Raw genomic sequence first — 65,036 nt, 5'->3', positions numbered from 1 at the left:
CCCCATTCCGCTAGATGGGGGTGGCCTGGCCAAAGGGGGTGGCCGAGCGACCCCCAAATGGCCAAGGGGGTGGAGCGAACCCGAGCTTCAACTTAGGAGCGGAACCTAGGCAATCCAAGGAGATCCACGGAGAATCGGGGAAAGCAGTCTATGGTCCCCACCGGGACTACTTTTCAACCTACTGTACCCAGGGGAAGGGTAACCGGAGGTAGCAGCGGTCAGAAACAACTGGTGGCCATTCCACCTCACAACAATCCTTATGTGAGACCTAGACCAGAAAAGTGTTTTAGTTGCAACCAACTAGGGCATCAATCTAATCCATGTCCGAGAAGGGAAATGGTGAACCTTGTTGAAATCGGAACCGGAGAAGAAGTTGAGGATTACGAGGAGGAAGAAACTGGGAATGATGAGCTCGGATATGAAGCCACAAAAGCTTTTGCAGATGAAGGTGTCTTACTGTCGCAGTCCTTGGTAATCCAGCGGGTACTTTTACTTCCAGGACAAGAAGACCAAGCTCAAAGACACAAGATTTTTCCCACTCGTTGCATGGTCAACCAACGAGTATGTGATGTCATCATTGATGGAGGCAGTGGAGAAAATATAATGTCTAAAGTGATGGTTGCGAAGTAAGGCCTCACTACCAAGAGACACCCGGCACCATACAAGATCGGATGGATCAAGCGGGGCACAGAGACACTTGTTACCAAGCGATGCCATTTCATGTTCTCAATCGGTAAACACTATTCCGACTCAATTCTTTGTGATGTCGTTGAAATGGATGCTTGTCATATTATCTTGGGAAGGCCATGGTAATATGACGTGGATGCCCAACATAAAGGCGGGGACAACAGTTACATTGTTTTCCGAGATGACCGAAAAATCATCCTCCGACCATTGAAGGAAGACCCGGATGTAGTCCCAACTCGGGTCAAGAAGCAGCCTATTTTGGTGACAAAAGCAGCTGAGCTTTTAGAAGAAGTCAAGGATGGCCGGAAAATACTTTCTTTAGTACCCGAAGAACCAACCCTTTCGACTGAACCAGCTATTACCGAGCTAGTGCATAGATTTTTTGAAGACTTTCAGGACATCACTCTAGAGGAAACTCCAGAAGGACTTCTGCCCATGCAGGACATCCAGCACTGCATTGATTTAGTGCTAGGAGCTAGTCTTCCGAACCTTCCACACTATCGGATGAGTCCTAAGGAGAATGAGATCTTCCAGGGGCAAGTAGAGGAGCTCATGAGGAAAGGGCACTAGCGGGTAGGGCTGTAAATGAGCCGACACACTCGACAGCTCGCTCGCTACCCGCTAGACTAAGCTCGACCCGAACTCGAGCTCGACACTGTACAAGCTTGATCGTTACTGTTGAAACTCGCTCAATTAGCTAGTGACACATACCCGGCTCACTCGATTAAGCTCGCCGGGGACTCGTGAGTTCGACTCGTTTAACTCGAGATCGGCAGGCTCGCCCGAGCTCGTATAGGGATTGTGAGCTCGACTCGTTTAACTTGATAATCGCCCGAGCTCGTTAAGGGATCGTGAGCTTGACTCGTTTAACTCAATAATCACCCGGCTCGCCCGACTCGTTTAGGGCTCGTGAGCTCGACCCATTTTATCATCCGACCCGACCCACACGTCAATGTAACTAAAAAAAAAAAATTAACCATGTTATTAATCAATAATAATCATAGCTTCAATATGTATACAATTAACTAATTAAGATCTAAGGCTATAGCATAACTAACATTATATAGACTATGTTATTATTTATAGGTTAATGTCCAATGTCCAATTAATTAGTTAATAATAATAATAATAATCATAGGTTCAATGTGTGTACAATTAACTAACTAAGATCTAAAGGTACAATATAAGTGTATAACTAAGATTGTATAGAGTATAGACTATGTTATTATTTATAGGTTTAATGTCCAATTAATTAGTTAATAATAATAATAATAATCATATTCATAGGTTCAATGTGTGTACAATTAATTAATTAAGATTTAAGGGTATAGTATAAGTGTATAACTAACATTGTATAGAGTATAGACTATGTTATTATTTATAGGTTTGATGTCCAATGTCCAATTAATTAGTTACAAATAATAATAATAATAATAATAATAATAATAATAATCATATTCATAGGTTTAATGTGTGTACAATTAATTAATTAAGATTTAAGGGTATAGTATAAGTGTATAACTAAAATTGTATAGAGTATAGACTATGTTATTATTTATAGGTTTAATGTCCAATGTCCAATGTCCAATGTCCAATTAATTAGTTAATAATAATCATATTCATAGGTTCAATGTGTGTACAATTAATTAATTAAGATTTAAGGGTATAGTATAAGTGTATAACTAACGTTGTATAATTCTCAATGTGGCTGGAATTGGATCTATAAATAGTTACGAGAAGTACCTAGGCTTACCTGCTCTTATAGGGAGGTCTCGCACACGGTCTCTCGAAAGCATACAAAGGAGAATTTGGGACAAACTTCATGGTTGGAAGGAAAAGTTTCTGACTTCGGCAGGGAAGGAGATCCTCCTCAAAGCTGTAATTCAAGCCATGCCAACATACACGATGAGTATTTTTCAACTCCCCAAAACACTGTGTCAGAGTATAAATTTAATGATGGTGAGATTTTGGTGGGGGCACAAAAGAAAACCTCTCTCGTGTTGCCTGGTTGAGCTAGTCTAAAATGAGCAAGCAGAAAGACAAAGGTGAACTGGGTTTTCGTGAATTGGAGCTGTTCAATCGGGCGATGCTAGCAAAACAAGGCTGGCGATTTATTCAAGATCCAAACTCACTGGCAGCAAAAGTTTTTAAGGAAAAGTACTTCCCCCATAGCTCTTTTTTGGAATCCAACTTGGGTAATAAGCCCTTGTACGCGTGGCGTAGTATCTGGCAAGCAAAATATTTATTGGCAGAAGGCTTATTGTGGCGAATCGGGGATGGAAAGTCTGTGAGTGTCTGGAAGGATCGTTGGCTTTCATCACCTCTCTCAAGCATGGCCCACTCTTCCCCTAGGACTCTCCCAATGGAAGCGTTGGTCAGTGACCTGCTTGACCCGAATACCCACTAGTGGAACTGTGAACTGCTAAAAGAGAATTTCTCTGAGGAGGAGGTGGAAAGAATAACAAGTCTGGCTGTTTGCCCCGGCACTCAACCGGACAAGCTAGCTTGGGGGGAAACCAAAAATGGCGAGTTCTCTATTCGCAGCGCTTATCACGTAGCTAAGGCCATTTCTGAGAGAAGGCAGGGGTCTTGTTCCACTGAGGCAAGTCATGGTGATCTTTGGAGGGCAATATGGAAGATAAAGGGACCAAAGGTTACACAGCTTTTTTTGTGGAAAGCTTGCCACAACATACTACCTACGAAAGAGAAGCTTCTGAGCCGAAAAATAACCACAGATCCTTCATGCTCAATTTGTGGACTGTATCCGGAATCACTGACTCATATATTATGGAGTTGTCCCTCTGCTCGAGATGTCTGGTTGGAATGCCCTCGAGCTTTGCAAAAGTACACGAGTGACGATGGGGAGTTTCTGGACCTGTTCCAAACTCTGTTGGGACGACTAAATGAGGCAGATATACAGCTGTTTGCGGAGGTTGCGCGGCAGCTATGGTTTAGACGGAATGCAGTCGTGTTTGGGGGGTCTTTTATAGCGCCAGCTACTGTCTTACAGATAGCAAAGGAGAAAATACTGGCTTTTGAACTGGTAGAGGCTGGACAGCAACACACCAACCGAAACTCTGAGGTTTCACGGACTGAGGTCCCATGGAGACCGCCACCTGAAGGTACGATTAAGATCAATTGGGATGCATCCCTATCAAAAGAAGAAAATCGGATGGGCATTGGGGTGGTGGCCAGAGACCATGCTGGCTGCGTAAGGGCTTCTCTATGTGCGTCTAGGCCCTACATGGCGACGTCGGCAGATGCTGAGGCGATGGCGCTATGGTATGCCACGGAAGTCAGTCACCGGCTACATTTGCAGAAAGTAATACTGGAGGGGGATGCTCTGGAAGTGGTTAATAATATGAAGCGGGACGAGTTATGGAGTGGGAGCTATGGAATCATACTACAGGATGCCAAAAATAAGGTGAGCAATGGGGTGGATTGGCAGGTGACACATGTGAATCGTCTAGCCAATGGCGCGGCGCATTAGTTATCAAAAGCAGCAATAGCCTTAATGGACGAGCAATTTTGGATTGAGGGTTACCACCCTTGTATTCATGACAGTATAGTGGCTGAGCAACTTTAATTTATGAAATGAAATATCATTTATCAAAAAAAAAAAAAAAAAAAACTAACATTGCATAGAGTATAGACTATGTTATTATTTATAGGTTTAATGTCCAATTAATTAGTTAATAATAATAATAATAATAATAATCATAATAATCATAGGTTCAATGTGTCATGTGTGTACAATTAACTAATTAAGATCTAAGGGTATAATATAGGTGTATATATATAGGTTTAATGTCTATTGTCCAATTAATAAGCTATTTAAAAACATTAAATTATATGGTACTAATTTTTTTTTTTTTAAAAAAAATTGTATTAAGTAGTATTTAAGTTTTTAACTTTTAAGTATTGTTTAAATTTGTTAACTAATGTCTAATGGTATTGTAAAACAATTGCCAATAATGCTATTAATTCCTATAAACTAAAAGTCTAGAACCATTGTAAAATAATGGTATCCCGTATCTTCATAGTTTAGAGTTATGTATCTTCAAATGTATTAATTAATTCCTAACAAATTCCTAACAATGCTATTAATTCCTAACAAATGTATCTTCATAGTTCTAAAATAATGGTATTGGTCCAAACACACGTTTTTCAGGAAAAAAAAAAAAGAAAAACACACGTTTAGAGTTTTTTTTAGGGTACTATAACTAACAACTTGTTAACTTAAATAAACGGTTGTGGTTGAATTGATTGAAATTTTATTAAAGATCAACGGTTTAGATCATTTATGGGAAAACGGGGAGGCGAGCTCACATATAATTGTGCACACGGGATAATTCAATTTTTTTGAATTTTAAAAATATCTGAACGTTTACCTAGATTAATCTTATCCTTTCGATTAATTGACATTATTCCATAGCCGTTCGATCTGCAAAGTGGACAACAACTGTATACCACCCTCGAAGAGATATGTATCTGGTGTTCCGCATAACAAGATGAACTTATTAATCGAACAGCCACAAATTAAATGAAAAGTTTTAGATCATAATCAACGGTAAAAAAAAATTATTTTTCACAAATGAAACCGGATTCAATTAATTCACACAGCAGAGAATCACTTCCGGCCTTCTCTTTTTGCACGCAACGCACAGTGAACGAGACTGACGCGCCTCGATTGTGCAACATTTATTTCCAGCCGTCCATTTTTTGGAGATTAAACGTGAACCGCTGGATTGAGAAAATGGAAGCCAGTTGTAACGCATGCCTACGCGTGATAGTTATATGGTGCTCCGATTTGTCTGATGAGCTCACTAATCCAATGTTCTGAAATAAATCAAAAAATCAAAAACATGATTAAACGGTCAAGATGAAATATTGACTATAGATTGCACCGGATTGACCAACTCACGCACGCGGTGGATTAATTTCCAGTCTCGTTTCTTCACGCAAGCATGACAATCAAGACTGACACGTCTGACTTGTATTTCAGCCGTCCAATTTTTGGCTATTAAACTTCAGCCGTTAGATCAGCCTAATGGACGACAGTTGGATACCGCACCTAACCTGAGAGTAATCTAGTATTCTGCAGGGCACAGTAAGCTTGCTAGAATTAACTGATCGAACTACTCAAATAAAATCACTAATTTGATCTATATAATCGACGGACTATCTAAAAGGGTTACACAAGAATTTATTAGACACGGCCGTATTGGATTAAAAACTTATAAACGCATAAGTGGGACATACGGCATGCTAGGAAATATTGACAAAGATTGGATCAAATCCAACCATTCATTACTAAAATTGAAATCAGATCCAACGGCTGGGACTTGTTTGAGAAAAAACTAACCTAAAAATCATCTAGAACTCTTTAGTCTCCTCTCACGCTAGGTTCGTCAGTCGCTTGCTTTCTTCTCTCCATTCTCCATGTCTCCATTTCACTTAGAACCCTAACGAGCTAGTAACCAGGCTAACTAGAGAGGCAGATCAGAGAGACTTGAGAGTTTGAAACGAAGAGAGGGAGCATTCAATGCGTATCCCATCGTGGAATCGTGGTTGGTTAAATACTTGAATGCTCGCAATAAATCCTTCTCAACCCCCTACCTACACCCTGTTCGTTTCAGATCCTTAATCGTGTCGTTGATGGATCATCTAATATCCATCTAATGGCTTTCTAGCCACTCTTACAAGTTTTGTGAGCCAAACTCTCTTGATCAATCGCGTGAATCGCTGCTACTGCGAACAATAAAAGTTCTCCTAGCCCGTCCAATCTCGCCGCCTAATCCTCATTTTCTTATGTTATTTACATTGTTTTTATTTGATTATTTGTGTTTTTTCTAGTTTTTAACTGTTCTTCTGTTCTGTGACTTTTTTGGTTGTGGTGTGGAAGACACAAAGATGATTGCTCTTGATTTGACTGTGATGGAAATGGAAATCGAGTACTGGGCTATCAAGTACTCGATTACCATTTTTTTATTCATTCCCAAATCCCCACATGATCCATTCCCCTTATATACTCGAGTGTATGAACCTTAGGGGTGTCAACCCGGTCCGGTTTCCCGGTTTTTGGCCAAAACCGGAACCGGAACCGGGGTACCCCGGTTCTCAATTTTGAGAAACCGGAACCGGAACCGGGGTTAACCGGGGTCCCGGTTACCGGCCGGTTCCGGTATTACCCGGTCCGGTAACCGGTTTTTTTAAAAAATTGATTTTTGGGCTTATTTTAGGTATTGGGCCTAAAATAAGCCAATTTTTTTTTCATAAGTTGGCCCATTTTTTAAAAAATCTATTAGTTTCTTTGTCTAAATTAAAAGGGCTTTGTTGTGATTGTTCCAAATAATTAAAAAATAAACCTTAAAAAGTCCAAAAATCCTAAAAAATCATTGTTTTTGCCTATTTGGGCCTTAGAAATAAAAATTTAATTTTTTAAAATACCCTAAACCTAAACCTAAGTGTAAAAAATATTAATATATATAATATATATATTAATATATAAATATAATAATATATAAATATTATTAAATAAAATGGAAACCCGGTTCCGGTATTCCCGGTAAAAACCGGGTACCGGAACCGGGGTACCCGGTTTTTAGATTTTTCAAACCGGAACCGGAACCGAGACCCCGGTTTCCCGGTTTCCGGTTTTCCGGTTCCGGTTCCGGTTCCCCGGTAATTTTTGACACCCCTAATGAACCTGATGCATCATGTATGCAAGACTTGCTTGCACGTTACTCGAGTTGTTTGTATTTGTTTGCTCTTGCTTGCTGCTTGCTAACGAGATTCGAACTAGAAAACATTCTGACTTTTGAAGAGCCTCTTCTGCCTTTAACTTTATTGTTTTCGTTGTTCAAAAATTTACTAACTAGTAACTAATGTTGCTAATTTCATCATTTCAGGGAGTCTGGTAGCACCGATTCACTGAATTTGCAAGCTGCAACAGTTTCATTTGCTTGAAGTTTCAGGTTTTTTTTTAAAAGAAACTTGTTCCGTCTATTTTCGTTAATTGCTGTGTTATAAATTTCTATGTTATAAATACATGAATTGCTATGTTATAAGTTGCTATGTTAACATCAATTGCTACATTATAAATCTGTTAACATGAATTGCTATGTTAGGACTATGACTTTGTTATGTTAAAATGTTTGATATGTCTATCTATAATTCTGATTTTTTAAAATTAATAGATTAAAATTATTTGCTATGTTAGAGCTATGATTCTGTTAGCATGAACTGCTATGTTAGAGCTATGTTTCTGTTATGTTAAAATGATTGCTATGTCTATCTGTGATTCTGATTTTTTTAAATTAATTGATTAAAATTATTTGCCATGTCAGAACTTAGAACTCATGAATCTGTTTTAACATTTGCTCTCTCATTACTTATTTAGTTATTTTATTTATCAAGCTTTTAAATTTTCAAAATTATTAACAGTTATGGAGAATACATTTCAACTCAATGCATTCAATGATGTTGATTTGGGTGATGATTCACTTACTACCGACCCTACTCCTGGATTTGGTGTGTCTGCTAGTACTAAATGCACACCAGATGAACATGTTAATCTGGTTTCTCCTGTTGTTGTTGAATTTGGGGATGGGGATGGGGATGGGGCTGGGGCTGCGGGTGAAGGTGAAGGTGCGTCAGCTGCCTTCCAATGGAAGGAAAGGCAAAAGACTTTCAAAGTCTGGAATGACTTTTCTTCTATTGAAATAAATGGTGTAAAAAAATCCCAGTGTAATTGGTGTAAGAGGTTGTTTTCTGTAGGGAAATCTAGTACTACATCCACCCTTAGTAGGCATTTAACTGTTTGTGTGAAGTTTGTGGAGTTGAATAGCCTTAAGAAGCAAAAGACTTTGTCATTTGAACCTAGTGATGACAATTATGGTTTAGGGACCTTGACAAACTTTAGTTTCAATGAGAAGAAAGTTAGAGAATTTGCTGCCCATATGATACTTCTGCATGAATATCCCTTTAATATGATGGAGCATGAACTTTTTAACAAGTTCATGAGGGCTTGCACACCATATTGAAAAAAAAATTAGTCGTGCCACTGTAAAAAGTGATTGCATTGCCACTTATAACATTGAAAAGAAAAAGTTGAAAACACTTCTTAGTGGGATTGATAGGGTAAACATAACTACTAATATGTGGACCTCCTCCCAAAGGGTTTCATATATGGTGGTTACTTGCTATTTTATGGATTCTAATTGGCTACTCCAAAAGAGGATTTTAAATTTTTGCAATGTACCTCCTCCACATTTTGGTATTGTTATTACTAAAGCTTTAAGAAACAGTTTTATTGAATGGGGCATTTTGGATAAAGTATTTACAATAACTGTTGATAATGCAAGTGCTAATGCTGCTGCCATTGACATTTTGAGAGATGATATTGAGTTGAGGGGTAGTTTGCCTATTGGGGGGCTTATGTTTCATGTTAGGTGCTGTGCTCATATTACCAATTTGTTAGTACAAGCAAGGCTTTCAGAAATAGGGGATATAATAGATTCTGTTAGGCAGGGGATTAAGTATATAGTGGTTTCTGAGAGTCGGTTGAATGTATTTAGTGATATAGCAAAGCGGTTGGACTTGGGTTGTAATAAACTTATTTTAGATGTTCTTACCCGATGGAATAGCATCTACTTGATGTTGAAGACTGCAATTAGGTTCAAGGAAGTGTTTCCTAGATACCATAGAGTAGAGCAAGCTTTTCTGTGGGTGATAAGTCCTGAACAGTGGGATAAGGTTGAGAATGTGAACCAAGTTTTAGCTGTTTTCAATTATGTGACCAATGTTGTTTCTGGCAATGACTACCCTACATCCAATCTATTTCTACCTGAGGTGTGGAGAATGAAAGAAATGGTGGATATTAAGGCTGCGGATAAGAATGAATATATAAGATTAATGGCAGCTAAGATGAGTGATAAATTTGATAAGTATTGGGGTGAATCTAATATGGTGATGGCCTTAGCTGCTGTGTTGGATCCAAGATACAAAATGAAGTTGATTAGGTTCTGTTTTCTAATCATTTATCCACTTGATGTTGGTGGTGATAACATAAAGACTGTGCTGAATACTTTGAAAGAATTGTTTGAACTTTGTGTTGCTGCCCATAATGCATCTATCATTCAACAACAAGCATCTGCTGAAGTCATTGCTACTTCTACTACAGTTGCCTCTGTTACAGAGAAAGTTTCTGGTGGTAGATCACGGTTTAGGCAACATGTTAGAAGCAATGACATCATCCGGCCCATAAAAACTGATTTGGATGTTTATCTTGAAGAAGATGTATTCATTTATGATAGTGAGAATGGTGAAGATAGTGATGCAAACTTCGACGCTTTAGGATGGTGGAAGTCCAATGCCTTAAAGTATCGCATCTTATCTAAGATGGCACGAGATGTATTGCCTGTTCCAATCAGTACAGTTGCTTCAGAATCATCTTTCAGTACGGGTGGTAGAGTTATTGAACCCCATAGAGCATCATTATCAATTGATACTGCTCAGATGCTCCTATGTGGTTCAGATTGGGTTAGAGCACTTCATAGCATTAAGAAAAAATCTAGAATACCTATAAGTTTATGATTCTGTTATTTTATTTATTTCCATTTTTCAAGCTCTTTTTTACTTATAATTTCACCTTATTAACTTTGTGTTTGTGTTTGTAGAAAATGGTGGAAGTGGAATTGCCAAATTTGCCGTGAATGCTTTTTTTCTCATTTCTGTGAGGTTATGATTATGTTATTTTATTTATTTAAATTTTCCAAGCTCTTTTTTACTTATAATTTCACCTTATTAACTTTATGTTTGTGTTTGTAGAAAATGGTAGAAGTGGAATTGCCAAATTTGCCGTGAATGCTGTTTTCTCATTTTCTGTGACGGATTCTCTGAAAAAATTGAATATGTTTACTGTTTTCCTTTACTTATTAAATATGTAATTTGAATGTCACATTTTATTTTGATGTTATGTTCTGTATTAATTGTTATACTTTGCTAGCTTTGTTGGAACTTGGAATGTTGGACATTTGAATTACCTGTTGTAATCTTTATTATAGGTTCATTTTGAGTTTGCATGTAATCTATTAGCCTATATCATGCATCAACTTGTGTTCATTCTGCCCTCCCATTGTTTTTGCAGATCTGATTTTTAAACAATCATTAAAATGTCCATTTGCATAATCTTAAGTGATAATTCTCCCTTGACATGTTGCAAGGGAGTTAAAAACAGCTAACAATTTTTTTTTTGCATTGAATGCAGTGACTGTCTGTGTGGGCCTGTGGCAACTAGGGCTGTGTAATTTAGTTGCATTTTTCTCATTGGTCTAATTTTTTATCTCTTTTTGAATTTGATTATATTAAATTGTTCATGTAACTAGTTTTAAATCATTGAATGCAAGTTCTTTATGATTCTGTTATTTTATTTATTTCTATTTTCAAAACTCTTTTTTACCTATAATTTCACCTTATTAACTTTGTTTTGTGTTTGGGGAAAATGTTAGAAGTGGAATTGTAAAATTTGCCATGAATGCTGTTTTCTCATTTCTGTGAGGGAATCTGTTTACTGCTTTCCTTTGCTTATTGAATATGTAATTTGAATGTCAAAATTAGATTTTGATGTTATGTTCTGTAATAATTGCTATACCTTTGCTAGCTTTGTTGGAACTTGGAATATTGGACATTTGGACAACCTATTTTAATTGTGTAATCTTTATTATAGATTCATTTTGAGTTTGCTTGTAATATATTAGCCTATATCATGCATCAACTTGTGTTCATTCTGCCCTCCAATTGTTTTTGCAGATATGATTTTTGAACAATCATTAAAATGTTCATTTGCATAATCTTAAGTGATAATTCTCCATTGACATGTTGCAAGGGAGTTAAAAACTTCTAACTATTTTTTTTTTCATTAAATGCAGTGACTGTCTGTGTGGGCCTGGGCAACTAGGGCTGCGTAATTTAGGTGCATATTTCTCATTGGCCTAATATTTTCTCTCTGTTTGAATTTGATTATATTAACTTGTTCATGTAACTAGTTTTAAATCATTGAATGCAAGTTCTTTATGATTCTGTTGTTTTATTTATTTCCATTTTCCAATCTCTTTTTTACTTATAATTTCACCTTATTAACTTTGTTTTTGTGTTTGGGGAAAATGCTGGAAATGGAATTGTCAAATTTGCCATGAATGCTGTTTTCTCATTTCTGTGAGGGAATCTGTTTACTGCTTTCCTTTGCTTATTAAATATGTAATTTGAATGTCAACATTAGATTTTGATGTCATGTTCTGTAATAATTGTTATACCATTGCTAGCTTTGGTGGAACTTGGAATATTAGACATTTTGATAACCTGTTTTAATTTTTTTACATTTGCTAGCTTTGTTGGAACTTGGAATATTGGACATTTGGATAACCTGTTTTAATTTTTATACCTTTGCTAGCTTTGTTGGAACTTGGAATATTGGACATTTGGACAACCTGTTTTAATTGTGTGTAATCTTTATTATAGGTTCATTTTGAGTTTGCTTGTAACCTATTAGCCTATATCATGCATCAACTTGTGTTCATTCTGCCCTCCCATTGTTTTTGCAGATCTGGTTTTTGAACAATCATTAAAATGTCCATTTGCATAATCTTAAGTGATAATTCTCCCTTGACAACTTGCAAGGGAGTTAAAAACATGTAACAATTTTTTTTTTTCATTGAATGCAGTGACTGTCTGTGTGGGCATGTGGCAACTAGGGCTGTGTAATTTTGTTGTATTTTTGTTATTAGTCTATAATCTTTTATCTCTTTCTGAATTTGATTATATTAACTTGTTCATGTGAATCATTTAACTAATTTTAAATCATTGAATACAGAGATTCAGAGAGCCAAATTGTGGCAACTGCAAGTCTGCAACTGGGAACCAAAATTGATGTATCTTGTTTTAAGTAATCTTGCTGTTTATGTTCATTTTGAATTTGCTTGTAATCTCTATTATAGGTTCATTTTGAGTTTGCTTGTAATCTCTAATATAGGTTCATTTTGAGTTTGCTTGTAATCTCTATTATTGGTTCATTTTGAGTTTCCTTGTAATCTCTGTTATAGGTTCATTTTTCTTTTTTGCTTGTAATCTTTATTGTAGAATCATTTTGAGTTTGCTTGCATTCTCTATTTTATGTTCATTTTGAGTTTCCTTGTAATCTCTATTTTAGGTACATTTTGAGTTTGCTTGTAATCTCTATTATAGGTTCATTTAGAATTTGCTTTGTAATCTTTTTTATGTTCATTTCCAATTTGCTTGTAGTTTGTCATATGGCTGCTTGCTGATGTAGATACAACCATACAATTATATTGAATTTTGATGATGAATTTTGTGTTTTTGTTCAGTGATTTGAATTTTTAATTCTTTTTTAACCATTAAATGAGCCTTAAATGGGCTGGACCACACATTTTAAGGCTCGTTTGACCCTTAAACCAGGCTCGGGCTCGATAAACTGGATCATAAAACGAGCCTTAAACGAGCCAAGCCACACATTTAAGGCTCGTCTGACCCGTTAACCGGGCTCGGGCTTGGGCTCAGGCTCGATAAACTGGAAAGAAATTAACTCATCATTTCCGAGCTCGACCCGAGTCGAGCCACTCGAGTACCCGACTCGGCTCGAATTTCCCATTCTAGTGAGCCCAAGCTCAATCCTGAACCAATGTATTTTCCAATGAGCCGAGTTCGGGCAATGGGTTTCTAGCTCGGCTCGAGCTCGAGACCGGCTCGATTATTTTCCCCCTCTAATGAGCCGACCCAGTATTGGCAAAGCTCGACTCGACTCAGCTCATTTACAGCCCTACTTGCGGGAGAGCATGAGTCCATGCGCGGTACCGGCCTTATTAGTACCAAAGAAAGATGGGAGCAGGAGGATGTGCGTGGACAGCTTGGCAATCAACAAGATCAAAGTGAATGAACAAATTGTTTGCACGCAGGGTCTCCATGACTTCCCTTACGTGGCTTAAGTGCTCCTCCGGATTGCGACTATACACAAGAATATCATCGAAATAAATCACAACAAATTTTCCGATTAAAGGCTTAAGTACCTGGGGCATTAACCGCATGAATGTAATGGATGCATTGGTAAGTTCGAATGGCATCACCTTCCATTCATAGAGTCCTTCCTTGGTTTTGAATGCAGTCTTCCATTCATCTCCGGTTTTGATTCGGATCTGATGATACCCACTCCTCAGATCTATCTTTGTAATCCTTGCTTTGGACAACATATCAAACATATCACCTATCCAGGGGAAAGGAAACCGATACTTCACTTTGATCTTGTTGATTGCTCGGCTGTCCACGCACATCCTCCAGCTCCCATCTTTCTTTGGTACTAATAAGGCCGGTACCGCGCATGGACTCATGCTCTCCCGCAAGTGCCCCTTCCTCATGAGCTCCTCTACTTGCCCCTGCAAGATCTCATTCTCCTTAGGACTCATCCAGTAGTGTGGAAGGTTCGGAAGACTAGCTCCTAGCACTAAATCAATGCAGTGTTGGATGTCCCGCATGGGCGGAAGTCCTTCTGGCATCTCCTCTAGAGTGATGTCCTGAAAGGCTTAAAAAAATCTATGCACTAGCTCAGGAATAGCTGGTTCAGTCGAAAGGGTTGGTTCTTCGGGTACTAAGGCAAGTATTTTCCGGCCATCCTTGACTTCTTCTAAAAGCTCAGCTGCTTTTGTCACCAAAATAGGCTGCTTCTTGACCTGAGTTGGGACTACATCCGGGTCTTCCTTCAACGGTTGGAGGATGATTTTCTGGTCATCACGGAAAACAATGTAATTGTTGTCCCAGCCTTTATGTTGGGCATCCACGTCATATTGCCATGGCCTTCCCAAGATAATATGACAAGCATCCGTTTCAACGACATCACAAAGAATTGAGTCGGAATAGTGTTTACCGATTGAGAACATGAAATGGCATCGCTTGGTAACAAGTGTCTCTGTGCCCCGCTTGATCCATCCGATCTTGTATGGTGCCGGGTGTCTCTTGGTAGTGAAGCCTAACTTCGCAACCATCACTTTAGACACTATATTTTCTCCACTGCCTCCATCAATGATGACATCACATACTCGTTGGTTGACCGTGCAACGAGTGCGGAAAATCTTGTGTCTTTGAGCTTGCTCTTCTTGTTCTGGAACTAAGAGTACCCGCTGGATCACCAAGGACTGCGACAGTAAGACACCTTCATTTGTAAAAGCTTATGTGGCTTCATATCCGAGCTCATCATTCTCGGTTTCTTCCTCCTCGTAATCCTCAGCTTCTTCTCAGGTTCCGGTTTCAACAAGGTTCACCATTTCCCTTCTCGGACATTGATTAGATTGATGCCCTAGTTGGTTGCAACTAAAACACTTTTTTGGTTTGGGTCTCACATAAGGATTGTTGTGAGGTGGAACAGCCACCAGTTGTTTTTGACCGCTGCTGCCTCTGATTACCCTTCCTCCGGGTACAGTAGGTTGAAAAGTAGTCCCGGTGGGGACCATAGGTTGTTTTCCTCGATTCTCCGTGGATCTCCCTAGATTGCCTGGGTTCCGCTCCCAAGTTGAAGCTCGGGTCCGCTCCAACTGCTTCTCTGCACGGGTGGCCAAACTAACAGCTTCAGTGAGTGTGAAGACATGCTGCATGGACACCTTGTCTTGGATTGGCAAGCGTAATCCTCCAATAAATTGAGCCACTTGCTGGGCTTCAATTTCCATCAAATCGTTCTGGGTAAATAGTCAATAGAAATCATCGACATATGCCTGGACTGTGCGAGCTCCTTGCTGGCACTCCTGGTACTGTTGGAATAACCGTTGCTCGAAATCTGGTGGTAGGAACCAGCCATTGAGTAGCCGTTTCATCTTAAGCCAAGATGTCACGGGTCCTTTGCCTTCCCTAAAACGGGAGAGCTACAACCGTTCCCACCAAGCTGAGGCTCCACCCTTGAACTTGTAAGCCACTAACTTCACATTTCTTTCCTCTAGAATACTCATTTATTGAAAGAATATTTCTACCTCCATGATCCAATCAAGGAAATCTTCAATGTGAAGATGACCATCAAATGAGGGTAGATCAATCTTCATATGGTACTCCCTGGATTCCTCCCTGCCGTAGTGTTGATGCCTTGGTGGTTCACCATAAACATCTTCACGGTTGGTAGCATTCCTCATAAAGCCAGCATCTCTGGGCCGGTAAACTCCGTAGCCAACTCCACCTCTGCCACCTCTATGTCTGCCTCCTCCTAGCCCTGCACCGTGAGCCCTGCCGTCAAAGGGTTGGGGTTGATCAATTGGTGGAGGGCGATGGATGGCCCTTACTCGGATCCTATCATCTCCTTGGGCTTGATCCCGACGAGCTTGATTGAAGCTGGCCTCCAAACGCTCCGAGGCCTCCTGCATCTGTTGCACGGACTGTTGAAGAGTCTGAAATTTGGCTCTAGTAGGAGCCTCCTCATGACGAACTGCGTCGTTAAGGGGGTTGTCACCGATGCGCTGATTAGTCATGATCAGGATAATGCTTGCTCTGATACCAACTGACGTAGCAGAAGACTTGGTAACCAAATGGTTAGGAGCTTTTGCGTCTCCTAACCTGATAATAGCGCTCAATTCGCTTGACACAACACAATCCACAGATTGTAGGGTAAGTTCTCGGCAGAGAAAAGTTGAGAGAATTCTCAGATATATTTGATTGATAAAAGTTGGGATTGTATTGAAAATGTTACAGACTCATTCCTATTTATAGGAAAAGAAAAGCAATAAAAATATTCTATCTAACAAAAAAAAGCATAATAAAATAATCTAAATTATTTTATCCTAAAATTACGGCCTTAACATAATTGGCCCAAAATAGACTCCCATTCGGTTGACAGATCTAACATGTGCTTTGTGGCTCTGATTATTCCTCTACACTTGATATTGTCCGGTTTAGACATAAATTGCGGCCTTCAACTTTGCGGCTTCCTGGCTCTGAAAATATTCTCATTCTTTGTGGCCTTCCTTATCGTGACATTATTCTTTCGGCGCTTGGCAAGTTCTGTTAGGTGTCATGTGATTCGGAGGTGTTATGCCCGGGAAACAAGTTGTCTCGGATCAAACTCGTTGAGCCTGGTTTATGAGGTGCCTGGGTGAAAGAGAAAATCTCACCCGGCAATGTAGATTCCCGGTGAAATTTCCCTTCTCACTCGGTAGTGTATATGTCCGGGTCAGAGAGGAAATCTCACCCAGTAATGTAGATTCCCAGGTGAAATTTCCTTTTTCACCCGGTAGTGTAGATGTTCGGGTGAGAAAGGAAATCTCATCCGGCTGTCCTACATCTGTCTCCCCTTCTTAGAAACAACTTGTCCTCGAGTTAGAACCAGAATCCTTCAGTGGAAAATATTCAAATATGTCCGCTACATTAAATGTTGAGGAAATGACCAAATTCTCTAGAAGATCAACAACATAGGCATTATCAATCATTTTCTTAATGCATGTAGTAATATGGAGTTCGAACTGCAATGGGTTGCAATTTGAATGTGTTGGGTTGAAATCTGAACGTGGGTTGTTTGGAGAAGAAAATGGGGCGTTTGGCTGTGCTTAATTTTCATGCAGGTTTGAATTTTATGCTTATTCCGGTTCAAGAATAGACCTATTTCAGTTTAGGAATTATATTATACTTGTTTGGGTGTTAGAGTTGCATTGTTTGGTTACACAATTATTGTGGTCTCATCTTTGTGAATGCAAAAAAAAAAAAATTCATTTTACCCCATCTGAAGTTTTAGGTGTTTTTCAATTCAAACTCCAATGTTTAAAAATTGGCAATGTACCCCCCTAATGTTTCAAAAATTTTCAATTCAAACCCTCCGTTACTAATTTTCATCTAATTGGACGGAAATCATCTCACGTGCGTCTCACGTGAGATTTTGATACCCTCTATTCCAATTTTGCCCTCATTAAAACTTATGAAATTGAGAATAATTATGTAATTTCATAGGTTTTAATGAGGCAAAATTAGAATAGAGGATATCAAATTCCCACGTGAGACACATATGGGATGATTTCAGTCCAATTAAACGAAAATTAGTAATGGATTGTCTGAATTGAAAATTTTTGAAACATTAGGGGGGTACATTGTCAATTTTTAAACAATGAGGTTCGAATTTAAAAACTCCTAAAACTTCAGGGGGGATAAAGTGAATTTAACCAAAAGAAAAAATTAATATTTAAAAATTCAAAAATAAAAAAATAAAAATAAAAAGGAAGGAAATTACTTCACTTGAGTCACCATTTGGGTTAAAATTTGTCAAGCAACTAAAAGAATTGAATCGTCCATCAAACAAGTCAAGCGAGAGATTAATTATGAATCAATTGAAAGTCTAAATTATTTGAAAAAACGATCATGACGAGAGCAATAATATATTGAAACTCTTCGATTTGGCTATTCCAAGTTTGAAAACATTGATGTTGAGTTGACAAAAATTTGGCAAACATCAACAGTTGAAAAATACTTGAGTCGTTTTGAGCAATTATCGGATTTCACTCATAATTGGACCAAAAGATGGCTGTTAGATAGATTTATCAAGGGTCTTCGCTTGGACATTCGACGTGAAATTAAAACCTATCAACCCCAAACCATGAGAGTTGTTATTTTGTTTGCAAGGAAATAAGAGGAGAGACATGGTGCCGCAACTAGCCAAATAATCAGCGTATGCGATAAACCAATGGGCAAAGGCATTTCATCTTTTACATCAAGCCCTCAATGTAGTCCTTACTATTCAACAACCTCAGCTGTTTGCGGGTTGGAATTTTTCTAATGTTGTTTCTGACATTTCCCTGGTATTTGCTTTCTTTCTATAGTTGGAAGGCTAAAAAAGTTTTTACGAATGCTAACTATAGAGCATATTGTTTGGCTTAATGGGCTGCTTCTCACCTAGTGTTTGGAAGCATTCTCATAGGATCAATCATTCTCTCTTCCTTACGAATCAAGAGTGAAAAAGATTCCCTTTTGTAACCTTTTCCCCATTTCAAAAAAAAAAAGACCTTGCACAACTACTGGCATGCAAGTGAAAATTGTTTATAGATGTCCCCAACTGTGATAATTGTTTTAATATTGAGGAAACCATGAATCCACTTATGGACAAGGAAGATAAATTGCTAATGGGTGAAGAGTACAAAATGGATAAAGAAGCTGAGATACCATCTCTACAATCTGATGAAGCGGTTAGTTATGATTTGATTTGGCAAGACCTTATGGGAAATGAATTGATACAAAAAAGTCCAATGACTACAACGAAGTGCTTGCTCCAAATTATGAATGGCCACGATACGCCTAGGTTAACGTTGATTCCAAATTTTTCTGAGGTTTTCCTAGTTAAATGAGAAATATTGAAAAATACCATTTTATTCATCTTCTATCACGCTTCATTCCTAAGGTACTACATTTAATGAAGACACAATGCCCGCTATGGGATTGTGGATGCGATTGGAGACATGTTTCATGAATAATCAACCTTCAGGACAAACTTGTGTTTTAAGGGCGGGGAAATGTTAGAAAATAGAAACCCTATATCTTTCTTCATCTCATTTTTCACCCATCTCCGTATAATAAAAGGTGAATTCTTAAATTTGTAGGATCCTCACGTAGGTTTCGCAAATCCAACCATAAATTTGCAAGAAAGATGATTAAAAGAATAATGTGATAAATGATTGGTTATTGCAATGTTTGGAGTGGTTTGAAGTTGTAATAAATTATTGATGGGCTGAAATCATAAGATGTAATAATAAATGATAATGTCATACAACTCCCTTCAAGAGCTTATTCTCATCTCCTTCCATAATAAAGGAGAAATGATTCTCTTTTTTGTGAGTAGTCACAATGTATGCTCTATTGTCCAAGGATGCACAAAATGTAATTTTCATCGGCAATCATCGTCAGTGTATACTAATTTTCAGCGGTCCTTCCATCCAATTGCATCACATACCACCATCTAAGCATCTTCCTCATTCTTTTGGTCATGATTGACTGAATCCATTTGAATCCACTTTCATATTTATTTTAGCTTTAATTTCTTGCAATATAATGACTTGTGGGTGTTTGTTAGGTCCCCCACCCCATCCTATAGTTTTATTTTCTTTTTAAGGTTATGGTTATCTTACTGGGGAAAGAAAAAGAAAAAAAGTTGACATGAATGAATGTCAATGGATCAGTAATGAAAGTCTTCTAAACTCCTTAAGAAAATTCTATTATCACAAAAGTCTTACACTATTTCCAAGCTAGTGAAGAAAAGCTCACAAGATTACATCAGAACTTAGTTTGATTATCAATCTCTCCACCGATAGCCACAGTTTGGGTTGCAGCAGACGAAAAACAGCGTCATACCCTCTTCCCCTCTAGCAGTTGCCTGCACATAATTTCAAAAGGTTTACACAATTGGAAGCAGTTCAAAAATTCACTCATCATAAACTTAACCAAGGGATTGCCCAACATATATAAACTGCTAAAAACGAAGCTGGAGTGAGGGTCAATACATGGACATTTCATAAAAGGCTACTATCAATATTGAGCAATTAACTAAATCTAGGGATGTTTACCTCAGCTCAAGCTTGGGCTCAGGCTTCCCTGATTCAACTATTAGGGGTGGTCAATGACCTAAAAGAGATGGTTTGAGCAGGTATTTACATATAACACATTCATCGATAAGCAGCTAAACTTTGAACAAATATGTGATGAACACAAACTAACCACAGATTGTGTAGAATTTTATTCTCAATTCCCTAACCAGGCCTCTTGACAAACCGGTGGAGCTCATCCCACGCGGTTCATGAACAACTTGGTTCATTTACAGCTCTAATAAACTATGCCATTCATTGCCCCAAAACAACATTTAACTGCAAAGCAGTACTACAAGATTGGCTCATCTAGAGGAATATCAGCTGATTATAATTATAATGACTTCTCACATGCCAGACTTTTGTAAAGCTGCTATACCAAAAGTTGAATATGACACGTGAAAAAAATCTCATGCTACTTGTAACTTCTATGTTCCAGTATTACAAAATTGATTTTTAATTAAGAAACATGCAGACTTAAAGAGAAAGAACAAAAAAGTGATTTAGTGCACATCATTTAAAGTATCTCATTAACAGAAAAAACTGTAAGTAAATAGTAAGAAACGGAAAGGATGTGAAACTAAATGGAGGTGAAAATGATGATGACATTCATGATAGAGGCTTAGTTCTTCCAATTTTGTTAGCCTACCATTACACAATGACAGAGAATGACAGAGAAAGCTAGTCTTCAATAACTAAACAGAAATCAGTAAGTAGATTTTTTTTTTTTTCTGAGTCAGTAAGTTGACATTGTTTGCACAAAGTAGACACTTGAAAATGTTGTAATAAACCACTTCAATTTATCTCGGCAGCATATCTTATATTTCAAGAGAACCCCTTGCATTACTAGTTGGAAAATGCTCAGGTTGTACATCTTATGGATTGCCACGTCAATTTGTAGGAAACTTGTAGTACCCCTAGCAACCCGCTTACTAGTCACTCATGTTTTGAGCACAAAAAACATAAAAACAGACTTGTGTGGTTTATCATCTACCATAAGCCAAAGAGCAGCAGCTACATTATGGTTTCTATGTAATTTAAATGTAACTTCAACTACTATTACTTTTTAAAATCATACTCAGTACATGCATTATGCTTAAGAATACAATCACCGATTTAGAACTTTGCATATCAAGGAGATAAAATTATTAACAAATTACACAGCTCCAAGAATTCGAGCCATGATTTCCTACGACATCATCATAATCATTGCACTGATGCTCCATCAAGTGCTTATAACTGTGGGTTCGTGTTTCCCTTTTTTAAGAATATACCGTACGGTTCTCTTTGGTTTTGCAATTCTAAGTTTGTAGGAAAAATTAAAAGATTACAACCATACATTGAGGAGTCAATATATGCATTTTATCTTTGGAATGTGACCCCATATGACAAGTCTACAATTGCTTTATAATTTTAACTTTTTTTCCAAAGTAATTTGAAGAATGAGAGGAGTGGATGAGGCCCATTAAGCTTAATCCTAAGCTGATATAATTGCTTTTAATACCTTTCAGTTCCAACTTCTTCACATATCAATTAAAAAAATAAATATTTAAATTTAAATTAACTCATTCCATTAATTATTACAGACAATTTGATTCTAGCCATGATAGCAACCCAAAGCAGCAGTGTCAACAATTGTTTTGTAACTAGCAGCAATATCCACAGCAATTTAAATAGGATAGGAACCTAACCTGGAAGAAGACAGCTTCTCCATGGTTGCATTGAGCACATCGAACGGATTTCGTGCGAGGAAGAGTTGGATCAGCAGCCACATCCTGTAATACTTGAGTGCGCTCTCCAACAGCGTGATGTATCTCATTTCTATAGACACAGTTGTTATCAGCAACCTCCTGCATCGTGTTAGATATATAATGAACACATAAAAGGAGGAAAATCAAATCTTCTATTAGAAATCATAGAGCCAATAGTAAAATCAGTCTGTGCAAACTGACTCCCTTAACATTATGACCCAAATCTGTGCTCTTGCCTATTTCATTACTAATGAACCAAAACATACGAACTTTCAAAAGGAAATGTAGCCATACAATGTTTTCTATCCCAAATAATTACATTTCCATTGCAGAGAACAGAATAACAGCAAAACTAAGAACTAGAGAGTAAAATTAAGCTCACTAGAGTTTGGAATACGGCCAAAATGTCTATGTATAATAAAAAAATTAATTTGGGTTCATTTAGATTCATAACTAAGTAAACTGAGAACTAACACAGCATTTTAACCTTTAGAAAAATTTCTAAATTTAAGCAACGAGGACCCCAGAATCAATGCAACACGATAGTGCAAATTTTCCCAAAATTCTAAGAATAACATTAGCGTCTGTAGCCCTAGTCATTAAAAAAAACTAAACTCAAACAAAACCAAAAAAAAAAAAGCAATCAGAGAAGTAAAATTAGGGTTTTGTAATGGGTCTAGCAGTGAATCGAGAAATTTTATCGAATAAACCATGTATAAGAACAATTTATGAAACCTAAAATCAGGTTTAGGGTTAGGGTTTGATTTATAAAAATTAATAACAAAGCAAAAAAAAAAAAAAAAGTGAGAGCAAGAGAGGACCTGGTGATCGCAGTTGCGGCACGCGTAGAGGAGGATCTTCTGGTCCTTATCTTCCTTAGGGTACAGAATGTTGTTGCTAAAACATTTAAGAAATAAAGGGAAAAAAATTAAAAATTAAAATTTTGTTTCAAAAAAATTAAACCTTTTTTGGTAAAATAGAAGCATGAAAGACAAATGCTCAGTGAACGAATGAGAATGTAAGCATGTCTGTACGACGATGATGATAGTGATCGTAATGGGTACTGACCATTCGCGGCAAAATTTCATGGTACTCATCTTGGAAGGTGAGAGAGAGAGACAGACAGAGAGAGACTCTGAGAAATGGGATTGCTTTGGCGGGCACTCTCTCCGCTGCTTTACTCTTCTAAAATAGAGTAATGGCCATCTTTCTAGTGACTAAAACAAAGGGAAAATAAAAAAAATCATGGGGTTTGCAGTGGGTTAAAAAGTAGGAAGAAAAAAAAAAAATCATTTTCAGTCCATCAAATTTTGGTGTTAGACAAATAACTCTTTGAGGTTTAAAAAGTGATTAATTAATATTTAAAGTAAGCTTTATTATATATATATATATATATATATATATATATATATAACAAAAAAAAAGAAAAGGAATGGTTAAGCCACTAGCTTTAGCCAAACAGGAGTAGTTCGACTACCCTCTCTGGCTGGCCTGAGGTAGCTCTACTATTCCTATGCTAACCATTTGAAGATAGTCGAACTATTGTCATGGCCTTAGGGTGGTTCAATCACTCCCACTTGAGTTACTCCATTGATCAATTGAAGAATGACTAAACCATTTTCTCAATGGCCCATCGAGGTAGTCGAATCACCTCCAATTCAAATATGCTCTTAGAGGAATTAGCTGATCATCCCCTTCGTTTTTCTTTTTCTTTATATATATATATATATTAATTTTTTTTATTATTATTGTATGTGACATGGGTATGGTGTTGACATGTCAAATTAACGATTCCATCAGCTTCTCTAGCGATTACTTACTCAAATGAGCGATTAATCACTTTTCAAACTCAATGAACCATTTGTCAAAATTTCAAACCACCTAAAAAATAAAAATGCATGTTTTCATAAAAAGTAATTTAAAGATTCATGATTAAGTTCTCTCTCAAAATAGTTTTTTGACACAAAAAGTTGCATGCACATGTTAACCACGTCATAACTACTAAGTGATTGATAATGGCATAAGTGATTGATAACTCAGCTCATTATAAACTTATAGTTTTTTTCCCAAAAAAACAAAAAAAGGAGAGATTGTCCTTCAAATTTCAATTGTTGAGGGGCAGGCAATTGTCCTTCATATAGTGAGAGGAGGTCGAGCGCCCTCCACCAGTGGTATAACAACTCATCATAAATGTATAGATCGGGAATTATTGAAATTTTTAGGAAATTTTAGTTTCTAGAATTTTAAATGCTTGTCGCTTATTTTTTATTTAAAGGTCATTATTTTACCACGTGTCTCACTATTAATAAAATAATAAATATTTATTATTTTATTAGTAATGAGACACATGACAAAATAATGACCTTTAGATAAAAAATGGACGATTTAAATCTGTAATTTCAAAAACTGAAATTCCTCTAAAAATTTCAATGGATACAGATCCTCACTCATTTATTCATGTGGCGCTATCACTATTACTTCATGACAACATTGTAAAGATAATGTATACACTTTTCTTTTCTTTTTTAACTTAATTGAACTAAAAATTGTAAAGATAATATGAGAGCACTAACTGAAACATAGCTTCATTTATTCGCAACTTGCGCACATGTTCTATTTTACATATACATATTTTTAAGAATATTATTCAACATTCTATTGATGGAAGGATTTACTCCGGTTAGGGTAGAAATCCGATAAAAGACCAAAGAGAAAGAAGAATAAAAAATATAAGAAATGCAGTAATCATGTTAGACTAATCTAATCTCCACTCTATTTATAGAGTGCAATGCAACTCCTCATGAAAAGATGCATTGTTTCTCTTTTAACTATAACCTCCACGAAAGTTATCACATTTCATAGAGATGTTTAGGTGTGGGGATGACCATCCCTATTATGGCGTGATCACCCCTACATCTTCGCATATCATATTTTTCATTAACATCAAGATGTCAATACATACTCAAGGCGTCACAATTGACTAGCCCAAGTCAGTAATGATCATTTGGGGGCGGCCGAACCACCCCTATGGCTTTGGAGCAGTTCAACCACCCTCTATCTATTTAAAGGGGATAGTTCGACCATCCCTAATAGACATGAGGGTAGTTTTGGCTACATATGCCTGAAGGGGTGGCCAAACCACTTCCATGGCTATTGGGGGTGGTTCGGCCACTTCCCAATTACCCAAAGAGAGTGGTTTGACTACCCCCTCCGGTTTTCTTCTCTTTTTGTTTGTTTTTACTTTATCTTAGGAAGTAATTAACCACTTGTCAAACCTGAGAAAGCTATTTGTCAAAATTTCAAATCACAGGGATCATAAGTACATTTTCCTTAAAAAGTAATTTAAATATTTATGGTTAAATTATTTGTCCAAATAGTTGTTTGATATGAATAATTAGATGCACACATAAATTCACGTCATAACTATTAAGTGATTGATACATGGAATAATTGATAACTTAGCATATTATAAAAATATAGCTTTTTTTATTTTTTTTATTTTTTTATTTTATAAAGGAATATGCAATGTTTGGTTACATCCAAGGACTGTATGATAAAATTATTCAGGTCACTGTGTTCACAAGTTATAGAAGTGTTCTAGAATTTTTTTAAGTGAAGATAGCCATGGCCTTTGGACCAACCGTTTCTTGTCACTGATCCGCCAGGCAGTACCAGATTAATTTATGGTTTTAGTGCGACAGATTTATTGATTCTAGTCTCGTCCAAGAACATCTAAAACATTTATGTTGTGCATGCACAAAGCGCTAGCTTAAAACTTGTATTCAATAAGATAGATAAAAGAGCTCAGACACGATGATGCAAGCACCGGAAGAAGGTTGAAAGCAGAGAAATTACGCCAGCTAAGATCAAATGCAATGCTTTACTCGACCTTTTGAAGAAACTGAAGATTTACTTGCATCATTAATGGCACCCCTGCTTTCTTGTTTGATCAGCTTAAAGGAGAATGGAAAATGTAACAAGAAAAATTGCAATATGACAAACAGCAACTAAAGAGAATTCTGATATATTTCCTCAAACGAAACAGTAGAAAGAAAACAATTGCTAAGCTTATTTCAGAAGGCCCAACTTGCAACATGCATTAAACCATCACTAAGCTCCACAGTAACACATAAAGAGTATATTTGGAGCTGGTAGAGATCCAAGGCTATTGACAAATGAGTACAATTGAAAAGGCAAATATAACTGCAATACAATGCTCCATACTGTTAAGAGGAAATCCTTCAGCGCCTTCGCCCATGCCTCCTGCTCTTCCTGCGACTGCTCCTATCATCAGAATCAGACTCTGAAGCCGAGTCCGAATCAGAAGACTCGGAAGATGTGCTGTACCTCTTACGCCTTCCCCTCTTCTGCTTCTTTTTCTTCCTCCGCCGCCGCCTCTCCTCTCCTGAATCAGATGATGAACTGTAGCCCGAACTACTTTCCTCTGATGAAGAATCTGATCCCGTAACTGATGATGCCCCACTATCAGTCTCAAAAACTGAAGCCTCACTATCACTACCAGAATCAGAATCTGACCGATGCTTCCTTTTGCTTTTCTTAGAGCTCTTTTCGGCCTTCTCCTCCTTAACATCTGGATTATTATCTAAATCATAAGAGATTGACACCTTCATCCTCAATTTGGGATTCTTGAGCTGCTGGGTCCGAGAGGGTCGGGAGATGTAAACTCGTTCATTTTTGCATTCATAGGTCCAATGCCCACTCTCAAAACACTTCTGGCACTGTGAAGCCACACCACTCACGGTAGACATAGAAGCCTTAAGGTCTTTTCTTTCACCCAATCTCACAGCCTTCTCAGTACTATTCAGATACATCTGCCTCTTTGCTTCCCTTTTCTCTTGCCATCTGCTAGGTCCTTCCTCCTTCTGCCCATAAGCATTAACATTTCGGGCTGCAGCAGTCGCTGCCCTTTCGGCCTGAGCACGACTAAGACCCTTTGCTGCACTCAAGGTTGCTGCCTTGATTCTTTCAGCCGCAGCCTGGCCTTTCTCTTCCTTCTTACTAGACATGTTCTATGTTTCAATATCTCAAAAAGAATACAGAATTTTCCAATCTCACAAACAAACGCAATACCCCAAGCTCTAATTTGATACCAATACCACCCAGATCCTGCTACAATCTGCATGCAAGACTTTCACAAGTCATTCCTATTTTTCAAATATTCACATTTCTAGGTAAACAATGTTGGAAACCTCCCAACTCAAAATTAGACAGGAACACAAAGCACATGTTGCTAAACACACTCAACATGACACACTCAGAACAAAATTCTTTTGATTATATATGTAATAAAAAGCAAAAAAAAAAAAATCCCATTCAAGAATTCAACTAGTAAAACCAGACACGACTGCATGTTGAACAAATAATTACAGATGCCAAATTGACAACCAGAAAAACATACCAAGCTTTTCAGCAATTCAAAACCCATCGAAAACACGAGCGTATATATACTTCATAGCGCCAGTGGCGGAGTTAGCCAATTCATGTTACAGGTGCTGCAGAATAGACTATTTTTTTTTAAAAAAAAAATTTAATTAGAGATTCAAAATGATATTCTTCATGAACCTAAAATGTTCAAGTTAACTCACGACCTAGTAAGAGACAATTTTTGGGTGCTCTTATTTCATCGAGGGAAAAAAATCAGGTTAAATGCATAAACCCTAAATCAATTTTAAGGGAACAAAGGATGCAAAACCCACCCGATATCAGATCTCCAGACCTTGGCTTAGAGTTGGGGCGTCTGAGAGAGAGAGAGAGAGAGAGAGAGAGAGAGGGAGAAGAGAAAGGGGGAGAAAAGCGTGAGAAAGGGAGGAAAAAAGGAAAATGAAAAAAAAACTGACAATCGTCTGTCGTCTGAGAACATGCTTTATTATTATTATTATTATTATTATTTTGTTTTGGGGGTGCCGTGGGTTACGGTGGGTAGAAAAAAAAGAATTCTTTTTTTTTAAAAAAAAAAAAAAACACGGCACCCCCGAATGCTAACGGGGCTCCGCCACTGATAGCGCCTAATTCAATTACAAGGATTAGCATTCATAAAGGTTCCCCAACTTATATTGATTATTGAAACAAAATCAACAGAAAAAGAACAGATCATTGTAAATCTCCTCTGATTTCTCAATTCCTTGACAAATCGAATGGACCAGAAGCATATCCAAAACCCTATAATCAAATCAACCGAACAATAATCCAATCTGATAAAACCCTACGAATTAAAGAAACCAAGTCACAAAGCCCAGAAAAGATCAAGCCCTAGATTTCGAGTCTCTTACTCTAACAAACCTTCCAGAAACGAAGCTACTACTAAATCCGATAAAAGAATAAACAAAAAATCGAATAAAAAGACTCAAAAGCAACGAAAATTATTCGAATGTAAATGAGAAAAAAATAAAAAAAATAAAAACCCTAGAAATTGAACACGAAATCAAACGAAAACTCAAAGGGGTGGTGAGGTGCGAAGCTTACCCCTTGTGTTGTCTTGCAGAGAGATTTGAAAGGAGACCGAGAACAGGAAGTCTTTCAGTCTAGTAATATAAAGCGAGTCAAGCGACACGCATTTTTAACCGACTCACTCGCAAAACGATATGTAGCACAGGCGTTTTCTAACTTCACTAAACGACATGTAGCCTTTCTTTCATCAGAAAGGAGTAGAAGTGGCAACGTGTTGTATAATATCACTCTCATTAAATCTTTTATATCCATTATCCCCCCCTCCCCCCCCCCCCACGCACACACCCACACCCACACAATTCCATAAAATCTTCTATTCCGAAAAAGGCAAGAGAGACTAATTGTAACTATTTCATTTAAGTGTGACCATATTAGTATTTGACTATTTGTCTAATAAGAGTCGTACAAGAGAAGCATAGATGATTAGAACCGTAAGTGCTCGTTCAAATCCAACTAAGCCATAAACTAAACCAGCCACATCAGAACATCAGCTAATAATAATAGGATTGAGAATTCTCATTTCAAGAGTCGAACTCTTACCCTGTCTCCTAGTGTGTACACAACCACTTTGAAAAAAATTTTGAGGCCACAAAATTATCACCACTTATGATTCTTAACACTATATCATTACTAGAACAAGGGTCATGCTTGAGGAAACAAATAGGATCCTTTGTACCACTAAAGTGGTAGTTGAGTTGGTAAAGCAGCAGGGGATAAGGTTCAATTCCCCCCTCCTTTTTTCCTGTGGTCACGGGTTCGAATCCGCTTGCGATAGTAGTTCTCAAACCAGATGCTATAAGAAGGGGCTTTACCAACTTGCACTTTGATGAGACTGTCGTGACGAACTCGACTTCCCAAGCAGTAGTTATGGCTCAAACCGAACATTCCACAACGAGTGGGAACCCCGATGGTCACGCCCAAGGAGAAACATTACACTGGTCACCCCTCTCCGCCTTTTAAAAAAAAAAAAAAAAAGGAGGATCGTTTGTGAGTACACGAACCTATCTTAAAGCCCCTCTATTTGAGGTTCTTAAAGCCCCTCTATTTGGCCCCGTAGTGTGATTTTAAATCAAATAGCAAAAAATGCATGGTTTTAATTCAATCCCTTTTCTTATCTTTTGGTGATGCCCAAAATTGGATGCATGAACAGATCATCTTGTACACAAGTTGTCTACATCTTCATCTCAAAGGCCTCAGTTGCAGAGGCCAATCCCTTAGACTCCACTCGGCTTCATGGCCCAATTTCAGAGCCTAGAAGAGTCGGTTTGCGCCAAATCCCGATAAAAGTTATTCTCATAATCTTTAGTAATTCTGTTTTGTAATTCTCTATTTTAAAATTTTTTGGTGTTCTTTGGATTCAAAGAAGTTTTGTTTACACTCCATTAAATCGTTAGCCAACAAAGGTGGCCTTAAATCTGTTCAAGATATTGGATCAACGTAATAGAATGAATTTTGCAGCTTTTGAACGTTCCATGAATCCCAACTCCTTCAATTGACCATTTGTCAGCATGGGGACCAGCTCCATGCCTGGCACAATAGAAAGAACAAAGCGACCTTCTGATAATAGGTTTTTTAAACCCAAATTGCCAAACAGGAATAACCGAAACTATGCACATTCAAGATTCACAGATTTTCCCCCAAATGCTCATTAAGACATGAAACATTTATGAAATAAAGATGCATTCTTGTTCAGCGTTGAACAGCCAAAAAAAGAGTCTACAAAAGGGGCCAAGAGCTTATATTTCTGGACCATAATGATCAAGGGAAAATACGAAGCCAGAACATTTGAAGACAACTACAAACAATATCATATCAAACTAAACAGAAGGCAACCTATGTAAACTTGTAAACTTGTCTGGTGCCATATCACCTCCTTAAAATATCCCGGTAAGGAGATTTGCAGCAGTCGAAATTGCAGCTCCAGTAATTGCGCACTGCACAATCTGCTCATGGGAAGAGTCCTCAGATGTAAGCGCCAGTGCCACACCTGTAACTGCTCCTGCAACTACACTGTTTTTCTGCACCAAAAATTAACAATCAAATGAAAATGAAAAGTAAATGGCAGAGGCAAGATTTGAACTTTTGGCTCTGATACATAGGAAGAGGTCAATTTTGTTGAGAGAATGAGACTTGCTGCAATGAGCAAAGTGCAAAATTCCATCCAGTTGTGGGAAATTCCTTTGTTCTGTTTTTGGGTTCCAATGTGAGAATGTGTAGTGTGCTGAAAGTTTTAATGTGTTTCTCTATTTTTGTAGGAGGATACATATTATAATGAGGAATATATGGAGATTTACCCAATCATGAGCTCCACGAGCCTCCTTTAGCCCATACGTGAGACCTGAATACACTCCTGCAGCCAGTCCTGCAGTACAAAGCTAAGCATTACAGCCAGTCCTTCCAATGCAGCAAACTCATCCCAAAGAAATAAAAAAAAGTTAATCTGGTCAGGCATGTACACTAGCTTACCCCACTGTAAGGATTCTTTTCCAGTGTTCTTCACCTGAGAAACATGGTAACAAGATCATAATTAAAATCAAAGCAATGATTAAAAAAAAAAAGAAAAGAAACCATTGAATTGTTCAAAACTCACCATGGCCTCAAGAGATTTCCTGTTGGTTTCTCCTGCAAACCCATACAAACAACCATAAGACATACTGCAAATGCATATATATATATATATTTGTGGGTGGTGGTGGTGGTGTACGTACCCTTGAGGCCCGGGATGCGATGCTTCTTGGCACCCAACATCTCCGGTGGCATACCACCGCTCGAATCAAGCCCTGCACCTGATTAATATTCCACAAATATTAATACACGCGTGCATATATCAATTTACATATAATTATATAAGCAATAAGCAATTGAAACATACGAGGGAACTCCATTTCTTTAGTGCATGCTTTATAGTGTCCAAGTTTATTGGACTAGCATCTTTATTTTACCTAAGAAAGTTATTCATGATATTGAACAAAAGTTTAATAGATTTTTATGGAATGGTAAGGTAGAGGGGGTAGCTAGAGCTAAAGTGGGGCTTGGAGAGATTAGAGGTTTGGTACCATGTTTCTATGTTGAGGCATATTTGGAGTATTCTTGCTAGATCAGGATCTATTTGGGTGGCTTGGGTGAAGGTGTATTTGGAATGTAAATATCCGATCCCTCGAAATAGTACATGGAGTTGGCCGGAGGAAACTCTTAAAGTTACGAGATGTAGCTAATTAATTAAGAAGTTTCTGCATTCTGATGTTGGAGATAGAAGTAAACTGGACGCTAAACTTTCTTCTTCTGTCAAAGCAAGAGTCTTTAATTTAAAAAGGGAAATTTGGGTGTACAGAGGGCAACATATATAGTGTTACTTATGTTGCAGTTGGGGTATAGATTCTGCTATTCTAAGTATAATTGGTTAGTAGTAGTAGTAGTTAAGTTTGGCTTATAAAATTAAATCATTCATCGATCCCAAACAAAAACAAAAAACATACGAGGGAACTAATTACCTAATACACATGTACAAAATGTTATAATTAAGGAAGAGGATAACACGTACAATTAATACGTACGGCCATTATGCATTATGCATTATCCATATAAAATAATTAAGAACCAAAGAACGTACTTTCAATGGCTGTAAAATAAGCCTCGCGCGACACAGCCTGAATAGCTCCGATCTGTATGTATATATATACATATATATATATATATATATATATATATCATATATGAAGCAGCAGCACAGCCTTTTAGAACTTCATGGTTCTCTTTTATATATATATATATATATATAGAGAGAGAGAGAGAGAGAGAGAGAGTAAAAGGAAGGTTACGTACCCCAGCGGCTTTGACGAAGCACTCAGCGATGCGGTTAAGGAGGGGGTGGCCAAGGTCGAAGAAGGCACCATTCTCGAAGCTACGCAGCTCATCAAGTAAAGACCTCGTCTCCATGTCCCTCTTGCTCATCTTTCTTCAATGCCCAGACCAAATATCAAACCCTCTGTAATTATATTACGCACACTTTGACACTACAGTTCTCGAAGAAGACGAAGAAGAAGAAGAAGAAGATCATCGTCATAATTAATTGTAGCAAATGTTGGTTAAAGAGGACACGTGTTCGCGTGTCCACACGTGTGTTGCTTCGGTAACTAGAATGCCCACATCATGGCGACCTTTTGGGATCAAACTTTGCCACTTGTCCTTTGTATTTCTACCTCAATTTTGTTGCCTCGCGGAATTTAGTTTACTATCGCTTTCTTCTTTGGCTTCGCCTTTTATCTACACTAAACGAAAACTTATTTACTTATTTATAATCAAAATTTTGCTTAATTGATCAAAACCCAAAACGATATTTATATGCATTATACGATCATAGGGCCAAAAAGTCGAGAGTTTTTTCTTTCCCCCTTCATCAGGCATTTCTTTTTCTTCTGTTTTTTTTTTTTTAGTATAATATCCTATTTGACAAAACAAAAGTAATGCTAAACATTCTCATTCCCACACACTTTCAAAATTATCATTGAATCAAGATTCGCGTCAAGAGATGTGTATAGCATTACTCATATGACAAAACTGAACCTGTTTTTATCCAAAGCCACCAAGGGCTGGTAGTATAATCATATTTCTCATTAACACACGGGATAAATAGATCATTTTCACCATCTCCTAATTTCGAGATCACCCAGTGGATAGGATCATAACAAGGAGCACAAGTTTGGTACATTAACTTTAAAGCTCTATTCTCAAGTCAATTAAACTAAATTTCAATTGCTGTTGGAAGGGCAAACAATTCATTGTACATAAAAGAAATAGCAGAATGGTAAATTCATAATGTTAATTAGAATTTCAGTTTCCCAACAGGAAAGGAAATAAAAAAAGAGGGGGGAAGGGGGCTATACCTCTACAAAATTAGAAGCCATGGCACGAGCTTTGGGAGACCCTTCAGAAGTTAGAAGTGTTCAAAATCTAATTTACACTGGTCTATAATGAGTTCCACTACTGCAACTACGTTTGGAAAAACTTTGCCCTCTAACCACCTCACCAGACCTCTATTACAACCACAACCACCACAAAACTGCAGAACTATGCAGGGCAAACATTTGTGCCCTCTATATCATATGATTCACATAGCCAAAAATGGAAAAAACAAATAAAGGGTGATTGGAAAAAAGACAAGGCAAAAGAAAACATGTAAGAAAATTGGGAAAAAAAAAATAATGCTGGTAAATGTTGTACAGAAGACAATTGCTAAGCTCAAAGCATCAGAAGGACCAAGTGACGGGGGAGAATGGGCCCACGTTGCTGTATGGATTACTTTTTGCTTCTCAGTAGCTCTATACAGTAACCCCTCCTATCATCAATGTAAAGCCATCAACCAAATGCATCCCCTCGGTTCATTTCTTTGTCTTTTGAAATGCATCATTCCTTCGGTTCCACCACCAAGCACATCCACGAGTTGAAGAAAAGAGAACAAACAATGTCAAGCCCTCTGAATATGATGCTGGATGAATTAGGATCCATTTACAGCCATTTCTGGTGAGGATTTTGGTGGTATTAATGGAGACTCCTCTCCACCCAACTGTCTATCATCTGAAGTGCTATGCAAGTGATCAGAACATATTCTAGAAGCAGGAGGTTCCTTCTCTCTGTGGTTCTCATCTGTAGTACTGCTGTTATCAGAACAGCTTCTGTCGGTGTCAGATTTAGGTTTATTCTCCTGATGATTTTCTTCACTTGAGCTTTGGTTCCCATCAGCTGTGTGCGGAGTAGCGTGTGTGGTGCTAGGGGTTTTCTTACTAGGTAGCACTGCGTGGCTTAAGGTTGAGCACAAAGCAGTAAAAACACTATCTTTTGACTTTGAGTTTTTTCCAATCCGCTGCTTCTTTGACACATCAGGTTTGTTATCCTTGGGTGCAAGTTTCCGCTTCAACCTAAGAGACTCCATTGTTCCTTCATCTTCATCAGAAGTTTCTGGCTGCTTCCTCAATGGTGGTCTGTAGTCTTCATCATCCTCATCATCATCATAGTCAACCAGTCCACCAGATCTAGGACTACAAAAGTCAAGACATAAATCAAGATAACAGCAACGGGTTGATACAAAATATACTCTTAAATGACCGTCCAATTTTCTAGGGTGAAACAGTTCCTTTACCTTAATGGCTGGAAGCTTGGAGTAACTCCATTAGATAAAACAGGTTGAGGTTGTACTTTTTGGGTATTTGACATTGATGCAGATGCTGTATCTTCTTCATCACTGATTTAAGTATCCAAATTGAGAGGCTATCGCTAGAAAATCTTGGCAAATAATTCTTCTAACATATTTTCCCTATACGTACCTGTCCTCATTGAAATAGTCTTCCTCCTCTTTCTCCAGAGCACGCTCATCACTTCGTTTTCTGGGGTCTGACACATTACCAGTGCCTTTTGCTCCACAAATCTCCAGGGACTGCAAACATAGTTTTGAGATCAGGAAACTCTGAATCCAAAATGAGGTGGTAAAAATCAAGCAAGATGGGGAGAATACCTGCTCATATTTCACTTTTAGTGAGTGAATGGAAACCAAAAACTCAAATTTGACCAACTCATTCCAGAACGAATCAACTATATATTTGAGCAAAAATTTAAGGTTCTCCTGCATCAGACAAGATAATTAGTAGAGATTTACCTCCAGACATATCTAAAATCCAAACATAAAGAGGTATTTAAAATGAGCACCTTTCGAATGTACTCGAAAAGTTCTAAAACTGCCGAGTTGAGCAGATTGTAACGATTACCATTACCAACAAAGGCATCCACAATTGGTTTGAGAAGGTTGTGCTTAACCATATGATTTATCAGATGCTCATCCTGCATATAAGCACATAATTTGAGTTATTACACAGAACCCACAAGAGATGATGATCCACTGGAAATCACAGACAAACCAAGCAGACAATAATTAGCATTATACAATTAATAGATTCCCAGAATACACCAGTAATCTTTATGGGCCTAGTAACATAGGCGATTAAGTTTTGAGATTGAGATACAAGAGATGTCCAGTTGACATGATGGCATTGTATATGAGAGATGCCCATCCAGCCCAAATCTAGCACATTTTACTTGAGTAATTAGTTGGCTACTAATGCAAATGCATGATAAGTCATCTCAAATAACACTATCAGAACCAACCCAGCAGAGCCCACGTAATAAGCAGAAATGCAGAAGCAAATGATCCACTGTCTCCAATCATTCATACACACGTAGCACCAGCAACAACAAATTGCCACTTAATCACATTTTTCGCTGTTAATATTCTACCACAAATAAAAAATAAATTCTGCCACATGATGTTATTCAGTGATCAAGACGTAATTACTTACATGGCGGGAAAGAATAGTGCGAATAAAACGAACAGCAGCAACAACTAGGTATTTTTCCCTTCTTTGTGTCAACAACAAAACTTTATCTACCATGTTATTAAGGAGAAAGTTACACCTGCAAAAAGCAAAGAAACCCACATATTAACAGGTTAAATGTCTTCTGCATGAATTCAATTGTCAATATTGAATGAAAGGCATCCAAAAGATTACTTTATTCTATATGGATGGTGCAGAACACAAAAGCATAGCAATTCACATATGTTTGACAGTATTTCAGGCTTTGTGCCATTTTGATTTCCAATTCTTCCACCAGATCCCATAGATTTACCACTTGATTGAGCTATGCCTTCCGAAGGACAAGATGCTGTTATAACATCAATTAGTTGACCCAAATGCTTCTCATAGAAAATCTCAATAATAGTATCTCTCTGCAACAAAACAGCAAGATCAAAAACTCGATGACATAAACAATAACGCATATAAATATTTTTAAGCTGAACCATGGAAAAGAAATCCATCGTAGTTTTACTGACAAGTTTTTCCAACAATTCAACAGAAATATAATAAAATACAAATCAACATTCAAAATGTTACACCCACATATATAAAATCAAACCGTTGCAGACTCCAAATGCAAGGTTGTTAGAAAAATAAATAGAGAAATTTCTACGGTTGCATGAGAGAGAGAGAGAGAGAGAGATGACAAATTGGTACCTCAAAAGAGGAAAAAGTCTTCCATTGCATCGACAAAATAAAGTGCCAATTAATCCATGTTTGAAATTGTAAAGTCAGGCTTGTTATTGCCGAACAAGTTCAAATTCAGGCCCAGCTATAAGCTATGTGATAGAGCTGAAGCTTTTAATTACATGGAAAGAGAAATTTGCTACACAAGCAATCAAGCTGACACAGTATGTAAGATATGAAGTAGAGTAAAAAACAGAAAAAAGCATAAATGCGATTAAAGATTGTTTCAAAATCGGAACAAAAGCCCCCAGTTCAGAAAAGAGTAATTAAAACAAATATTATATGAAGTAGAGTAAAAAACAGAAAAAAGCATAAATGCGATTAAAGATTTTTTCAAAATTGGAACAAAAGCCCAGTTCAGAAAAGAGTAATTGAAACAAATATTAGAAGGAAAAATGGTCAAGGCAGGCACCTGCGCTCCAGACAATGTGTATGAATCCAGTAAACTACGAAGAATTTCAAGAAACTGGCAATTCATGTCCTCCCCAAAATCTGTCGTCATTCCTTTAACCTATACATCAACAAACAACCATAAGTCAATTCTGCTTGAAAAACATGTGTCCTTTCGAGGGGACAGTTTACTACCATGTAATTTTTTATGGTTTCAGAAAAGCCTAATGTCTTGTACACGAGGTTGAACAAAATATAGCTCGAATTACTGTTCATATTATAGCAAATCTAAGTAGACTACTTTTAAGACACTTGTTACTATTAATCAACAAACAAGTCTAAACCCAACTACAATATTGGCTTGGCAACTTGGATTTTTGACTGTTTCTGCAACTAAAACCTTGAGTCCATCTTTGCACAAGAAGTTGCGTTTCTAAAGGTCAAAGCATGGCAACCACTAGTGCTGGCAACCTACATGTGCAGCTCAAACCATTTTTTCTTCTTTCAGGATAAGAGTCATCATTTTTCAATATTATATGTATAATGTATTGATTTTAAGCTTTATATTCGTAGTGATACACACATGTAAATATATTGATATAAATAACACCAATTTAGAACCGAGATAAAACAGCTTGTCACAGCTATTCTAACTAACATTCAGAATTTGATGGGTGGGCGTCCAGAAGGAAGATTACAGGCCCGTTTAGGGAGGAGAGGGGGTGCAGCAGATACCATACCATCACAAGCTATACTAGAAGCATTGAAACTAATCTTTATATCTATTGAGTTTTCACTTATCAAAAAAAAAATCTATTGAGTTTTTAGGTATGTAATACATAGAGCATCTCATTAGCTGGGTAAGCAATCCTAAAAGCTATTCCACATATTTAACATGTTCCATATTTATTCATCTCCTCCTGTTTTCTTTTATTTTTTTAAGAATTAATCAAGATATCATTAAAAGAGTAAGGAGCAACATGTACACAGGAAGTATCCAAGCAAAGCCACCTAAGTAGTAGGGGCAAAAAGAACAAGAAATGTGAATCATGCTTTGGCCGTGAGACCACTGGTGCACCTCCACTTTTCAACATAGAATATTTGGCTGATGTGAGTAAAAAGTGCTGTTTGGTTTATGTGCCACATGTGATCATATATACAGGCTGTATAAGCAAAAAGCTTGATGCAATGCATACCAAGAGCCCCAGAAGTTGAGCTCCTTCCTGCCGAACTACATAAGAACGAAGAAGGTTTGGGTCCTGATTCAAGAAAAGAATGAGGATATCTGTCCTGCATCCATTAGAATGATTTATTGTTAGGATGGTGATTATTCTTTGAACTATATCATGCAAAGGAATACACTTTTATATATAAAACACAAGAAGGCAATAGACAGACACTAGGGGTTATTATTACCCAGTTAAAACAAGCTTTTTGTCTTGACTCTGCAAAGCATCAGTTATGATGTCGAAGATTCCTTCATTCATGAGATCCCTGCAAGAATTTTAGACTTTTGACTCTTAGAAACATGTAAATTGATAAGAAGAAAACATAAAGTACCAGACTTAATAAACGCAAATATAACACTTAAAGCAGCAATCACTTTCAAAACAAAGGGTTTGCAACAGAGCGTGCAATGTCTATATTCACATGGACAATTGCAGAACTAGTATAAATAGCATACCTAAATAGACGAAGTTGCTGGACCATCTGCAGGCTCTTGCTTAAACTACAAAACTCGTGCAAGAAATATACCTAATTCATGAAAAGAAATACAGAGTTAGTACTAAGGTTACTGAAACAACACTACGCTCACAATCAAGTTGCTTTAAGATTAGAATCAAACAAGTGATACAAATATAAAACCATCTCATAAAAAAGTCAATGATTGCATGTTTTATAGAAAAGGACAAATGTGGGAAATTTTTCACAAAGTTTAATTTATCTCCAATTCACTGTCCTCCATAATCAGTGTTCTTTAAGAGATTGTGCTCTTAACAATATTTCTCAATTAACAAAGTGAGAAAGACAAAGTAATTAGTCCAGGATCTAGATAAGTACTATCCGACCTCATGCCCATCATGAAGTTGAGTAAAAAGTAAGATGACCAAAAACATGGGCAACAAAAAAGTAACAAACAAGACTTCAATTTCCAATCAATTCAAAACAGAACATTAACAGGAATACAAATGAGAAAGGGGGGTGGTTTGGGGCGGGGGTGGGGGAAGTCAATAATAGTACGGAAATGTGATTCACAGCATTAAGAGGACAAATTAGATATCCATATTGGAATTGACAGTTACACTAACATATTCAAGAAAGGAAAATAGATGTAGGTAATTCAAGTAAAAAAGAATACCAAATTTTTCTTAGACTCTTTAACATATTCAAGAAAGGAAAATAGATGTAGGTACTTCAAGTAAAAAAGAATACCAAATTTTTCTTAGACTCTTCAGAGGTGGAGGGCGATCTCAACCTAGCAAATAATTCCTGAATAAAGGTACTATCATCCTTTAACAAAGAAACAACCTGCAACAGAATACCACAATTAGAGGCAAAATAGCATAGCACTCGATATATTTGAACAAATGATTTTTAAAATCTTACAATAGCATTGTTTGCTTGAATTATGGAATTGAGATTTGCACCCGTGGCCTCATCCAATACTCGAGCCAAAACAACATCCTAAAAGCAGTAATATAAGAGTAACATGGAAGGTAAGAATCACATCACAAACAGGCAAGCAAAGGTTTATCATTAATGATTAACACCTTCAAATAACCAACTCTGTACGTCTGGTGTATCTTTGACAGAACTAAATGATCTTTAATTGGTATCGCCTACAGAAAATGAATAAATGTCCACAAATTAGCAAGAAGTAGCAACTTGCTTCCATCTACCCATCTCAACCTCCTTCCATAAAAGAGAAGAATAACCAGCTACCAAGACATTTACCTCCTTGAAAACAACATGCTCCTTTAAAAAATTACGATGATGTTGGACATTAGGGACCTCTGGATCATCTGCAAAATTCATTTAGAGAGGCTCAACATCATTTTTTTTTTTAAAAAAAAAAAAAGGGGGTTACAAAATAAAAAATTACTAGATAGTAGATATGACCATGGTGTCCATTATATTTGTTAAATAAGCAACAGAGTGCCTTGGGAGCATAAATGTTAAAAAAAAAATAGAACTCAAGAAAATGTAAATAAGTATGCATGTTCCATCCCCCAGCCCAAATAAAAATAATGACGATAATAACATACATTTTATACTTGTTTCTGTTCATACTAATATAATGGACGCTAACAAAATATTAACCACCATGAATACAAAATAAAGGATTATTGTTCCTAATTTGGCAAGGTCACGCTTATTAAGAGCACTCTTGCTTATTTGCCTACTTATTATCGGTCCCTTTTCCCTATTCCAGCTAACGTTGCCAAGCGCATTGAGAAGCTACAACGCAATTTCTTATGGGGTGGGCTAGGGGAAGAGTTCAAACACTACTTGGTGAAGTGGTCGAAGGTATGCACTACGATTAAGGAAGGCGGGTTGGGTATTAGAAACTTAATGGTGTTCAATTGCGCCCTGCTAGGAAAATGGTTGTGGCGTTATGGATCGTAAAGAGATGCTTGGTGGAGGGTTGTGGTGAATGCGAAGTTTGGAAGCTTATGGGGAGGGTGGTGCTCTATGGAGCTTGGAGGTACTTTTGGGGTAGGGTTATGGAAGATTATTAGGAAAGGGTGGGACACTTTCCAAGGCCTTACGCGTTTTGAGGTGGGGGAAGGGACTAGGGTTTGTTTCTGGCATGATCTGTGGTATGGAGATACGGCTCTTAAGACAGCTTTCCTTGGTTTGTTCAGTATTGCTTGTGCGAAGGACGCCTTAGTTGCGACTCATTTGGAGGTGCGGGGTGGTTCTAATCAGTGGAATGTTAGTTTTTCTAGAGGGGCTCATAATTGGGAGATGGATGTATTTGCCTCTTTTTTCCAGGTGTTGCGCTCTGCCCGAGTGAGACAAGGGTGTGAAGATAGGTTGTGGTGGATTTCCTCCAAAAGAGGCCATTTCAAGGTCAAACTTCTTTTTGCTTCCTTGGCATGCACTGAAGGGAGGCAATTCCCTTGGAAGAGTGTGTGGCATACACAAGCTCCTTCGAGGGCGAGTTTCTTTGTGTGGTTGGCGGCTTTGGGCAAAATTTTGACCCTAGACAACCTAAGAAAACGACATGTGATTGTGACGAATAGGTGTTGTATGTGCAAGAGGGATGAGGAGACGGTGGATCACCTTCTTCTTCATTGCGAGGTAGCTTATGCTTTGTGGTGCCCTTTTTTCGGTCGGTTTGGGTTGTCTTGGGTGATGCCGAGACGGGTTTCCGATTTGCTCGCCTGTTGGTGGTCTTGGGAAGGAGAGGGAGCACTGCGGTTTGGAAGATGGTGCCTACTTGTTTTTTTTTTTTTGTGTCTATGGCAGGAGAGAAATAATAGGTGTTTTGAAGACTTGGAGAGTTCCTTGGAAGACTTATTATCCTATTGCTTTCATACATTATACCTTTGGACTGTGGCGTATGTCTTCCCGGTGTCGATTAGTTACGATGACTTTCTTGTTTGCTTTTTCCTTTCTAGTTAGGAAATCTTATTGTATACTCCAGGTGTACTTTAGGGCGCCTTTACGCTTTCAATAAGACTGGCTATTAATTATTAAAAAAAAAATACTAACTCAATAGTAATTGATAAAGAATATCATTATCAAACTTTCAAACATTAAAAATTGGTCACCTAAATGGATATACAAAAAAACTCTCAGCCACAACAGATTTACACATTGATGATTCTGAGTGGCACAAGGCATGCACACAGAGAGAGAGAGAGAGAGAGAGTATCGATAAACAAATCCATCTAAAACTGAAGCGTCAGGATATTAATGAAAACAAAAATCATAAACTGCACCTCATGTTAACTAAGACACAAATATGCTACTACCACATGATAGGATACATAAACGAGTAGTCAATTAAACAACAGTTATAACTAAATTTCAAAGCTCAAATATTAATTGTCAATAAATATATGAGAGGTTGCCATAAGATGTTTTAAAACAACAATAGTGAAACTTACACTCCAGTGAACCAATAATATCCATAATCAATTCATCACCAAATATCTTCTCGAAGATCTGAGTACTATTGAGCAAAACTGCACGTAACCAGACAAAGTCACTCAATACCAATGAAGGATATGCATATATCTAGTACATAATTAGAATGTTGGCGGAGCTTTAAGGATTACTTACTAATTCCCTTGACAATTTTGTATATCATGTGAAGACCATCAATATTTTCCAAGTCTTCGCAGATTCTAAACAGGTCCATCAGCTTTCGGAAAAATTCTTGCTGCATCAAAAAATTAGACTCATTCAAAGAGATCTGAAAAGTGGATCATCTACAAACAAAGGAAGGAAAAGTTCTACATTATATGAAAACATGGTCAGAGACGTGTGCCATGAAATAAATGGACAATTGTTTTAGACAACTAAGATATGAAAGAAATGGAATAGGTTAGACTAAAACTGACATGCATTAAAAATATATAACTGATCAAAATCTTTCATTAAAACTGGCACACTTGGACCAACTTCAAAGGGCAAGGTCCCACTACCTACATCAACAAGATGAACACACTTACATCATTCAAAATGAGTTCTGTCAGTCGCATCTGATCAGCAATGCCACTTTCAACCACAGTCTACAAAACAAAGATTGATTAGTTTTATTAAAATGATCCTTGAATAGGTGCAAGCGTAATTATTTAAAAGAAAAATGTAAGCAATAAAATCAATGTTACAGTGAAAGCAAAACGATCTAACAAAAATTACGAACACTTTACTATATAGCACATACTGATATTAAGTTACTCTTATCACTATGCCTACCAAACTATACATAAATACTTGTCATGCACGTGAAACTGCAACCACACCACATTATACATTCCTAAATATGCCATGTATGAACATAAGACTAAATCTGTTATATAAAGTTATGAAACCCTAGAAAATTAATCCCACATTAGGAAGATAAATTGTCCCATTATTGAGCGAGTGGATTACAAGTGTTATGGATGCTAAATCCCACATTAGCTCCTTACTAGGTGAGACTAGGCTTTATAAATGATTTTCAAGAGCTCAAATTCCAACTTAACTAGTCCTTTTGGAGTAATAGCGATTAGCACACATAAGGATAAAATCTCTTGGATCCTTTTATCATGCGTTGTCAATTCCCGCTGGCTCCCCATTTCCTTGGAAAAGCATTTGGAAAGTTGAGGCTCCTTCAAGAGTAACATTCTTTATGTTGATGGCGGCACTAGGGCAGATCTTAACTTTGAATAACCTGAGGAAGACGAACGTCGCAGTGGTAGATTAGTGTTGAGGAGTGGGGAGTCAATAGATCATCGTTTTCGTTACTATGAAGTGATGAGAGAATTATGGGTTTCAATCTTCTGTCTTTTTTGTGTAGAGTGAGTCATGGCTAGCTGGAGAGGTCAGTTGGAAAGCAATAATATTTTAGAAGTTTGGAGGATGACACATTTGTGCTTAATGTGGTGCATTTGGAGATAGCAGAACGCAAGGAGCTTTGAAGATTGCAAAATTTCGGTGGTTGAGCTAAAGACAGTTATGTTCGAGTCCCTTTATGCATGGATAAAGGCATATAATAGTCCTCACTTTTCTAGTTTTTCAAAAAATTTTAATTTATGTTCCATTTTTTCTCCTAATAGGAGCTCTCTCTTATATACTTCTTGTGTACTCAGATTGTGCCCCTCTGTGCTTTCTAATGAGATTGAATTATTTATAAAAAAAAAAAAAAAAAAATTAAAAAATAGCACAAATGTAACTAGTGCTTTTCTTGAGTCATTACAATGGAGCAACCTAATAACATCATGTGACGCTAATGCACTATACTGCATAACATGGACCAAGCTAAGGACTTCAGGAATTTGAGTGGGAGAGATTGTAACACCTAGAAAATTAGTCCCACATTGAGAAGATAAATTGCCCACATAGAGTGGGTAAAACTATAAAGGAGCTCATGGATAATAAATCTTGCATTCCTTACTATGTGATATTGGACTTTATAAGTGATTTCAAAGAGTACCAATTGCAACTTGACTAGCCCTTTTAGAGTGATTGATCATACGTGGCTAGCGTTTTTCGTAGGTCGTTACAAAAATAATATTAGTAAATGAGAGGGTAATACATCCCCACAATGAAGATAAAAGCGCCTAGTAAAGGCTAAAACTGATTTTGTTGAAATGGGTTAAGACTGACCAGTTTAACTACACATGAAAAAAAAAAAAAAACTATTCCAAACCTACACAATCATAGCCAATGAGTAGCTCATGCAATTAGGAAGTAAAATTCAAACTACTAAGTTTATGAGTTGAAGTAGACAGCTAAATGCTTTCTTATAAGAAGATTAGAAGGAACAAAAAGAATATCATAAAAGAGATGCTAGAAGTATCACATTACATTTAATTCTTTTAAAGCATCCATAACCACCAGATTTGCATACACGGAAAGATAGAGATAAAATCAGATCCGTGACCCAGCTGGCTGGCATATATGAAAAGAAGAAGCTAGCAACACAGCCACAGAGACTGGGTGCATCTTTTCACAACAGCCATTTTCGCTGTGAGGGGATAAATGTGTCCTCGCTATTATGACTGTGGCAATAGCAATTCTCATTGAAATCCTAGAAGTCATAATCAGGCTGTTTAAAATAAAACAATAGTAAGCCCAAAGCTAACCAGAGAGCAAACGTGGATGGAACATTATTCTGCTGTTCAAGCTACCCAGCAACAAACTACTGAAAAGAATGAAAAGCATGTTACAGCAATGAATAACTTTTCATTGTTAACCAATTTCTCTTAGATCATTAATCGCTAAATTTTACACTTACATCCAGCTAATTAAGATAGCAAGAGGAAACAGCTAGAAAAATTAAAATTAACACAGAGAGAGAGAGAGGGAGACCAAGATCACATTCACAATTAAATGCCACCAATATCAAGATGAAGTGATAGGCAAAATAGGGAATCATACACCAAGCTTATTGGCCAAAAAAGTAATAAATATGAAACTTGAACCGACTATAACATAAGATAGAACTAGAGCATCCTTTTGAACCTTAAGTATCAGAGGAAGTGAGGACAGCTCAACTGCAGGCAATTCCCTCAACTCGCTATTCACACTGTGAAATGTCTCGTCTGCATATATCACAAAAGAGAATTAAATAATGGTCCAGACCAAAAAGAACCCTGCAAATGAAATAAGAATAAGAGATATAAAAATGTATACAGAAATTTCCAGTGTATGGACAGATCAGATGCTGTTTTCTCTAACTATGTGGACTTGTTCTCAATGGAAAGGACCTCTCAATGGTAACAATTATTAGATTCCGTCTTTGACATAAATCTTCAATTCCTTCCAGAAACTTGATTATTTATTTGCGCCACTATTATGGATTTCCAACCACAGATACAGGAAATCAGATGATTACAAGACTCTTTGTCTTTGCAAATTAAATTTCAACAATATTTATTCAGTTCCTGTTTACTTTTCCACATGCACCATGGTCTTGTGTGGATTTCAATTTTACTGGCTGATGGCCATTGACCTCAAGGACAGATAAGCCTGCAGGTATGCCACCTTGATATCATGTGTAACATCTATCTGGTGCTGTGGTGCATCTAGAAGAAGGAAAGTACAAAAGTATTTACAAACTCCAAGATGAAGACTGAGATTGTGGTTATCCATATGTTCATATTGGTTGTCATTGGTGTTTTCCTACTGAATTAACAGATTTTTTTTCACTAACGTTTACTCGTTATTAAAGATTAGTATAAAGTGTTTCACTTCCACAAATAAGGAGCAATTACAATATTGTTGACCATTCAGATTATTTCTTGGGTAACAGTGTCTCTTTCAACTGCCTTTTCAGCTTTACTCTTCTTGATGTTCAGCTTACATGCATACACAATGTTCACTTCTCTAAGTAAGATCAACTTCATTATCCGGGGAAAAAAAACCAAAACAAAACAAACAAACAAACAAAAGGTTCACCAGTTTTGTAAAACACACTAAAATTCATTAAAAGGGGGGGAAATAAAGAAAAAATCCTGTAAAAGATGCACAAAAGTGGTTGTATCTCACTTTGCAAGAAGGGTAGCTTCGCTCACTTTATTTTAGCTCCTCAAGTGAACTAAATTTTAATTAATAAACACTTCCCAGTTCCCACAACCACTTGGTGGTTGAAATAAGGGGAAAGCCAACAGCACCTGCAACCAAGAATCAAGATCATTGTGCCATTGTGCCACTAATAAGCAACATAAACCCCCATCCGCTTAATTAGCATGCTCGTGACCCTAGACTATTTTCCCCAATCTCAACATTCTCTCTCTGTGTCAGCTTCTGAGCTGACAGATCCAACCAATAATTCTACTCAATGGGTTCAGAACTAATTAACTTCTATCAATAAACTCCATACCAAGTTTCAAATTGAAATCAAAATTTAAACCCCTGCATGACTATACTGGGGATTTCATTCTTAGTTTCATAACCTTCAATAAAGTACAACCGACAAGTTTCCTAATTTCAACCCCAAGTTTAGGTTTTAATCTGCTGGCTGTCCAGTTCAACAAAATTTTACCATCCTTAATTTTCACACTAATTACTCCTACATTCCACTACACTCTACTCAACCAGACAGACCCACTTAACTATAAATCCAAAACAAAAGGGGACAGGGAAAGTGGGGGAAGTAAGATGAGAGAATCTAGAGCATATGGAGAAGTCATCATATAACAATAGCCCTACGATACTCCAGATGCATCTAATGTTTCAAGACATACAAAGGTCAAAAATTCAAGATGCAATGAATAATTCCAAATTTGTACAAAATTTAATTGCAGAAACTTACTGTTAAGAGTACTGAAATGCAGGTTTCTTTGCACATTGCAGATATGGTCCCTAAACAAAGCATGAATGATATTTAGCAGGCATCAAATGGTGGCTGAAGCAGAAAGCTTTTGCAGGAATAACAAGGGAAAAAAAGGATAATATGTAATTGTTACCATATGTAAGAGCACCCTGTGGTCTCTTGAAAACTAAGTGCTAATTCCGTAGAATATTCTGGATCCCTCCAAGAGATAATTGTATCTGAAAATAAATAAAAGTGCATATTATAGCCTGATGAAACCACTTGGCATAATGTATTAGCTACAACTGGGAAAGGAAAAATAATATAATTCATCTGTTGAAACCAAAAAATACCTTCTTGCTTTCTGTAAATGTCGTCTGAGCTAATACGATGCAAGAGTAATGTCTCATTGTCTTCTTCATCAACAACAAACAAACCCAGCTCCTCTGATCGCTGTGATATGTGCATTCAATCAAAATGCATGAAAGGTTTTAGCTAACCAATTAAATTTTCAACAGTTGTCTTGAGACAGCTGTTTTGGCTCTAAAATCTGCTCATCAATGTCAGACAAACATCAAAGAAGATTAAGATATGAACGAACCTCCAAATAGTCAACACTGACATGTCCAGTTCCTTGGTCGTCCCATTTCCCATCGTCATTTAAACGGTATACCTTAACACGCTGAAATTAAAAAATAAAAAGGAAAAGAATTATATGAGGTACTTCTATCAATCATCCAGTCAATACAATCAATGTTCACAAAAATTCAAAAAGGCCAGAACTTCATCTCAAGGACAACATGCCAAGCAGACAAGCATTCCTAGAAATTTCAAATTGGATAACAAGATAACAATAAAAAAATAAATAAATAACAAATATAAATTGAACATAATGCTGGAAGTCGAGTGAGCAAAGGACAATAATTAATAATGAAAGTGCACATTACCTACAATGAACTCGAATAACATTATCTAAAAATCCAAAACAACATGCTTATGAATAGAAAGGTAACTATTACGACTATTGAAAACTTAGAAGCCACATGACACATTTCCACAGCTATCCCATGTGATTGTATGCCTATATTTGAAAAGAAAAACATGTGTGCAAGCCATGAAAGAATCTGAAGCTATTAAAAATCCAATAAACATTGGAAGCACGTTGGTGTCTAGCACAAAAATTGTGACTAACATGAAAGATATGCTTATGCTTATGCTTATATGGCAGTGCCATATCAGCTACATTCCTAATAGTCCCTTCGTTCCATATTGCTGGTTCTCTGTCCCACTTTGGGATTTCCCAAAGTCGTCAGCCCCTTTCTCATGTGCTATATTTGAGTTTAAATTTAGAAGGTAAGTTTTGGGAAGTTTTTTTTTTTTTTACTCCATTATATGATATCCTTTAAAAAATTGAATTTTCTAAACAAGATCAACAACATGGGACGGAGGGAGTACATGGTAGCCCACTAGCAGTTGCCGAATGTAGAAAGGATGGGGTATTATACCACACATGGAGCTATTCATCATCTATTAAGCATGAATAGCATTTCCAATTTCCTTGGCTAAAGGAATGATATAACTCAAATATGTTAACAACATGAAATTCAAAAGAGAATATCAACATCGGTACTCAAATTCAAATCCTAAGACTTTAAAGAGCTCCACATCAACAGCAAGAAATTTAAAAGGGAATCTCAACGTCAGTAGTCTAAGTCTGAAATCCTTTTTTTATTTTTATAAGTAATCGAAATTTCATTAAAATGGTAAGGTGCCCCTAGATACACAAAAAGTATACAAAAGAGGCCATCTAACTCGTAGGAGCAAAAAGAACAAGAAAATCATGATAGCTAATCACCAAAGGAGAAACAAAAGCACTGGTCCAAAGATACAAGTTGTTGAAAAATAAAGGCTTAGTCACCTCCAAAGTTCTCTCAAGGTCCTCAAAGCTTGTATCATTCATTTTCCTCCATAGACACCACAAAAGGCACAAAGACACCATCTTCCACACAACAGCACTTCGAGGTGCTGCCGGTAGTCCACCAACAAGGATACAAATCAACTACTCATCTAGGTATAACCCAAAACCCCCAAATCGATAGAAGAAAACATTTCAAATGGCACAAGCAACCTCACAATGAAGAAGAAGATGGTTTACGGACTGCTCATCTAGGTATAACCCAAAACACCCCAAATGGACGGAAGAAAACATTTCAAATGGCACAAGAACCTCACAATGAAGAAGAAGATAGTTTACGGACTCCCCATTCCTTTTATAGATACAATACCTATCAACCACAATGACATGCCGCTTCCGGAGATTGTCCATGGTAAGGATCTTTCATAGGGCCACCAACCAAACAAAAAAGGTCACCTTCAAAGGGACCTTACTCCACTAAACACTCTTCAGAGGGAAACGAAAACCATCCTCAAAACCCATGACACTATAGAAGGATTTAACACCAAACAACGCTCTTTTGGATGGGACCCACCTCAGTTTGTCCTCCCCCTCCCGTCTCATTCTCACTAAATACAACACCCAGAAAACAAGGTAAAGACATCCACCTTCCAATCATGAGCCACTCATGCAAAGCTCAAGTTCCATTGAATGACACCTCCAGAAAATTCCACTTGAGCCGCAATAGAAGCATTCTATGCGCAACAATACTAAATAAAACTGGAAAGACTTCCTTAAGGGCCAAATCCCCACACCTAAGATCATGTCAGAATCTAACCTTAAAGCCATCTCTCACCTCAAATCTGGTCTGACTACAAAAATGCCCCCAACCCTTCCTAATATTTTTCCATAAACCCACCCCATACACCCCCCAACAAGTTCACTAGAGCACCAACCTCCCCATGAACTTCCATATTTAGAGTCCACCACCACTCTCCATCAAGCCTCTCTATCAAGCCCATAGCGCCAAAGTCATTTACCTGAAAGAGCATGATTAAACCTCAGCAAGTTCCTAACCCCCAACTCTCCCATAGAAATCAATATACAAACCTTGGAGCAACTCACCAAGTGATATTTGAACTCTTCACCTAACCCACCCCATAAGAAATTATCTTGAAGCTTCTAAATACAGTTTCCAACACTTGAAGTGAGGAGAAAGAGGAACGTGAAGCAAACAATTCCTTGGGGCTACACCCCTTGGTGAAAAAGCCAGCGATTTAACCAGTTCCGTATAGGGAAACTTCCGAGGGTGCGGTGCACGAGACCGGGGTTTACTCTACAGTGATGAATCCGAAGGGCCCTGCCTTGGAGAGGTTCCCCGACATCAAAAAAATAAAAAATAAATAGAGAGAGAGAGAGAGGAACATGAAGCACATAGGTAAGTTGGATAGGGTGCTCTTGATAAGGGTAATCCTACCACCCTTAGATATATACAATCTTTTCAACTAGCTAGACGATGTTTTATCTTCTCAATACCCCCATCCCATATATGCTTTGCCTTGAAGGATGCCCCAGCTGAAGACCAAGATACTTTATGGGCAACGACGCAACCCCACAACCTAGACTCCCAGCCACATTATCAACATTTCCCATAGGAACCAATTCCAACTTAACTAAGTTCGCCTTCAAACCCGATACAACTTCAAAACATAAGAATAAGCTTCGTAAATTGCGTAGATGATTTGGGCCAGTCCCACTAAAAAGCAATGTATCATCAGCAAACCGAAGATGAGAGATATCAGTCCCATACCCCACAAAGAAACCACGCCACACAAGCCTCCACTCACTCAAGTCTGAAATCCTAAAACTATAAAGAGCTCCCACAACCATATAAGTCTCCTACAAAAGGATACTTCTAATGGAAAATATGTGCAAAAAACACTCTTACTAAATATGGCACAACAGCCAAGTTCTCTGCTCTACTAAAGATGTTTTGATGATGCAAGTGTTAAGAACTTATAAATATGATGCCAATTTTGGCCAATATAACTCCCCTAACATCAAAATGGTGATTATTCATTGTGTGTGCACACGCGCCTGCACTGGCGCATTTGTAAACCTTTTTACTTTTTGATGAGCAACATTTGTAAACCTTGTACTTATTGGAACCTAAGAATATCCTTTTTTTATAAGTAAATCAATTCATTGAAAGTGCATAGGAGCACAACTCAAGTAGACAAGAAGTATATAAGAAAAAACCCCAATTAGGAAGAAGGAAAAAAAAAGGGACACCAAGTCCAGAAATTCAGTGAAACTAGAAAAGCGAGGGAATAACCATAACTATTGAGTTTAATTTACTAAGATATACCTGGCATCATAAAAACTCCCACATACATGCATAACAGTGCAGATGATATAGAAATGGGGTAAAAAAGATAAATTTTAAGAATTAAAATAAGCTCAATTCAACACATTTATATATATGGCATCTTAATTAAAGTGAATCCAGACTCTGATAGACATGGGAGGGATAATATAGATGGATTTTTTTTATAAGTATAATATAGATGTAATTTAGGCCATGTCAGCACCATATTCCATTGTTTGAATGCAGTGTTAAAAAATTCACGTTACTCCAGAGCATTAAATCTCTAAAAAAAATGATATTTTTTTTATCAAATGGCTTAGAAAGAAAGAGGTTGTTAATTACCGTTCCGCCAAAGAAAATTTTCATTTTATAGGGAACTTCCTCAAAAAGGACCAATAACTTGTGCACCGACAAAACCACAACAGCAATCTTCCAAATCCCTTAATTGCCAAGATAGTGACAAACACAACAACCAAAAGTGGAAAAACTCCCAACCCAAATCAGATTTATTTCAAAATCCTGAGCTCTCACTAAATCAAGCCCAAAATGCCTTTAGAAGTTTGAATTGAGCTAAAAGAGGCCTGTGCAAAATGTTTGATAAATTTCACTTAAGCATAAACCACCAAGCCTGTGAAAAATGTTTCCTAAATTCAAACTCAAATAGCCCAATGCAACGTACCAGACTACAGCTTTAACTCATTTACCACTTTGAGGATCAAACTTGCCCTCCAACCAACTTATGAAAAAAATCATAAGGTTAAGCGGAGACCTCAACCATTAATCCTGTTCAACTGCAAAAGGAGTTGATACTCAACCCAAGCGCTTCAAATTACTGTAGTAACTTCTTTAAACACTTCCATAAATAATTACTTAAAAAATATTTCTCCACCCGGGCGACGACAATATTACTCGTTTTGGCATTTTCAGCCAGTTCAACCGCACTGCATGCTTTATAGCAGCTAAAACTGATTGGTACTCCTTAACAAACCAACACGACAACATAGCGAAACATGATGAAACATTTCTCCACACCGCATCCCAAAGTAATATCACGAAAAACCTAATATAATAAAATTAGAAACGTTTACACTCAATCTACGAACTTGTCCGACCTCGTCACAATTAAATTAACCGAAATCACACAATTACACCACAAATTACAATTTACAGACTACGAGTCACGAAGACCATACTCAAACTTCAAACGAACACTAAAAAGAAAATATAATCTGCATCGAGTTCAGTTCTAGGGCAAAGTAATGAGCTTTCGATTACACTAAAGCAGACTCACCTGCATCGAATTGGCGTTGGCCTGCGACTTCTCTGGCGCGCCCATGCCAGCTCCTATATCCACGATTCAAACTCGAAGCCCAAATTAGAGAAATTCAATCGTAATTGATCCGCCTCAAGTAATATAAATTAGGGTTTTTTGGTTTTTGCAAAGAGAAGAGAGAGAAAGCGCAGGAAGGCGATTAAGGTCTTTTTACTTGGGGGGAGATCAATGAAAAACCCTAACCGCCATTAACGTAGCAGTGTGAACCTCTCGATTCTCTCTCTCTCTCTATCTATCTCTCTCTGTCTCTCTCTCTCTCTCTCTGCTTTTTATTCTTTTCTGTGCAAAGTGTCTGCCTCGAGCTTCGATAAGAGAAAGGAAAAGTAGAGAAAACCATTACGCATGTTTTTTAGAGTGTTTAATCCCAGCAATGTCCTTGGTTTGGGCGACAATTACGGGGGCAGCCATCGGCCTTAGAGTCCGCGCGCACATCCTCGGCTCTTTCTTTTCACGATCCAATCACGAGGGAGTGAGTGCGCGCGGGCTCTTCTCGTGGGTCCCTCACCCGGCTGTGCCTGAAGGACGCGCACGGATCCCCCTGATTGGTGAATCAAGAATATCGACACGTGTATCCCTCCTTTCTGATTTTTTTTTTGGTTATGTAGAGTCATAGACGTGTATCCTAAATTCCTAATCCCTGTTGACGTTGAGTAGTACCAAAGGGGATACAGCCAGCGTCGTGACGTTAGTGTGCTAATATGAAAACGTGGCCGGTTTTGATTGGAAGCATAGTTGTACACTTCCAATGCGAATAGGAGGGAATCTTCATTCTTCAAGTCCTTTCAAACCCGTGCAGTGGTCTACTGGCGTGGCGTGGCAGTGACTTTTCAGGACCATGTTGCCACTTTAGACACCACTAGCCGGTGTGGGGAAGCGACACATGGATGATTCCAATAGATCCAATTGGCTCGGATTCGGATTCGGATTCGGTTCGGATCTAATTAATAATTTCGACACCGAAATGTTTAAAACTCAGAGTCTTATAAGCTTAATTATAGATAATGAAACTGAAACCAATATAACATTTTCTTGAAACTAAGTGTTTGTATAACATTATTCCATTACCATAATAAGGGACGAAACTAAAAGGGGGTGGTAAGGGTCACAAGTAAGAGTGACAATTCATATTTGTATTTCAGGTTTGGGTCATGTTAAAGTATGTATATAAAAATATATAATTCAATTTTAATCCGATTCATTTAATTAAACGAGTCAAACCTTTTAGCCTTAATACCTCGTTTAGTTCGCAGAATAGGTATTGAGTTAATAAAATGAATAACTATTACTAGGAATAGACGAAAATAGAATAGAATAGTTATTTTTATTCCTTAGTTTGGTAATAACATATGTATTCTAATTGGAGTTAAACTTAAATGACCAAAAACTCTACCGTTCTTTAAAAAAAAAAAAAAAAAACTTAAAATAAATAAATAAATTTTTTTAAAAAAATGAAAAACCTTGAATTGTAGGGGTGGCCGGCCACCCAATGGCCACTGCAGGACCTGGGGGTGTGTAACAACTTAGGGAAAATGTCTAGTTACATCTACGCTATCATCGTAAAAAGACTAGTCAATTTAAAGCTTCCCTATAATTCATTATAAAGCACAGTTTCACATAATAACTAAGCAATGTAGGACTTAGCACTCATGACTATCTTTATAAACCACTTACTCTATGTGAGTTTTTTCTCATTTTTCCAATATAGGACCGGGGTGTTACAAACTCTTCCTCTTAAATTCCTGACGTCCTCGTTAGAGCCACATCATGCAGTGTTCTAGCACTGCATGACTTGGTGTTACTAAATAGCTTTGATACCATTTGTAACAATTTAGGGAAAAGCACTAGTCACATCTGCACTATTACCCCAAAATGACTAGTCAATTTGAAGCTTTCCTAAAATTCATTATAAAGTTCAATTTCACATAATAACTAGATAATGTGAGACTTAGCACTCATGACTATCTTTATAATCCACCTACTCTATGTGAGTTTTTTCTCATCTTTCCAATATGGGACCGTGGTGTTACAGGATAGCCTTGGCCACCCCGAGGCTCATCAAGGGTGGCTTGGCCATAGCCAAGGCTCAATGTGGGAGGTCGCAGCCACCCCTTAAATGTCCCACCTCCAAATCCATCGGGGGTGGTGTGACCACCCCCAGGTCCTACAATGGATTGCCACCTACTGCAATTCAAGGTTTTCCCTTTCTTTTCTTTTTTTAATAAAAAAAAAATTAAGGGTTAAAAGAAACTTTTGAAACAAAATTGGTTTTTTTTTTTTTTTTTTTTTTTTTTCGAAAAAAGTTAGTCATTCCTTTAGGAATAGCTATTGCTCTCATTTTTTAGAGTAATAACTAGTTATATGTGTAAGCGATTAGTTATTCCTACAAAAATAACTATTCTTAGGAATAGATTACCAAACAAAATAACAGTTATTCCATAAGTATAGGCATTACGTTTATGTGGTCTATTCCGCAAACCAAACGGGGCCTTAACTCTCTGATATTGTATTGGGTTCTTATCGGGTTAACAGATTATGTCAAAAAAAATTTGTCATTATATCGTGTGCCGAGTTCAAATCATGTCGAAGCATGGGTATAAAACTATATAAGTCAATCATAACCCGACTCATTTAATTCTCAACACCAACATTTTAATTTCGTATTGAATTAATGTCAAGTTCGGTATAAAAAATTACCAGACTAAAATTATACATAATTAAGTGTATATATATATTTTTTCAGCCTAAAATTTAGATTTGACTTATATTAAAATTAGATTTGATCCTTTATTTTGCTCCTTTCTACTAGGAAATTTTGGTCCGGTCCTGAGGGGAATAGTGTGCAAATAAGGAGGTTTAGTTGGTTAATACTCTGAAGGCATAATTAAGAAACGGTTTTTAACAAAAACGTAGATTCATTGTAAAAGCATTCCCAATGGAAGAGCCAAATGTTACTTTTATTTAGAATAGTTCTTCAAATGTTCAAAAAACCTCCCACATTGGATGAGCCAAAAATATATGTAAAATAGATATTTGATTAGAAGAGCTAAAAAAAAAGTTAAATGTAGCAACACTTTTTAAGAGAGTCACTTTATTTTTTAGTGTTTCTCTCTCCTGCTTTATCTTTTTCTCAAATCTTTTCCTACCTATTTTTTAGAAATATAGCTAATCGGATGTGTAAACACTTAAAAATGGCTTAGCTAAACTAGATAAAAGCGAGTTTTGAATAGCCATTTTACATAAAAATATGGCTCTTCTATTGAGAATGCTCTAAGCATAATTAGGTAAAATAATACTTGGGATGGAGAACTGATTTTTTTGGAAGTAAAATAAGGAAAAAAAATGTACTTTCAATAAAGGTTTTCATTGACTTGTAATTTGTAAAGAAGTGAAGATTCCTGTATTTGAAACATTTGACTTTACTTAAAAAAAGAAAAAAGAAATATAAAAAAAGAAACATTTGACTTTCTTTTGAGAATCCAGTCCATCAAAATAGCCTTTCTTTTTCTTTTTCTCTCCTTTTCTTTTGCTCTACCAGTGGACCGAGAAGCTCAATCTCAGTTCACATTCTGAGCTCATTTAAGGCTTAATTAAATTAATATTATAATCATACATCAAGTCACCATATGAGAACTAGTAATTTTTTATACGACTCACAAACTTAACATATATAAAATTAACAAATTATTGTTAAGAAATTTAACTTGTTTAACTAAATTATGATTGACTTGTATAGTCTTATACACATACTTCGATACAATTCAAATCCGATGAATTATCACTCTTATTTGTAAAAAGAAATGTTAGGAGTCTTTTTTTCTTCCCTCATATTTAGCTCATTTTTTCTTACAAATCAACCATTAAATTTACGGACTTATGTGAATCTCACATAAGTTAATGGTAGACCTCACAAATTTAATGATTAATCTATTAAATTTGTAAGAGAATATGAACAAAATATAAAAAACTTATTGACACTTAACATTTCTCATTTATAAATGATTTTAGACAATTTTGAACGCGAGGATAAAAAATAAGAAAAATTTTAAAAGTTAAAAGTCTAGATAGAATAAATTGAAAATGTGCGATTATTTGGATAATAAATTTATATTTCACCTAATAAAATATCCAAACTTTAATATTGGCTACTCTTGCTTACAACATGTGTTAATGGCTGCAAATTATGAAAAGATGGTTAAGATTTTGTTTTGGGGAAACTTCACTTATCCCATAAATTTTTGCGCCTTTTGCAAACACCTCATTAGCATTCAAAATCTCTTACTTTGGTGTATCAAATTTTTGTTTTGGAATAAATCAAACACTGAAATAAGTAAAAGACCTTTATACCCTTATTTATAAATAAAAAATTATTATTATTATTATTATATTTTAAAATAAAAAAGACCCATGACCCACTGCGGGTCACAAGTTGTGACTCACTGTGGGTCACCATGATGACCCCGGTGGGTCACAAGTGACCCTCCGTTGGGTCACTTGGTGACCCATGGGTCACAAGTTGTGACCCACGGTGGGTGACCCTTTGGTGACCCGTAGGTCACAAGTTGTGACCTACGGCGGGTCATTTGGTGACCTACACACTGTCTTTTTTTTTTTTTTTTTTATTTATTTTTTAATTATGACCCGTGAGTCACAATACAGGTGGATTAGATCTACCGGTGAACCCACATGTCAAGAGTTTTTTTGTTAAATAATTATTTTTTAATAAAAACTAAGGGTATTTTTTTTAATAAAAACAGAAAATTCTAACAAAATGGGGAAAGTAGAGGAAAATTAAAGTTTGCTACACTAAAGTGGAGAAATTTTGAACGTCGGAGGATGTTTGCAAAAGGCGCAAAAGTTCATGGGGTAAGTAAAGTTTCCCTTTTTGTTTTAATATATCAAACCGTATAAATAGTGTCACGTCATTTAAAATTTTAAATGACGTAATAATATATTCATTATATGACAACATATACATCATTACATCTATAAATTCTAATATGAATTAAAAAATAAAACCTCTCCCTTTCATATAATCTCAAATTCATGTAAAAAAAAAAAATCTCAAATTATGCACCATTTCCAATAATCCATATTTATTAGGCAGCCATATTAGGTGAGCAATAGATGCCCATAACCGAAAAGAGGACCACCTATCTATTTTGCAAAAATTCAGCTTCCAAATTGAAACATAAGTATAATAAATAAATAAAATAAAATAAAATAAATAAAAATTGGGACACGGGGGTACTGCCCGGAATATATTTAATCATTCTGATTAGGGAAATGTTCTCCATTTAGAAATTGTTTAGTAAAATGGAAAATGTTTGTATACAATTTCAAATAAATAATCATTGAATTTCCTAATCTGAACACTAACAGGAATTGGAATTGACGATTAGGAGCTTATTATTATTACGTAATCATGAGCCTTTTCAATCAACTTGTTCAACCACATGACTATAATCTCATCAATTTACACCACTCATAATGTCTCACATTATCTTCAACCATTGTCCATTTTTATACAACTTTAATCATGCTAGAGATCACTTTCTCAATGACTCCTGTTAGAAGAGTTTTCTTCACGGTAGATCACAAAGGGTATCAGAAAATAGTAAATTATGCAAGTTGTTTTTGTACCTTATGTAGGGACCTATTTATAAGCTTGGATTAGTTCTCTTTATTTGAGTTGATTTGAGAATTCAGACTTGAGATAAAACTCAACCGCTATCGTGTAGAGATAAACCTTCAACGGCTATCATGTAAAGATAAACCTGAACAATTATCTTGTAGAGATAAATCAGGATTCATGGGAGTTTGAGTTGGAATTGAGCTTCTTCATTCCAATATTAATTGAGCTTCTTCATTCCAATATTATCTCCTGGGGACAAAAAAAAATTGGGGTGGATAAATATTGTAGCTCTACCAATTGAGTTACCTCTTGGGGACAAAAAAAAATTAATAATGAAATAGAAAAATAAACAAATAATGGAATAAATAGAAATAAATATATGAGATTTTATGTGGTTCGGTCTATAACCTATGTCTATAAGATAAAGTCCCAAGGCTATATTATATTCTTATTCACTTAATCTTTTTACAATACATGATACTCCTATTTATAAGAGAATTGGGGTGGATAAATATGGTAATCAAATCAATGTGATTTGAATACCATCAACTATCATTATAGAATATTACAATCAATTACAACAAATCTCTAAAGTAAAATTCCCTAATATATTATAGCATCCCATCAAACTCAAGGTGGAAGATAATGGAAATTTGAGTTTGATTTTTCTTTATTTATTTTTTATTTTTTATTTTTCATTTTTGTTGCTCGAAATGGTAGTAGCTAGAGGCGGTCGGCGACGATAATCGGAGATGCGCCTTAGATCACAATATGCCAAAGAGGACCAACTATAAGCCAAAATGAAAGCAAACAAAATGTTGAAAGGAGAGACAACTATGGACTGAAATGTGCCTATTTTTTAAACAATACCACAAATGCCAAATAAATTTTGCCTACAAATGATCAAAATGATAGCCAACTATGAGCTCAAATGGGCATGGATTTTAAACAATACCATAAAAGCCGAATAACTGGCCAAAATAATAACCAACCATGGGCTAAAATGGGCCTAAGTTTTAAACAATACAACAAATGCCAAACAAAATGAGCCAAAATAATATGGGCAACTTGGCCCCTTTTTCGGTTTTCTTTTCTTTTCTTTTCCTTTTTCTAGTTTTTTTTTTTTTTTTTTTAAGATCCAAATAGAACAAAAGAAATACATTAAATCTGATATGTAAGAAGGATGTCGTAGAACTCAAGAACTGGATTAGCCAGAGAATGGCCTTGTCTTTCACGATTAGGGCCAAGACATAATCGAGCATATTCAAACTTTCATAAAAAAACCCATATTGGTTCATCCTTCGGAGAAGAGCCTCACCCTCAAAGATACAACGAGGGTTGGCCACGCCTGACATGAGGAGAAGTGTCTGAAGATGACGTTCAAGGAAGTTCTTGGGAGAGAAAGTTGGGTGGTTGCCAGCGAAGACAGTTGAGAATGACGGATGACAACGCTCATCTGGGGATGGTTGTAAAGCTGTTGTACCATGGACGGCTAGGCCATGTACAGTACAGGTACAGCTAGTGGAGGTGCTGGTCATGCTGGGTCATGGACGCCATGCGTTAGAAATATTAATTATGCACAGCGAAATAGAATAGTACCTTATTTGCACTGCAATCAAATATGGTTCCACGTGATTCTCCAATGAATTTCTTCATTTTCCCAGTGATAGAATACACTACTAGAAATTACTGGAGTAATATTCACAGAATCCTCAGTCTAAGAGCACCAATGAAAAATATATTGAGAGAGAGTTGTTTTCTATATTTTTGTTTCATTCATCTTTCAGCCTATTCAATAGGAGAGTATTTATAGCATCACCCACTTAGATGAAGAGAGCAATTTTGTTTTTAGAATAACTGACAACGTCAATTTCCTACTTACAAGTCAGGTGTTGTATCACCTGGCTTTGTATACGTAGGGGCGTGCCTATGTGACGCCCCTTTTATTTTCAACATCTCCCACTCGCACACAATGGGCACGACCCGGTCATGCATCTCTCAAATGTGTTTTTCATTATTCATACTTGCAAATTGATCGTGTGACCACCGACTACACCTGCATAAGAAGGGTGGGAGCACTATACCAAATCTTTATCAAAAGACCAGCACAGCAACATCCCTAAAAAAAACTCTCTCATTATGCCTTAGACACATTCGAGCACATCAGATCAAACATCTCTAATCCCTCTTGAGTTAACTCAAAATAATGCTTGACCTACCCATAAATTACCGTGATGTATTCACGATTATGTCGCTATTATCATATCGAGCCTTAATATGTTAATAGTGAATACACTCAGGGATGTGTTATCAAATAGTCTTCCCTTCGCACTCATGCCACTCAACTTTGGCCCAATCGCTTTCCCAGTTATGCCCCTTTAGACTGCATCAATCATAGTCATAGGCAACATACTAGAGTAGCAGACATAAAGACCTCCGTCTTACGACATAGTTAAAAGTCAACAAGGGCACAAAATATATATAGTCATGAAAAATGACTTGTGGGACTCTCATGGTGAGGAAGTAGGGATCGATTCACTCACCTCCTCAGTTTGGTCGAATCAAGCACATGTAGTATGAAATACATGTTACAATTAAGTTCTATTTTCAAAAAAAAAAAAACAAAAGAGCGTATGTCTAAACTAAATAAATTGTACATATCTTATTCTAGTCGCTACACAAGCGCCTAGCCCGAGTCATTCATTTGCTCACCATCTTAGGCGCCAAATTAAGGTCTCACATCCAGTTATTCATGCATGGTCTAAACAATACTATAGACATCATCTTAGCTTCAACTAAGGCGATATTTGTTTGTGTCAACTACCTTTACTTGCTACATAAGTATCAAAAGACACTGTCTCATCTCAGGTCGCTACCTAAGCGCCAGAGGCGATTGCTTATATGAGTGAGCCAATTTAAACCTATTGACATACCTTTCATACCATGGAACCAATTACATGGTAATTGTGTGTATTAACCAATATGCCATATGATAATTCCAAAAAAAAAAAAACAAAAACAAATAATGAATAACATCAAATGCATTAATAAATAAATATCCCAAAAGAGTACAACAATCGTCAACTGAATAATAAACAATTACATTCTATGCAGTCCCAAACTCCTAACATGAGTTTGAAATGCACCTCTAGCAATAAGCTTTGTTAGGGGATCTGCAATCATTTGACTAGTAGAAATGTGTTTTATGACCACTTTTTTATGCGCAACCATGTCTCCAATGTAGTGATATCTTATGTCAATATGTTTGGTCTTCCAAAAAAAAAAAAAAAACAAATAATGAATAACATCATATGCATTAATAAATAAATATCCCAAAAGAGTACAACAATCGTCAACTGAATAACAAACAATTACATTATATGCAGCCCCAAACTCCTAACATGAGTCCGAAAAGCACCTCTAGCGATAGGCTTTGTCAAGGGATTTGCAATCATTTGACTAGTAGAAATGTATTTTAGGATCACCTCTTTTTGCGCAACCATGTCTCCAATGTAGTGATATCTTATGTTAATGTGTTTGGTCTTCCCATGATATTTGGGGTCCTTAGCATAAGCAAGAGTTGCTATACTATCACAATGAATCATCACATGATTTAGAGCATCTGTGACTTTCAAGATGCTGAAGGAATCTCCTCAACCAAACAGCTTCCTAAACTGTTGCAGAACAAGCTACATACTTGGCCTCCATGGTCGATAACGCTATACATGGTTGTATCTTGCTACTCCAAGTGATGGCACCGTTATTAAGCAAGAAAGCATATCCAAATGTCGATTTGCGCTCATCTAGGTCACTACCTCAATCGACATCACTATATCCAACAAGACGCAAATTCAAACCCTGATAGCAAAGTACATAATCTATGGTTCCTTTGAGGTATCTTAATATCCTCTTGACTGCTTTCCAATGGGTTTGTCCGGGGTTAGACTGGAATCTACTGACCAAGCCAAGTGCATAGCATATGTCTGGCCAAGTACACATCATAGCATACATCAGGCTACCTATGGCGTTAGCATAAAGAACACGGGTCATCTTTTCTTTCTCACCTTGAGTCTTAGGACACATTTCTAGGCACAAGTTCTCGCCTTTAGTAATAGGATTGTCAATGGGTTTATAATCATACATCTGAAAGCGTTCAAGAACCTTCTCTATATAGGCTTGTTGCAACAAACCTAGAAGTTTCTTTGATCAATCCCTAAAGATCTTAACTCCTAGAATGTAGTCTGGCTCACCCATGTCCTTCATCTCAAAGTTGGAGGGCAGCCACCCTTTGGTGGCGACTATCATATCCTTATCATTGCTGGCCAACAATATATCATCAACATACAATGACAAAATGATGAAACTCCCCTTGGACCGTTTGACATAAACACAATGGTCTTCTTCGATCATTGTAAAACCATTCAAAAGAATAGCTTGATGGAATCTAAGATACCACCGTCTAGATGATTGCTTCAGGCCATAGATGGACCATTTGAGCTTGCATACTTTGCGCTCTTGACCATCGGCCACAAAACTAATTGGCTGATCCATATAGATCTCCTCATCTAGTTCTCCATTGAGAAAAGCTATTTTAACGTCCATTTGATAGAGTTCCAAATTCATATAAGCAACTATGGTCAGAATCAGACGAATTGAGTCAAAACCTTACTACTGTTGAAAAGGTTTCCCTATAATCTATACCTGCTTGTTGGGTATAACCTTTTGCCACAAGGCTAACTTTGTACCTTTCTATTGAACCGTTCGCCTTGCGTTTGACCTTAAGAACCCATTTATTCCCAATGGTCTTTCGCCCTGGCAGTAGGTTCACCAAATCCCAAACCTGGTTAGTCTTCATTGGCTCAATCTCATCATTTATTGCTTTAATCCACTCATCTTTTGTAGAAGATGAGAGAGCCTCTTGAACTGTCCTAGGCTCATCATCATCATGCGGAGCAATCATGAAAGCTTCCCCTTCAGTAAATACAAACATACATAGTATTTTTGTCACGAGAACAATAACAATGGCTCTGATACCAATGTTATAAATATTATTTATGCACAACGGAATAAAAGAGTACCTTATTTGCACTGCAATTAAACATTGTTCCACGTGATTCTCCAATGAATTTCTTCCTTTTCTCAGTGATGGAATACACTACCAGAAATTACTGGAGTAATATTCACAGAATTCACAGTCTAAGAGCACCAATGAAAAATATATTGAGAGAGTTGTTTTCTATATTTTTGTTTCATCCGTCTCTCAACCCATTCAATATAACATCACCCACTTAGATGAAGAGAGCAGTTTTGTTTTTAGAATAACTGACAACGTCAGTTTCCTACTTGCAAGCCATGCGTTGTATCGCCTGGCTTTGTATACGTAGGGGTGTGCCTATGTGGTGCCCCTTTTATTTTCAACACCATGCCAAGGCATGGCAGTAGTTGATCGGTAATGGCCAGAGAAAGGTCACCGGAGGCGACAAAAGGTTGTAGGAAGAAATTGTTGAAATCATACGAGATTTTTCAAAAAAAACACACACACACACACACACACACAAATAACAAGGATATTTTTTGGGCAATGCTGAAATCGTGTGGTGTGGGTTGGAGGAAAACTTATCTCCAACTCACACACACCAGCGCTAGGCAATTCAATATGAAAGACATATATAAGACCAAGAAGGAATTGGAACAACAAAACTAGAGACTTGCTTCAATAGATTTTTTTTTTTTTTTTTTAAAAAAAAAAACGGAAGAAAAGGAAAGGGAGTCCACACGATCGAACACTAGCATTAGCCAATAGCTTTGATACCATGAAAGAAATTAGCAAATAAAAAGAAATAATGGAATAAATAAAAATAAGGGGAAACTTCACTAAGGACCCTCAAACTTCCACCCGTTTTGAAATACTCCCCCTGAACTTCAAAAGCTCTCAATTTAGTCCCCTGATCTTTCAATTGCTTTCAATTTGGACCCCTCCGTCAGATTTTAATCGTCACATGATGTTTATACCACTGACTTTTATATAAAATTTCAACTTCTAAAACGTTTTTTTATTTAAAAACAAAAAAAAAACAAAAATCAGGGATATTTTGGTCTTTTTTTGAATTTTTAACGGCTAAAATTAACGGAATGGTCCAAATTGAGAGCAATTGAAAGTTCAGGGGACTAAATTGAGAGATTTTGAAGTTCAGGGGGGGTATTTCAAAACTGGTGGAAGTTTGGGGGCCCTTAGTAAAGTTTCCCCTAAAAATAAAGACAAAAGATTTTACGTGGTTCAGTCTATGACCTACGTACACATGATAAAACCCTTTAGTTACATTATACTCTTATTCACTTAATTTTCTAACAGTACATGATACTTTTATTTATATGAGAATTTGAGTAGATAAGTATGGTAATCAAATCTATTCAAAAAAAAAAAAAAAAATCAATTTGATTTGAATACCATCAAATATAATTACTATCAAATTAATGAGATTTGATTACCACCAAATCTGATTATAGGAAATTACAATCTATTACAACAAATCTCTAAAATGAAATTCCCTAATATATTATAATAGTTATAACATATCAATCATGATTATCTATCTTTATTATAATAGTAAAACACTTCTAATTGATATGTTGGTGTGATTAGAATACGCTAATTAAGGGAGTGAAAGATTTTTTTTTAAAAGAATGAAAAAAATTAAAGTTGAACAAAAATTAATTAAACCCTTCAATCACAAACGAGTCTTCTCTTGCTTCATTTCTAGTGTATGGTTTGAATAGATAACAATATAAGCATAAGCGACAATTGCTGAAATATTGTATTCCAACCAATCAACATATTCTTTGAACCATACT

General features: G+C 36.8%; 5 protein-coding genes across 8 annotated transcripts; 1 reads left to right on the top strand and 4 right to left on the bottom strand.

The window, feature by feature from the left end:
• The first annotated feature begins 8,877 nt into the window (after window positions 1–8,877).
• Window positions 8,878–10,403, top strand: LOC132188770 (zinc finger BED domain-containing protein RICESLEEPER 2-like). Its single transcript, XM_059603345.1, has 2 exons — window positions 8,878–10,230; window positions 10,368–10,403. Exons 1-2 carry the CDS (start codon window positions 8,878–8,880, stop codon window positions 10,401–10,403), a joined length of 1,389 nt encoding a protein of 462 aa, XP_059459328.1.
• A 9,483-nt stretch (window positions 10,404–19,886) lies between these two features.
• On the bottom strand, window positions 19,887–23,233 carry LOC132190086 (DNA-directed RNA polymerases II, IV and V subunit 9A). The gene is made up of 4 exons (XM_059604970.1): window positions 23,105–23,233; window positions 22,858–22,933; window positions 21,977–22,135; window positions 19,887–20,077 (listed from the first exon to the last, which is right to left on the bottom strand). Exons 1-4 carry the CDS (start codon window positions 23,131–23,133, stop codon window positions 19,997–19,999), a joined length of 345 nt encoding a protein of 114 aa, XP_059460953.1. The 5' UTR covers window positions 23,134–23,233; the 3' UTR covers window positions 19,887–19,996.
• Window positions 23,234–26,044: 2,811 nt separating this feature from the next.
• LOC132184683 (uncharacterized) lies at window positions 26,045–28,601 on the bottom strand. 2 transcript variants are annotated; one of them, XM_059598406.1, is made up of 2 exons: window positions 28,520–28,601; window positions 26,045–27,173 (listed from the first exon to the last, which is right to left on the bottom strand). In XM_059598406.1, exon 2 carries the CDS (start codon window positions 27,061–27,063, stop codon window positions 26,278–26,280), a length of 786 nt encoding a protein of 261 aa, XP_059454389.1. In that variant the 5' UTR covers window positions 27,064–27,173; window positions 28,520–28,601; the 3' UTR covers window positions 26,045–26,277. The 2 variants fall into 2 exon arrangements, with proteins under 2 accessions (XP_059454389.1, XP_059454399.1); XM_059598416.1 differs by lacking the exon at window positions 28,520–28,601 and adding an exon at window positions 27,456–27,561.
• A 1,542-nt stretch (window positions 28,602–30,143) lies between these two features.
• LOC132167283 (outer envelope pore protein 16-2, chloroplastic) lies at window positions 30,144–32,568 on the bottom strand. Of its 2 annotated transcripts, none has more exons than XM_059578201.1 (7): window positions 32,327–32,568; window positions 32,115–32,166; window positions 31,213–31,284; window positions 31,095–31,126; window positions 30,971–31,004; window positions 30,799–30,866; window positions 30,144–30,522 (listed from the first exon to the last, which is right to left on the bottom strand). In XM_059578201.1, exons 1-7 carry the CDS (start codon window positions 32,453–32,455, stop codon window positions 30,379–30,381), a joined length of 531 nt encoding a protein of 176 aa, XP_059434184.1. In that variant the 5' UTR covers window positions 32,456–32,568; the 3' UTR covers window positions 30,144–30,378. The 2 variants fall into 2 exon arrangements, with proteins under 2 accessions (XP_059434184.1, XP_059434183.1); XM_059578200.1 differs by having other exon boundaries at window positions 31,213–31,290; window positions 32,327–32,567.
• A 721-nt stretch (window positions 32,569–33,289) lies between these two features.
• Window positions 33,290–52,853, bottom strand: LOC132180775 (uncharacterized). Of its 2 annotated transcripts, XM_059593728.1 has the most exons (24): window positions 52,511–52,853; window positions 47,559–47,639; window positions 47,311–47,410; window positions 47,112–47,196; window positions 46,958–47,007; window positions 45,166–45,245; window positions 42,669–42,728; window positions 42,277–42,376; window positions 42,102–42,179; window positions 39,940–40,007; window positions 39,756–39,824; window positions 39,592–39,669; window positions 39,418–39,513; window positions 38,669–38,739; window positions 38,401–38,478; window positions 38,181–38,274; window positions 37,007–37,105; window positions 36,061–36,278; window positions 35,851–35,965; window positions 35,204–35,335; window positions 35,013–35,120; window positions 34,825–34,934; window positions 34,641–34,742; window positions 33,290–34,539 (listed from the first exon to the last, which is right to left on the bottom strand). In XM_059593728.1, the coding sequence occupies exons 1-24, from the start codon at window positions 52,553–52,555 to the stop codon at window positions 33,999–34,001; spliced, it is 2,658 nt and encodes an 885-aa protein (XP_059449711.1). In that variant the 5' UTR covers window positions 52,556–52,853; the 3' UTR covers window positions 33,290–33,998. The 2 variants fall into 2 exon arrangements, with proteins under 2 accessions (XP_059449711.1, XP_059449704.1); XM_059593721.1 differs by having other exon boundaries at window positions 34,825–35,120.
• Between the last annotated feature and the right edge of the window lie 12,183 nt (window positions 52,854–65,036).

The sequence above is a fragment of the Corylus avellana genome, chromosome ca1 (assembly GCF_901000735.1).
Source record: "Corylus avellana chromosome ca1, CavTom2PMs-1.0".
Lineage (NCBI taxonomy): Eukaryota > Viridiplantae > Streptophyta > Magnoliopsida > Fagales > Betulaceae > Corylus > Corylus avellana.
Note: the sequence above shows the minus strand (reverse complement) of the source record. Positions and strands in the feature narration are given on the sequence as shown.

Bases quoted from the DNA above. Each gene is read 5' to 3' on its own strand.
- LOC132188770 (XM_059603345.1), top strand. From the start codon at position 8,878: ATGGTGGTTACTTGCTATTTTATGGATTCTAATTGGCTACTCCAAAAG. The intron at 10,231-10,367 runs GTTAGAGCACTT...TTGTGTTTGTAG, and splicing joins TCCTATGTGGTTCAGATTGG to AAAATGGTGGAAGTGGAATT.
- LOC132190086 (XM_059604970.1), bottom strand. From the start codon at position 23,133: ATGAGTACCATGAAATTTTGCCGCGAATG. The intron at 22,934-23,104 runs GTCAGTACCCAT...TAAATGTTTTAG, and splicing joins ATGAAATTTTGCCGCGAATG to CAACAACATTCTGTACCCTA. The intron at 22,136-22,857 runs GTCCTCTCTTGC...AACACGATGCAG, and splicing joins GCCGCAACTGCGATCACCAG to GAGGTTGCTGATAACAACTG.
- LOC132184683 (XM_059598406.1), bottom strand. From the start codon at position 27,063: ATGTCTAGTAAGAAGGAAGAGAAAGGCCAGGCTGCGGCTGAAAGAATC.
- LOC132167283 (XM_059578200.1), bottom strand. From the start codon at position 32,455: ATGAGCAAGAGGGACATGGAGACGAGGTCTTTACTTGATGAGCTGCGT. The intron at 31,291-32,114 runs GTACGTTCTTTG...AATATTAATCAG, and splicing joins TTATTTTACAGCCATTGAAA to GTGCAGGGCTTGATTCGAGC. The intron at 30,867-30,970 runs GTAAGCTAGTGT...TTTGTACTGCAG, and splicing joins AAAAGAATCCTTACAGTGGG to GACTGGCTGCAGGAGTGTAT.
- LOC132180775 (XM_059593721.1), bottom strand. From the start codon at position 52,555: ATGGGCGCGCCAGAGAAGTCGCAGGCCAACGCCAATTCGATGCAG. The intron at 37,106-38,180 runs GTATGCATTGCA...GTTGATGTATAG, and splicing joins CTCAACTTCTGGGGCTCTTG to GTTAAAGGAATGACGACAGA. The intron at 35,966-36,060 runs GTAATCTTTTGG...TGCTTTTTGCAG, and splicing joins CACCATCCATATAGAATAAA to GTGTAACTTTCTCCTTAATA.